Raw genomic sequence first — 72089 nt, forward strand, 5'->3', positions numbered from 1 at the left:
AGGAAATCCATTACTTTTTTTGTACATTCTTTCTTAGCTACTTCCTCACATGACATTTGTCTTGAAATCCTCCCACATAGCCTTTCAGAACCTTGCTAAGAAGGAGTTGTCATTCATTGGTCATGTAGAAAGGTTGTTTGAGGCAAAACACATTTGTAATTTAGGAAAGTTATCTAAAATATATTACTTTTTGAGATTTTTCTATATTGAAGTCACAAAACAGTGGTTCTGCTCACTCTACCGTAGGAATAGATACAGGACATTATATTTAACCTTCCAAATGTGTTTTGCCAGGGTCTTTGCCTGCCATTGCAAGCATCAAATCACTGGATAAGGCACCATATAATGACATCATGGAGCTGTCAGTCTTTTTATTGCCATCTGAAGTAGGCTTCTTGGAGCTGGGATTCATTGTGTTGCTCTTGTGAGGAGGAAGAATGACACCAAACAGTGGCTGTATACACAACTAGAGTGGAATAATCCAAAGAGGTTCGGTCAAACTCATGCTATATACAAGCACTGAAGATCAACTTAATGAACTGCTGTTGAATTAGAGTAATGGAAACTGTGTTGTCATAAGGGAAACAGAGATGGAAGACTACACTTGAGTGTTTGTAGAAACATTTCAGGGGGTAAATTTTAAAATCACAGAGAATATAACTGCAGTGGAAGACCACAAGTTGTATCAAAAGCTAAATGTTGTGTTAAAAGCTAAGTAAAGGATTCTGAGACAAATAATGTGGAAAGAGTCTATAAGACTTCATTGTAAAAAAAAAAAAAGAAATCAAACTCCTTCAGTACCTGTAGATATGTGTGTGTGTGTGTGTGTGTGTGTGTGTGTAGGAGGTATAATTGAGCCCTGTTCCAAAAGGTAGTTTGTGCAGTGATTATACTCAAGGTCAAAATCATTCATCAAAGACAAATGCATGGTCATTTAATTTAACAAGGACTTAAGATTACTCACAGGCTTTTTAGTTACATTGGTACTTGTATTGTTTGATTCAAACCACATTTGAAGAGGTTACAATCATGGCTTTTTGGCTGAATGCTGCAGATCAGCCCAAGAAAAATAGGCAAGGTAAAGTGTTGGACAAGGAAAAAGGCCCAATGGAAAGCGACAGCTAATATTCTAGACTTGGCAGCAGTCAGGAGGACAGGTGGCAAAAATCTTTCATGCTGAAAAGCAGTCTGAAAGGTGACATTGAACATGGGTAATAGAGAAAGGTTTAACAGTCTGATTCCTCAATTTAGAAATGCTACTGAGAACCCAATGTTCCATAGAACAAGGATCAAAATTCTCAGCTAAAGGCACTTTGTATGTAGAAAGAAAAAGGGCATTGCTATAAATATCAGATGCTTTATTACATGGCATGCCAAAGGGAAGATAACGGAAGCAGTATCATATTCTCTAAGGGTGAAAATGAATCTGGGGTGAATACTTCTACCAGAATCACAGAAGTGTGGATGTTAAAGCATAAATGTGGGATCTTTAGCATTTTACAAGTATAATTGCCTTTAAAATTCAGACAAACTGTGTAGTACTGATAACATAAATGTATAATATAGGATAAAATGTTCAGATTTTAGGACAATATTAGAGACCTTCTGCAGGGTTTCATGCAGGTGATTAAATTGTCCAAGGACTTTGAAAAGATACATAAGAAAGCTAAAGAGAAAGAGAGGAGAATTGGTAACAGTTATCTGAAGGAGGATGTAGAGAAGGAAGATGACAGAAAATTGAAGGTAATGAAGTAAACAGCCAACCCATGTAGTCTTTGACGTAGAAAACTGCGAAATGTAGACTCCTGGGTTGTACGGGCTGGAGAAAGATAAGAAGAAGAAATGAGACTATTGTATCGCCAGAACTGTAAGTATCCACGCCAAAACCCCATACTGGCTACCCTCAGTGCCAGAAGAGGCAGGAACAAGATTTCGGATCAGTATTCAAATGCTGCCAGATAGCTACCAGTGATGTAACTTTTGCCATCAGTGTGGCTGATTTTCATGCCTGGATACGATTTAATTTCCCCGTAACTTGGGAATACTTAGGATTTCATACACTTCTTTTTCCTTCTTCCATCATTGGCACTCGCTTTTTTCCCCTGATCCTTTATGATAAGCACTTGGGTTTCTGAGTGACATATACTGATATTCTGAAACCTGTTTTTTCTTTTGTTTTGTTTCAGTTTGGTTTGTGATATATTTCAGCAGCTTACAGTTCTTCAAGGGAACTTTAGATTTCTGAAATTTCTGCTCCAAGATTTTGCCTTTATTCAATTATTTTTATTGCATACATTTAAGGTGCACAACATGATGTTTTGATATAATTATCCTGATATACATACACATAATGAAGTGATCACTACAGTCAAACAAATTAACATATCTATCAGCATATAATTACTTTTTTGTGGCAAGTGTATCTAAAACCTACTCTTTTGGAAAATTGTCAGTATATGATGCAATATTTTTAACTATAGTCCTCAAATTGTATGTTAGATCTCTAAATTTATTCATCCTACATAACTGCAAGTTTGTACTCTTTAACCTATATTTTCCTATTTCTCCCTTCCTCCAACCCACCCCTGGTAACCACCATTCTATTCTCTGTTTCTATGTCTTCAATTATTTTTAAGATTCCACATATAAGTGAGAACATGGATTTTTTTTTTTCTGTGTTTGGCTTATTTTACTTAGCGTAATATCCTCTAGGTTCATCCATGTTGTTTCAACTGGCAAGGTCTTCTTTTTTGAGGCTGAATAATATTCAGTTGTATATACATAATTTTTTAATTCATTAATCTGTCAACAGATACTTCAGTTGTTTTCAGATCTTGACTATTGTGAATAATTGCTGTAACTAATATGGAAATGCAAATACCTTTACCAGGCGGTGCCTTTACTCCTTTGAGTATATGCCTAGAAAAGGAATTACTGGGTCATATGGTAGCTTCATGTTTAATTTATTTAGGATTCCATACTTTTTTCCATAATGGTTGCACAATCGACTTTCCCACCAACAGTGTACAAGGGTTTCTTTTCCTTGATGCCCTCACCAATGCTTGTTATTTCCTGCCTTTTCGATAAAAAGCCATCCTGACAGGTGTGAGATGATATCTCATTGTGATTTTTATTTGCGTTTCTCTGATGATTAGTGATGTTGAGCACCTTTTTATATAAGGTTGGTCATTTCTATGTCTTCTTTGGAAAAATGTCTATTCAGGTCCTCCGCTCATTTTTAATGAGGTTATTGTTACAGTTCTTTCTGTTATATGCTATTGAGCTGTGTGAGTTCTTTACATATTTTTATATTAACCCCTTATCAGATATATGGTTCACAAATATTTTTTTCCCAACTCAAGCCATTTCATTTTGTTTAGTGTTTCATTTGCCCTGGAGAAGCTTTTCTTTTTTTGATGTAGTCCTATTTGTTTATTTTTGCTTTTCTTACCTGTGCTTTTGGTGTCATATCTGAAAAATCATTGCCCAGACGAATGTCAAGAAGCTTTTCTCTTATGCTATTTTCCTTCTAGAAAATACAGTTTCAGATCTAATGTTGAAGTCTTTAACCTATTTCCAGTTGATTTTTTAAAAGATAAGGGTCCAATTTTATTCTTTTGCATGTGGATATCCATTTTTTCCTAAGCCATTTATTGAAAAGACTGTCTTTTCTCCATAGTGTCTTCTTGCTGCCCTTGTTTAAAATTAATTGACTGTACATGCCTGGGTTTATTTCTGACCTTTCTATTTTGTTTCATTGACCTATATGTCTCTTTTTATGGCAGTGCCATACTGTTTTGATTACTAGTGCTTTGTAGTAGATTTTGAAATTAGGTAGTATGATGCCTCCAGTTTTGCTCTTTTCATTCAGGGTTACTTTGGCTAGTCAGAGTCTTATGTGGTTCTATATGTAGTGAATTTTAAGATTGTCTTTTCTATTACTGTGAAAAATGTCACTGAAATTTTGGTAGAGATTTCATTGAATCTGTTGGTCACTTTGGGTAGAATGGACATTTTAACAATATTGAAAAGTCTTCCAATCCATGAACACAGGATATCGTTCCACTTGTGACTTCAATGTTTTCATCAATGTTTTATGGTTTTCTGTGTACATATATTTTATTTCTATGGTTAAATTTATTCCTAAATATTTTATTTCATTTTAATTTGGGGAGAGCATTCCTATACATTAAAAATAAACTACCTGAAAAAGAAATGAAGACATTGCTTTTTAAAAGGCCTGAAAGGCAACCCAGTGCCTTCTTTGAACTGGACTCCTGGAGCCTTCTTGGCATTCCTTCCCTTTTCCACATTCCAGTGAGTGCACCACAGTCTCTTCTTAGACTAAGTGCAGGACTCAGACTCAGGACTTTTTTCAGAACTTCTGTTCTATTCCTATTGTTTATGTCTTTTCTCCAGATGCTTCTCAACCTTCCATCTGTACTGCCATCTGCTGGTTACGAACAGCCTTGTTCTTCAAATTAACAGCCTTGTTTTGGATCTAGTTAATATCAAGAAATAACCACAGCAATAATAAACAGTAAAAGATGATATATATTTAAAAATTACTGTGGACAGAAGAAAAATTTTTTATATCGTGGAACTTTAACAATAAACAAAATTAATAAAAATGCATTAAATATTAGATAGAGATAACTGCTAACAAGAACAAAATAAAAAAGAAAGGAGTATAAAATGTCTTGGAGGTTAAAATTTGTGATGGGGTATGTAGGGAAGATCTCTTTAAGAAAGTGACTTTTGAATAAACATTTGAGGAAGTGAGGAGCCAGCCGTGTAGCTGTCTTGTGAAAGACCATTCTAGATAAAGAACAGCAGGAACAAAGGCCCCGAGGTGACAGCAAGCCTGGCATGTTCAAGGCACAACAGAGGAGAAGGCATTGTAGATGGAGAAGGAGGGGTAAAAGTGGTGAGTAGTAAGAGAAGTTTTCAGAGAGGTCATTAGAATCAGTGCATGTAGGGCTCTTGTGGTCATTGTAGACATTTTGCCTTTGATTCTAAAGCAAGGTTCCGGACAGAAGAAAGATATGATCTGTTTCATGTTTTAACAGTACTGCTATAGCTGCTTTATAGATAATATATTGTGTCTTAGAGATGTCAACAGATTTGCTTAACCTTTTGAGACTTAAAGCCCAGGTGCCTAACCAAAAATATATCAAGGTATACCAGTCAAATTGGTAACAAAAGTGGTTTAACCCAGAGCCAGTGAGTAAAACTTATGGACTTTATAGAATAAACATGCTTCTTAAAGTATCACAAGAAGATTGAAAATGCAACCTAAACCTAGAAGGATAAAGTAGAACGTGCAAGCCGGGGAAGGCTTACATGAAATGCCTCTATGGCAACAGTTCTCAAACTTCTTGATTTGGAGACTTCCCAGAGCTGCTTATTCTTTAAAATTATTGAGGATCCCAAAGACCCTATGATTATGTGGGTTAAATACATTGATATTTACCATAATGAAAATGATTAATAAACTAAGATCCTTTAAAAATAGTTATATGTTTGTTCACTCAGGAAAGACAAATAAATCCATTTTGTTTACAAAAATAACATACTTTTTTGAGCAGTAACTATATTTCCCAAATAAAAATGAGTGGGAAGAGTGGCATCATTTTACATTTGTGTAAATCTCCTTGACACCTGGCTTAATACATAACAGTTGATTTTTCTAATCTGCTTCACCACTTCTTCTTTTAAGAAACCACACACCATGTAGCTTGTGAAAAACTACACTGTATAACAAAGTTTCAGAGTTAAAACACAGATAATACCTTTTTTGATTATTAAAATATTTTTGACCTGTGGATTTCCTGAAAAATAGGTCTCTGAACTACACTTTAATTTTTACACTGCTGTAAAAAAAGACAAGTTATTATATGTATAAGGATCTACTTTGCCTTAAAACATATACCAGTGTCTCAGAAATAGAGGTAAGATGAATTATTCTAAATCAGAATAAAGCAGAATGAATATAGTAAAATTGTGCTTGGAAAAATATCCTAACCATGTGAGATTTGCACACCCAAATTGTCTTATATTGTTTAATTTGGCGCATCTTTTGTATTTTTTTCGAGTTTTATTAATTTTATTCCAGACATACATAGAGTATTAAGTTATTTTGGGGGGCACAATCTTTGTCTTGAAGTGTAACATTTTGGTAAGAGATAGGGTGAGAAAAGAAAAAGTCCAAGGAAGTAAAATGATTTGGGTAAAGACCAATTCCCTGGGAGCAATAACTGGTGAAAGATACTTTTTTCCTGTTTTTATTCATGACTTGAGACAGAGTTTTAGCCATGAGGGTAGTATTTATTATGATTCAGTGGACGTGATGAGGTCTCCAAAAGTACTTAAACTAGACCTCTTGATTCAATTTAAAGTCATATTGTAACATCTCAAACTAAAAAGAAAATAGTGACCTTTCATTCTACTTCTGTGAATTTTTGAGGCAAATTTCAACAAAGATTCAATCATATTTTTTAATTAGTTCAATCTTACTTTAAAAACAGTAACATTTTTACACAAACAAATATATAATGACAAAAAAGTCTCTACTTCAGGAAAAAAATCTATCAGCTATTGTTTTATAGTGATCTTAATTTCTTTTAGTATATTCAGTGGCAGAAATTGTTTTATTTGATTGTGTTTTCTTTAGGAAAAAATGCCCTTTTATTAGTTCTTGAACTATTACTAGCTTTCATTACACAAAATTTAAAAGGATTAACTTTCTAATTTGTCAAAATTATAATAGTAACCCATATTTAAAAGATAATCAGAAAAAAACTTAAGATTTGGGCATTCTATTTTTGATTTTTATATTACATGGTCGTTTTACCACATAGTGACTTCATTAACAGAGAATGTAGTTCAATAGTTATTTTCATTTTATATTAATTCCTCAATCATTTGGTTTTATATTATTTAGGGCATATAAAGATAAGCAAGTTATATGTAATTTAATATTTAATCGGCATTTTGATAAAAATAATTGAAGTCAATACTGAAAAGAAATGTGGCCTACAACATATCAGGGCATAGCAAAGCTTATTTTTGAAGTGTGTGTCAGCAAATACAATGCACTTGCCGTGGATGCACATATCTTCATAGGAACCTTCATTCCTTCTGCTCTCAAATTGTTACCTGTTATTCTTCAACACTCCATGCTTTCTTGTTTCCAAACATTGGGATAATAATATTAACATGATGGTAGGCCATTATCATCAGCCTGAAAGCGAAAAAGGAATTATGAGAGTGGTTATCAAGTATTTTGGCAAGAGGAGGGGAAGCTTAGAGAAGTGCATTTGTATGTTAGAGGTGGGCCTTAGGAAGAAGACGAGAGCAAAAGAGATAAATTTGAGTGTGGTTATTCAGAGAAGTTTATATCCCAGAATCACAATGATTCTGACAAAATAGGTTTCATCATAGTACTTTGGTACATTTTGCATTTATCAGGAACTGAGCTCTATCATCTACAGTTTCCCTCTACTCCATCCTTAATCCTCAACCCCTGTATCCTTTTCTCACCACCTCATAATGTTAATTTTGAGTTTAACAATGTATTGCTCTTGTTTTAAAATATTATTTCAAAGGGCTGGCGCAGTGGCTTATGCCTGTAATCCCAGCACTTTGAGAGGCCAAGGCGGGCAGATCACATGGTCAGGAGATAGAGACCATCCTGGCTAACATGGTGAAACCCTGTCTCTACTAAAATAGGAAAAATCAGCTGGGCGTGGTGGTGCGGGCCTCTGGTCCCAGACACTGTGGAAGCTGAGGCAGGACAGTCGCTTGAACCCTGGAGGCGGAGGTTGCAGTGTGCCAAGATTGCCTGCTGCACTCCAGCCTGGCAACAGAGTGAGACTCTGTCTCACAAAAAAAAAAAAAAAAAAATTCAAATATGTCACCCTTTTTTGTTTTAATACAAATAGTTTAGTAAATTCACTATGCTAATACTTTCATTTTCTACTCTTTAAAGATTTGTTAAAAAAAAAAAAAAAAGAAAGAAAGAAAGAAATTATATTCTCCCAGTTTCTGGTCCAAGATGTAAGGAGCTCGGATGTCACCTCTCCAGCCTAATAAATGTAGAGATGAACGAACTGAAAAATCAACTCTTCTTGGATCTGTAAGAGAAGTGAGGACTCAGGACAAACCAGTGGCCCCAGGATTGGAAAGACAAATAGGCAAAGACAGAGAGTCATGGCTCATTGGAGTACCAACTCATGAGCTGAAACTTACATGGGAACAAGTGCTGGGGTAGGAAAAATGGAACTGTAATTGACTAATTGCTGGAAATTTAGTGCGAACAAATATGGTAGATAAAAGCTTCCGGTAGACCTAGTCATAGGGGAGCCCATACAATTTTGTGAGTTTTATCTCCTGGAAAACTACTGAGTTCTCATAGTGAGTAGTTGAGAAAAATCCCCCCATGATTCCTGCGGTCGGAAGAGAAAAGGAACCATCTTGAAATATGTCAGATAATTGTTTCCTAAGCAAGGTTTGCCCTCAGGAGAAAGTATTTAACTAGAGCTAACTTATCTGGGAAAAGGGAAATATTTAATTCCAGCTGGCTCTAGCCTTCCACTTGTAAAAAGAAAAATACTAAACTCAAGCCCACTCTAGTCATTAAGGGGTAAAGGGAGCAGATTGAGAAGCACTTGCGAAGTTTACAGTCCTGAGACACACACTTACTAAAAGACTGAAACCTAATCATAGGACTGTAGAATGCTTTCCCTCCCTACACTCTTTACCAGCACATTACTAAAGTTCTATTTACAGCAGTATCTTTTACCCAACACATCATGTCTGGCTACATAGAAAAAAATTACCAGGTATACTAAAAGGCAAAAAATACAGTTGGAGGAGACAGCAGTCTTCTCAGAATGAGACAGATATGGCAGATATATTGGAATGATCAGATTGGGATTTTAAAACAACTATAATTAATATGCTGAAGGCTCTTATAGATATAGGAGACAGAACACAAGAACAAATGGGCAATGTAAGCAGAGAGATGGAAATTCTAAAAAAAAGTTAGAGCTCAAAAACACTATAACACAAATGAAGAATGCCTTTAACGGATTAATTGGTAAAGTGGACATAGAGGAAGAAAGAATCTCTAAGAATGAGGAGATCTCAATAGAAACCTCCAAAGCTGAAAAGGAAAGAGAAAAAAATACTTTAAAATGCCCAGAATATGCAATAACCATGGGAAACTACAAAATATGTAATATACAGGTAATGTGCATAACATAATAAGAAAAAAAGAGAGAAAGAAACAATGTTTTAAATAATAATTTCTGAAAACTTCCCCAAATTAATGTCAGACACCAAAACACAGATATAAGAAGTTTAGAGAACGCCAAACAGAATAAGTGCCCCCAAACCCCTACACCCAGGCACATCATATTCAAACTACATATGGAACCAAAAAAGAGCCTACATTGCCAAGACAATCCTAAGTCAAAAGAACAAAGCTGGAGGCATCATGCTACCTGACTTCAAACTATACTACAAGGCTACAGTAACCAAAACAGCATGGTACTGGTACCAAAACAGAGATATAGACCAATAGAACAGAACAGAGCCCTGAGAAATAATACCACACATCTACAGCCATCTGATCTTTGACAAACCTGACAAAAACAAGAAATGTGGAAAGGATTCCCTATGTAATAAATGGTGCTGGGAAAATTGGTGAGCCATAAGTAGAAAGCTAAAACTGGATCCTTTCCTTACTCTTTATACGAAAATTAATTCAAGATGAATTAGAGACTTAAATGTTAGACCTAAAACCATAAAAACCTTAGAAGAAAACCTAGGTAATACCATTCAGGACATAGGCATGGGCAAGGACTTCATGTCTAAAACACCAAAAGCAACGGCAGCAAAAGCCAAAATTGACAAATGGGATCTAATTAAACTAAAGAGCTTCTGCACAGCAAAAGAACCTACCATCAGAGTGAACAGGCAACCTACAGAATGGGAGAAAATTTTTGCAATCTACTCATCTGACAAAGGGCTAATATCCAGAACCTACAAAGAACTCAAACAAATTTACAAGAAAAAAGCGAACAACCCCATCAAAAAGTGGGCAAAGGATATGAACAGACATCTCTCAAAAGAATACATTTATGCAGCCAACGGACACCTGAAAATATGCTCATCATCACTTGCCATCAGAGAAAGGCAAATCAAAACCACAATGAGATACCATCTCACACCAGTTAGAATGGCAATCATTAAAAAGTCAGGAAACAACAGGTGCTGGAGAGGATGTGGAGAAATAGGAACAGTTTCACACTGTTGGTGGGACTGTCAACTAGTTCAACCATTGTGGAAAACAGTGTGGCGATTCCTCAAGGATCTAGAACTAGAAATACCATTTGACCCAGCCATCCCATTACTGGGTATATACCCAAAGGATTATAAATCATGCTGCTATAAAGACACATGCACACGTATGTTTATTGTGGCACTATTCACAATAGCAAAAGACTTGGAATCAACCCAAATGTCCATCAGAGACAGATTGGATTAAGAAAATGTGACACATATACACCATGAAATACTATGCAGCTGTAAAAAAGGATGAGTTCATGTCCTTTGTAGGGACATGGATGCAGCGGGAAACCATCATTCTCAGCAAACTATCGCAAGAACAGAAAACCAAACACCACATGTTCTCATTCATAGGTATTGAACAATGAGATCACTTGGACACAGGAAGGGGAACATCACTCACCGGGGCCTATTGTGGGATGTAGTGGGAGAGGGATAGTATTAGGAGATATACCTAATGTAAATGACAAGTTAATGGGTGCAGCCCACCAACATGGCACATGTATACATATGTAACAAACCTGCATGTTGCGCACATGTACCCTAGAACTTAAAGTATAATAAAAAAAAAAGAAAAGAAAAAATGGTATGTATGCGTGATGGAATACTATGCAGCCAAAAAAAAGAATGAGATCATAGCATTTACAGGAACATGGATGGAGCTGGAGGTCATTATCCATAGCAAACTAATGCAGGAACAAAACAACAAATACTGTGTGTTCTCACTTATAAGTGGGTGCTAAATGATAAGAACACATTTACACTAAAAAGGAGAACAGCAGACACTGGGGCATACCTGAGGGTGAAGGTTGGGAGGAGGGAGAGGATTAGAAAAAATAACTATTGGGTATAGGCGTAGTACCTTGGTGATGAAATAATCTGTAAAGCAAACTGCTGTGACACAAATTTACCTGTATAACAAACCTGCTCATATACTCCTCAACCTAAAATAAAATTAAAAAAAACAAAAAACACACACAGTAAAATAGGAATATAGGGAAGCTTCTTCAACTTGATAAAGAATACAAAAAACCTGTGACTAACATAATTCTTTTTGGTAAGAAACTACAAGTTTTGCCACTAAGATCAAGAACAAAGCAAGGATGTACACTCTTACCATTGCTTGTCAACATCATACTAGAAGTACAAGCTAATGCAATAAGACAAGACAATAAAAGGAAGAGGATACATACTGAAAAGGAAGAAAAAATAAAACTGTCTTTGCAGCCAACATGATTGCCTATGCAGAAAATCTGAAATAATTGACAAAAACTCGTGGAACTAATAAATGATTATAGCAAGGTTGTAGGATACAGGGTTAATATATAAAAGTCAGTAGCTTTTCTATGTACCAGAAATGAACAAATGGAATTTGAAATTAAAAACACAATACTGTTTACAAAACATTACTGAAAATGAAATACATAGATATAAATCTAACAAATGAGAAAAATGACAAAACGTAGAAAAAAGTCAAACTAAATGGAGAATTATTCCATGTTCATAGAAAGACTCAATATTGTCAAGATGACAGTTCTTTCAAACTTAATCTATAGCTTCAATGCAATCTAAATCAGAGTCTCAGCAAGTTATTTTTTATGCTATATTTTTCAGTATTTATTTTAGATTTAGGGGAGTTTTGTGTGATGCTGATGTTTGGTGTATGAATAATCCCATCACCCAGGTACTGAGCATAGCACACAACAGTTAGTTTTTCAACCCCTGTCCCCCCCTTCCTCTAGTAGTACTCAGTTTCTCTTGTTGTCATCTTCATGTCTGTGAGTACCCAACTTTTAGCTCTCACTTATAAGTGAGAACATGCTGCCTTTGGTTTTCTGTTCCTGTGCTAATTTACTTATTACAATAGCCTCCAGCTGCCTCCATGTTGCTGCAAAGGACATGATTTTATTCTTTTTTATGGTTGTATTCCATGGTGTATACATGCCACATTTCCTTTATTCAATCTACACTTGATGGGCACCTAGGTTTATTCCATGTCTTTGCTGTTGTGAGTCATGCTGCGATGAGCTAGTGCATGTATCTTTTTGGTATGATAATTTGTTTTCTTTTGAATGTATCTCAGTAATGGGATTTTGGCAAGATATATATATGCACACACACACACATACATATATATACACATACATACATATATACACACATACATATATATACACACAAACTGATTCTAAAGTTTATATGTATAGGTAAAAGAATAACTGACATAATATTAAGAACAAAGTTGAAGGGCTGATACTACCCTACCTTAAGATTTAGCATAAAGCTATGCTAATGTAAACAGTGCTGTATCGGCAAAAGAATAGATAAGTATATCAACAGGAAAGAATAAAGAGCCAGAAATAGACCTACATAAATATAGTCAACTGATCTTTGATAAAAGAAGAAAGGCAATGCAATAGAGAAAGTATTTTTAATAAATGATGTCGGAACAACTGGACAGCTGCATGTAAAAAAAAAATCTAGATGCAGACTTTATAACCTTCACAAAAATTATCTAAAAAAGAATTGCAAATCTAAATGTAAAACATGAAGCTGTAAAACTCTGAGAAGATAACATAGGAGAAAATTTAGGCAACCTTGCTTTTGGAGATGATGTTTTTAGATACAACACAAAAATCATGATCCATGAAAAACTGATTGGTAGGCTGGACTTCATTAAAATTAAAGTGATTTTTTTTTCTGCAAAAGATACTGCCAAAGAATAAAATGATAGGCCACAGATTAGGAGAAAATATTTTCAAAAGATGTATCCAATAAATAATTATCAAAAATATACAAAAACGTTTAAAAACATAACAATGAGAAAACTAACCAACATTTAAAAATGAGCGAGATTTGAACACATACATTGCCGAAGAAGGTATACAGATCATAAATAAGCATTTGAAAAGATGTTCCACATAATAAATCATCAGAGAAATGCAAATTAAAATAATAATGAGATACCACGTACCTATTAGAATAATCAAAATACACGACATTGATCGCACCACATTGTAGTAAGGACATGGTTCGACAGGAGCTCTGATTCATTGCTGGTGGCAGCACAAAATGGCACAGCCATGTTGAAAGAAAATTTCACAATTTCTTACAAAACGTAACATACTCTTATTATACAATCCAGCAACTGAGCTCCTTGGTATTTACCCAAAGTTGAACACTTATGTTCATGCAAAAAATTGCACAATATCATTTAGAGAAGCTTTATTAATAATTGCCAAAACTTGAAAGCAACCAAGATGTGCTTCAATAGGGAAATGGATAAATTGTGGCACATCCTGACAATGGAATGTTATTCAGTACTAAAAAAACGATGAACTATCAAGCCATGAAAATACATGGGTGAAACTAAACTGCTTATTTCTAAATAAAAGAAGCCAGTTAAAAAGGCTACGTACTGGATATTTCCAACCATTTAATTAATATTCTGGAAAAGCCAAAACTAAGGTGACTGTAAAAATATCAGTGGTTGCCAGGAATTGTGGGGAGGAAGGGATAGGAGGAGTCACAGGATGTTCTGGGCAATGAAAGCACTCTGTATAATACTGCAATAGTGGATACACGTCATTATACTTTTGTCCAAGTCTGTAGAATGTACAATATCAAGAGTGAACCCTAAGGTAAACTATGGACTCTGGGCAATAATGATGTGTCGAGATAGGTTTATCAGTGCTAACAAACATACCCCTCTGATGGACTATGTGGGTAATGGGGATGACTGTGAGTGTGTGGAGTAGGGGACGTATGGAAAAAAATTTTTTTTTCTTCTCTCAATTTTGCTGTGAACCTAAAACTGTTCTAAAAATATGAGGTCTAATAAATTTTTAAAAATATTTCAATTCTACATTAAAATACCTTAATGTTCTGCTTTGAGGATTATTTTGCACATTTTCTGGGCCATATAACTATTGTTGAAAACAATCAAAGAAAGCTGAGCTTTGGTTTCCTGAATACTATATGAGATCTGCCATCAAAATACTCTGGTTTCAATAATACCCCAGAGCTAACTTTCCTATGTACTCAACTCTGTCATGTAGGGAAGGATTGTCTTGTTAACTGTACCTGTAAAATAATTGGACTACTAGCAAAAGGCTCTGTGGAAGGTCTTAAAGAGTCTCAGCTGAGAAGAACAGAAAGTTATTCTTCTGTTCCCATAATTACTGGGGCATTTTTGCAGATCATAGAACTTGACAAGCAGTCTCTAGCTCATAGGTTATAGCTATATTGTCCTTCTGCTATAGAAATACTGAGATTTGTCACTCTCCCATAGTTCTATTATGGTCATACTTGACATTCCCTTGTTACCTTAGCATGCAGATGGCCATAGTACACAACTGGGCAAATTCCCAGAAAGGGTCAACTGTGAAAGTTCAGTTTAAGATTTAAGGTAGGTCTCCAGAGCAAGTTGGTAAGTTTAGGTAATTAATTAAGATAAGTACTGTACGTGAAGAGGGTTGTATTAAATCTATGCCTACTAAACTATAAGTTCTGTGAGGACAATAACATTGCTTCTCTGTTTTCCCGAAGTACTTGACTAACTTTACAGTGTCACATGTATATTTGGCACTCAGTCAATTATGTTAAACGTATGAATGATTGAATAGGCAATAGATGAGTGTCAGTTTGTTTCTTTGTTATTTGAGACAGAGTCTCACTCTGTCACTCAGGTGTGCAGTGTCGTGATCTCGGCTTACTGTAGCCTCAACCTCCCATGCTCAAGTGATCCTCTCACCTCAGCCTCCCCAGTAGCTGAAAGTATGGGCACACACAACCACGCCTGGCTAAGTTTTTATTTTTTATAGAGACAGGGTTTCACTGTTTTGCCTAGTCTGGTCTTGAACTTCTACATTCAAGCGATCCTCCCACCACAGTCTCCCAAAGTGACTCAAGCAATATTCTCACCTAAGTCTCCCTAAGTGCTGTGATTACAGGCGTGAGTCACTGCACCCAGCCCCATGAGTGTGGGTTTTTATGTGTGTAGTTATTTACTACCTTTTTCCAGAAAAGACAAAAGGCAAATCAGTATTTAAGAGAAACTTAGCAAATTAGAGCTTTTGAACCCTGGGACCTGGGTTGTTTGCTCTAATCCCAGTTTCATAACACTTGTCAGGTTGAGTGAAGACTAGGTCCATGGTATAAACAGTGGGATCTCTGAGGACTGCCAATAACAGTCGAGTCAGATAAAGACACAAAATCACAGGAATCCAAAGTAGAATAAAGAAAGTAAAACACGATGGAACCTAAACATATTTGTGGTGACAATTTTAGTGTGCTGCTTTTTGATGGCTCTTGTGGCCCACTGACTTTTTTTCTCATTGTAGAATTTACATCATCTTGTATCATTATTTCAAACCCAACAGGGAAATTAGAAGATGAGCTTAAATAGCACTGAAATATTCTGAGACAAAAAAAATTAGGTAGTGGCTAGACACCTATTTAAATGTTTATGCCTGGAGACAGATTCTATATTGCATTTAAATGGTACATGAGAAAAAAAATGACATTTTAATGACACAGAGATAAAATAGTTTTAAAATTTAAAGCAAAACACTTCTGTAATTAATACTTTTTCCTAAAATATGAAGAGCATGTGAATTTAGTAAATTATATCGTTTCTAAAACTAATGCAATTTAATTATAATGCTTCCCTTTTGTGTAATACTTTGTCTTACTTTGCATATATTCCTGTTACCAAGTTACTGATTCTTTTTGCCAGGAAGACATTGGTTTTTAGTTTTTATTTGTTATTTTTACCTTTTACTTATATAGGCAGTTTCACTTTTCTGAACATGTTTAAGCTTATTCCATTCCTGTAGCAATGTGTGTTCTATAATGAGGAGCTTGTTTTTTCCTGTGGGACACAAAATGATTAATGTCAGTGGAGAATATCTTCTCATATATCACAAATTGTCTAAGGTAGCAAGAACTCACAATGCGATGATATTAAAGAGATACTAACCATTGGTCTTTATAGATAGAAATAGTGCCTATTCGGATATACTTCCTGTGATTTCTATTCAAATAATAATGGTTTACTCTTTTTTTTTTTTTTTGATTTGGAATCTCCCTATGTCGCCCAGGCTGGAGTGCAGTGGTGCGATCTCAGCTCACTGCAACCTCCGCCTCCTAGGTTCAAGCGATTCTCTTCTTTCAGCCTCCCAAGTAGCTGGGATTACAGGCTCCCGCCACCACACCTGGCTAATTTTTGTATTTTTAGTAGAGACAGGGTTTCACCATATTGACCAGGCTGGTCTTGAACTCCTGACCTTGTGATCCTCCCAGCTTGGCCTCCCAAAGTGCTGGGATTACAGGCTGGCTTACTCTTGAGGTAGAATAATATATCTTCCCAATCAGAAAACATGAAGGTTATTTCAATTTAATTTTTATAAATGTTATAAAAGAAACCAGGCAACTCTAAAGATTCAGGGCATCATGTATTAATTTGTTTTAAAGATTGATAAGAAAGATATATTTTTCTTACTCCTAGATAAAATCAGTAATTTTGTTTATGAGATACTTTCAAATGGTAATCTTTTGTTAATATTTATGAAGCAATAAGTAGAAAAGACCAAGACCGAACTGACTGAAAACATTAACAAACATACACTTAATCCAGAAGCTTCTCAATTAGTATATTACTAAGAAATTATTTTGGTTTTAAGGAATTAGAACAATTTACAATTTCATAATGTGTGAATGTTTTCTCTGTCCCCTTCTTTTTTGTTGTTTTGGTTTTAACATATACAGTATATATGGTACTGAGTTACAGATATATTTTATAGTCAAAACAAAATTGGATTTTAAAAGGTATTTTCTCTTGCACTTTAGATTGCTTTATCATACCCTTAAACGTCAGAGAGAAAAAGGCTCCTCCAGTCTAGTAGTTTCTTTGACTATGTGATCAGTATATCCAATATTTGCTCTTTGCTAGCTATTTGCCTCTGAAAGATGTATGAATTTACATATCTATGGCTAAAAGTACTGTTATTCAAAGACATGGAATCAACCTAAATGCCAATCAACAATAGACTGTTAAAGGAAATGTGATACATAAACACCACGGAGTACTATGCACCCAGAAAAAATAACAAGACCATGTTCTTTGCAACCACATGGATAGAGCAGCAGGCCATTATCCTAAGTGAACTAAAGCAGGAACTGAAAACCAAATGCCAAATGTGCTGACTTATAAGTGGGAGCTATATGGGCACTTATTGAGCAAAATTTCAGGATACAAAATCAATGTACAAAAATAAGTATCATTTCTACATACCAACAAAGTCAAAGCTGAGTGTCAAATAAAGAATGCAAACCCATTTGAAATAGCCACCAAAAGAATAAAATACCTAGGAATACAGCTACCCGTTAAGATGAAAGATCTCTAAAACGAGAATTACAAAACACTGCTGAAAGAAATCAAGATGTCACAAACAAATGGAAAATAATTCCATGCTCTTGGACAAGAAGGAATATTGTTAAAATGGCCATGCTATTCAAAGCAATTTATAGATTCATTACTATTCCTATTAAACTACCAATAAATTTTTTTACAGAGTTAGAAAAATCTATTTGAAAATTGATATGGAACCAAAAAAGAGCCTGAATAGCCAAAGCAATCATAAGCAAAAAGAACAAAGCTTGAGGCACCATGTTACCTAACTTCAAACCATACAACAAACCTATAGAAAACAAAACAGCACGATACTTGTACTAGAACAGACACATAGAACAATAGAACAGAATGGAGAGACCAGAAATAAAGCCACACACCTACAGTCATCTGATATTCAACAAAAATGACAAAAAACAAAACAAAACAAACAAACAAACAAAAAACAAGAAAACAAGAAATGGAGAAAGGGCTTCCTATTCAATAAATGGTGCTGGGATAGCTGGCTAGCCATATGCAGAAGATTGAAACTGGATCCCTTCCTTTCACCATATAAAGACATCAACTCAAGATGGATTAAAGACTTAATGTAAAACCTAAAACTGTAAAACCCATTGAGGAATACATAGCAAATACCATTCTGAACATAGGCCCTGACATGGATTTCATGATGAAAATGCCAAAAGTGATGGTAACGAAACCAAAAATTGACAAATAGGATATAATTAATCTGAAAACTTCTCTACAGGAAAAGAAACTATTAACAGAGTAAACAGACAACTTCCAGAATGAGGAGAAAATGTTTTTAAACTCTGCATCTGAAAAAGGTCTGAAATTCAGAATCTACAAGAACTGAAACAAATTAATAAACAAACAACAAACAACCTCATTAAAAAGTGTGCAAAGGACATGAACAGACACTTTTCAAAAGAAGACATACCTTCAGTGAACAAGCATATGAAAAATGCTCAACATTATTGATCATTAGAGAAATGCATATAAAACCACAATGAGATACAGTCACCCCAGTCAAAATGACTATTATTAAAAAGTCAAAAAATAACAGATGCTGGTGAGGTTGTGGGGAAAAAGGAGCACATATGCTGATGCTGCACTGATGATGAGGGTGTAAATTAATTCAGCTATTGTAGAAAGCAGTTTGAAAATTTCTCAAGAAACTTAAAACAGAATTACTATTCAATACAGCAACCGCATTATTGGGTATATACCCAAAGGAATAAATTATTCTACCATAAAGACACATGTAAGCATATGTTTGTTCACTGCAGCACTATTTGCAATAGCAAAGACATGGAATCAACCTAAATGCTCATCAACAGAAGACTGGATAAAGAAAATGTGGTACATATATACCATGGAATATTATGAGGCCATAAGAAGAATGAGATCATGCCCTTTGCAGGAAGATGGATGGAGCTAGAGGGCGTTATGCTAAGTAAATTAGGAACAGAAAACCGAATACCACCTGTTCTTACTTATAAGTGAGAGATAAACTTTGCATTCACATAGATGCAAAAAGGGAACAACAGACACTAGGGCCTACTTGAGAGTGGTGGGTTGGAGGAGGGTGAGGACTGCAAAACTACCTATTGGAGACCATGCTTATTACCCAGGTGATGAAATAATCTATATACCATACAATTTACCTATGTAACAAATCTGCAGATGTACTCCTGAATCTAAAATAAAAGTTAAAAAAAAAATCTTGATCAAAGGAAAGGAGGTATTAGGAAAGCTTCCCAGAGAAGTTTATGTTTAATTTGCATCATAGAGGAGCAATAACTAAGAAAGACAAAAACAAACTAGATGGCATTTAAGTATCTAAAATTCTAAATTTCCAGTATTTAATTAACAGACATTAGGATGAGTGGTTAATGATAGGTAGGTATTGAATGCTTACTAATTTTCAGTCACCATGTTAAGAACTAAAATGGTTTCATGTCAGGCACTTGTTGTAGATTTCATTGAGTCTCCCCCAATTCATATCTAGAATCTCTAACCCCCAGTGTGACTGTATTTGGAGATAGGGCCTTAAGGAGATATTTAACGGGGTCAGAATGGTGGGACCCAGATCCAGTTTGACTGGTGTCCATATAAGAAGAGGAAGAGGTACCAGGGATTCTTGCACACAGAGGAAAGACAGTATGAGGATACAGAAGGAATGTGCCTGTCTGCTAGCCAGAAAGTGAGATCTCACCAGAAACCATTCATGCTGGTACCTTGATACTGAACTTTCAGCCTTCAAACCTATAAGAAAATAAATTTCTTTTTTTTTTAAAAAAACACCAAGCTTGTGGTATTTTGTTTTGATGGTCCGAAACAGTAATAGAGATTTTAGAACCCTGACTAATAAACCTCTAAACTACCATATGTTGTATATGCTATAATGATTCTCATTTTTAATATGAGAAATCTGTGGTTTCAACACTTTATTATCCATCATTATGATCCCTAATCACATGGATTTCAATCCAGAGAATATGATATCATAGCGTATACTTGTTTTCCTTCTACTTTAGTTATTAAATTCGAATTTTATTATGTTGTGATGACATTCTGTGATTTGAATGATTTCAACTTTGGAGAATAGTTAGAGGCTTTTAATATTGGGTCAATATTTTACTTTGAGAGCTTGAGTGTGAGCATCTGTGAGAACAAGTTTGTTAATCATATTAATTTGTATATATCCATTTGTAGGTTTTATTTACTTTGTTTCATGTACTTCATGAATTTTGATGCTGTGTTTATTCAATGCATAAATATTCATGTCATTTAGTTGTTTAATGTGGTGTGTAAATTTTATCACTAAAGTTTTTTTTTCTTTTATTGCTCTCTGCCACAAGTTCGTTTTTTTCCTGATAATTATATCATGACCCTACCTTAAAAAAATTAATTCCTTAATATTTCTTTGCCACTATTTTATGCTTTATATATTTGCATTCACTTTATTTTAAAAGTTTTTCTCATATATAGCATCTTTACTTTTGCATTTTTAATCAATTAAGGATTAAAATTTTAACCATTTATCACTAGTGGTTTTACAGGTATCTTTGATTTAGTACTTTTATTAATTTTATACTAGGATTTCTTCTTTTAAAGTTCCTGTTGCTCTTTTTTTTTTTTTTTTTTTTTTAACGTTTAACTCTGCAACCTGTATTTTCTTGTCTTTAAAATAAATGATTGAGTGTTTTCCTTCGGGTAATTTCAAAGAATTGTGGCTCTTTTAGCACTTTTGGTGATTAACTTTAAAATCTTAAGTATATTTACCATAAATATCTGATTTAGCAGCTGTAAAGATACCTTTGGGTCTCTGCTCTAATTGAAAAATCATCCATATTTACAGAATGTACCTCTCTGCTTCTGACATCAAGAGTCTGATTATTTCTGCATTATCATTTATAACATTTATATTATTTCTTGTAGTCACATTTTGCAGAATTGTTTACTTATAGCTAGTCCCTTTACCTCAAGTTGGCCATCCTTCTATGTATATTTTGTGTGGTTAGAGTTCATCGAGAAATAGCTCTTTCAGGCTGGGCACGGTGACTCACACCTGTAACCCCAGCAGTTTGGAAGGCCGAGGTGGGCGGATCACTTGAGGCCAGGAGTTCGAGATCAGCCTAGCCAACATGGTGAAACCCTGTCTCTACTAAAAATACAAAAGTTTGCCGGTGTGGTAACCCAGCTACTTGGGAGGCTGAGGCAGGAGAATTGCTGGAACCCGGGAGGCAGAGGTTGCAGTGAGCCGAGATCGCACCACTGCACTCCAGCCTGGTGACAGAGCAAGACTCTGTCTAAAAAAAAAAAAATGAAAGAAAAAAAGAAATAGCTCTTTCAAAGAGGATAGATTTTAGGTTTCAGACTCCTTTAGTTTACACACATTTGAAACAGTCTGACTTAGGTTTCAAACTGATTAACATTTCGTCAATGCTTAAGACGTGCAAGGCATTATTTTGAGGATATTACAAATATATAGTTTAATTTCATATGAAATGGATAATGTTATTTCAGATGTTCAGATGAGAGCACTGAGATCAAGCAAGGTTAGGTAAATTGCTCAAAGACACAAAACTAGAATTTTACATCCTGGGATAACAACTTGTCTGATTATATAGTTATTAGAATTCGCTTTATTTCTCTGAGGACATTGCAGGTACTATGTGTTAGTCCATTTTGTATTCCTATAAAAATACTTGAGATGGGATAATTTATAAAGAAAAAGTGTTTATTTGCCTCTCAGTTCTGCTGTCTGGAAGATTGGTCATCTGATGAAAACCTCAGGCTGCTTCCACTCGTAGCAGCAGGTGAACAAGAGCTAGGGTATACAAAGATCACCCGGCAAGAGAGGGAAGCAAGATTAGGAGTGGGAAGAGGTGCCAGTCTCTTTTTAACAACCAGCTTTTATAGGAACTAATAGAGTGAGAACTCACTCATTACCGTGAGGATGAGGCACAAAGCCATTCATGAAGGATCTGTCCCTAAGACCCAAACACCTTTCATTAAGCCCCACCTGCAATATTGAGGACCAAATTTCAATATGAAGTTTGGGAGGACAGACATCCAAACTATAGCATGTTGCTGTAAAGGAGTCAAAATATTTTCACTTCTAGATGGCTTTATTTATTTATTTTTGCTTTACTATACATACATTCCTTTTTAAAAATAGAGCATAATATAGGTTTCATTAATTAATAAAAATATTTTATTTCTTATGTTTTATGTTTCACTCCTTTTGTTACACTACAAGGGTGTTTTACCTGATTTTGTTTTGTGTCTCTTTTATTAATGTATTCTGTTAACTTCTCTAATAAACTTAAAACACAACACATTTTCTCTATTTGTTAACATAAACATTGTCTTCTGCTCTCCCCACTATGAAAGATGGGAATATTACTATCATTGAAGTTCCACCTACCATCTCTTTCTTCCTCTGCTGCCCTCACCTCCTATTCCTCCTCTTTTCGTTCCTTCCCTTCTTCCTCCTCCATCTTATTTCAATGTCTATTAGCAGTTCTTGGTATTCCTTGACTTGAAGCTACATAACTCCAATATCTGCACGCATCTTCACATGGCCTTCTCCCCTGTTTCTCTGTATCTCAAACTTACTTCTCATTTCTCTTATAAGGGCACCAGTCACTGGGCTTAGGGCCCACCCTGAATCCAGGACAATTTTGTCCCGCAATCCTCATTATATCCATGTTTTTCTTTTCATACTTGAATGCAGTTATTATAATATCTGTGCTGACATCTGTCTACATTAATTTTGTCATTTATGTCATTTCTGAGTCTGTTTCTATTAAGTAACTTTTCTCATGTGTATCAGTCACATTTTCATGTTCTTGACATGCACATTGGTTTTAATTGGCTGCTGGACATTGCAAAATTTATGCTGTTTTAGTCTCAGCTTTTGTCCTCTTTTAAAGAGTGTTGGTCTTTTACATGGTTGACAGTAAAATTAGTTGCTCTTTATAATTTGTTGACTTTACTTTTAAGTTTTGTTCAGAGTGAATCTAGAGTAGCCATTACCTTAGGGATAGTTTAGATGCTTTAATAAAGTGTGCCCTGAGTGATCAACAAAATCTTTCTATCTGGCTGGTAGAAATTTAAGTGAATTCTAGTTCTGTATATACTCTGAGGACTATTCCTCTTAAAACTCACTGGTCTCACTGGTTCCCCTTTCCATGACCTCATAGAGTTGAACCCACATATGTCTATCTTATGGGACATCAAGGAGCCCATGGAACTCCATGCGAATCCCTGGGGCTCTTTCGTTTTGTTTTTAAATCGAACTCCCTCCAGTCTAAAACTTAACTCTGCAACTTCCAGCTGCCTCAGCTTCCCTGACCTCCAATCTAAAACTTAACTCTGCAACTTCCAGCTGCCTCAGCTTCCCTGAAATCTGATATCTGCCTACTCAACTCAGTGAACCCAACATGCTCTGTAGTAAGGAATTTGCTTGGGCAGAAAGTTGGAGTGATTATAGGTCTTTCTTTACTTTCTTTCTCTTAGAGATCACATTATTACATAGGTTGCATCCAGTAAATGGAAACTCTTATTTTATAAATTTTGTCTAGTTTTCTGGTTGCTTAAGATGAGACAAATATTCACTTTTTGATCCTAGTGTCCCTGTTATATATTCTTACCTCTTTAACGTTTTCTTTTTATTGTGTCTTCTAATTCTACAGCTGTTTACTTATGTCTTTTTTCGTCTTTTTAGTTTGTTCTCAATGTATTTAAATGTATGGTTACTTCAGTAAGTCTTTTACTAGAAGACATTTGCTTGCCTCTTTTGCTGTTATGTTCACTTTGTGGGGGGTTGGTGGGGAAGTAGTATCTATGTTATTTCCTTTCAGATATTTTGTATTTATAATTAATGAGAAAGAGATTTTTTTTGGACCACCTCTTTTTCAGACTTGTATAATGATGGTCAGGGGCATGACTTGGGCTAACTGTCCATTTGGTCATTCAGTCTTAAAACACTTTCTTATTAACTTTACGATGTTCTCTGCCTTGGTGTTCACTTTTTCCATCATATTTCCACATTTTTTTGTTTTATTTGTTTATTTATGTGTTTATTTTATAGAGACAGTGTCTCACTCTTTTGCCCAGATTAGTGTGCAGTGGTGCAATCATATAGCTCAATGCAGCTTCATATTCCTGGGTTCAAGAAATCCTCCAGCCTGAGCCTACTGAGTAGCCTGGACTACAGGCGTGTACCATCGTGCCTGGCTAATTTTTTTTTAACAATTTTTTTTTTTTTTTTTTGGTAGAGAAAGGGCTTTGCTATGTTGTCCATGCTTATCTCAAACTCCTGGCTACAGCAATCCTTCTGTCTTGGCCTCTCAAAGCACTGAGATGATAGGTGTGAGATACCATGCCCAGTCATCACATTTTATTTTGTACATCAGCAGATGAATCACCCAGATGGTAAGTCTGTAGTGACACTTGTGTCTTACAAGTAACAGGTTTTTGGTTTGTATTTTATTCATTTCTTTTTAGCTCACATTGATCATCAGCTGCAGAGCTAATTTTCTCTTCTGTTTGGTTCTCCACCCAATTCACAGATATCCAGTTTCTCTGATTTTTAAGTGTTCAGATTGAAAAGCACAATGAGCAATGCCACTATTAAAAGGAATGGTAACACCAAAACGTACCTCTCTTTCTGTCCTCCTTCATTTCTACCTGCCATGGATTCTGCAGTCAAATAACTTGTTTAGTTTCCTGTGGCTTGTTCATAATCTGTCCTTTCATTTTGAATTAAAAGCTTACTGGTTGTGGTTTCTCAACAACTGTTTGCGTTCAATGAAATAAATCCAACCCCTATTGATATTTGTAGAGATAACCACAATTTTTGTGTCCTTTCTTATTTTATTAATATAGGTTGAAGATTTTTGTTTTTGTGGTCTGTGGTGGTCCATTCTCTTTCTCTCTATATATAAGATAGATAGATAGATAGATAGATAGATAGATAGATAGATAGATAGATACATAAATGGATAGATAGATAGATAGATAGATAGATAGATAGATAGATAGATAGATAGAGTCATTGTTGTTTTTGTTTCTTTGCTTATTTGGGTTATTTCCCTTGATTTTTGAAATGTCCAACTATTCTATGCCAGGATAAATGTGAGATTATGTTTGTACCACATGCTATAGTGTATATAACAGGTGAGAAAAGCCAAGCTAGATATACCATATCTTAAATCATTTGACTTATTTTACATTGATAAGGTAGTTTTTCTGATTCATATAGATTGGCAGATACATGCAGAAAGTAAAGTTAATTGCTCTCCTTGATTTTGAGAAATTATCTTAGCAAGGTTAAAGCCCTACTTTCCAGTGAAGAGTTTGTTTGTATGTGCATGTATAAAAATGGAAATGGGAGATAAACATTGCTTCAGCTACATCAAAGAAGATGTTAATAGAGCTACCCTTTAAGGCCTTGTGCTTCTTATTTGTAGTAGTATCACAGGTTGGGAATCCACTCTGATTTTTTTTGAGACATAACAAAATTGCATTACCTGTTGTATACTGAAACCTTTTCATCTCTTGAGCATTTATTAATCATGCTCTTTCTGGCTAGGAAAACTAAGTTCCCTGTAGCCCTGACTCTTGGGATCTCTCAAAAGAATATTATATGAATCATGGGCCGTTTAACTGTCAGAATCTCAGTACTACTTATTGCTAAACTAAATATCCCCATGCCCTGGGTATGGAGATACGTCCTGGTCTAAGCACTATTTTCTTCCAAGCGCCTTCTTTGTTACTTTAAAAAGGTTATAGTCAGCCACTTTGACGACCCTATGTCATATATCCCAAATCATAAATTACCTTGATTTTAAAGAATGAGTAGGAGAGGCATCTATTCTCCTCTTTTATTCATATTTTTCTTCCTAAGAAAAGCTTAATTGTCTCTAATAGGGATGTCTTCAAATAGAAGTTTTATAGTGCAGAATGTTAGGCAAACAACAAGAACAAAGGCTGCAGAACATCCTTTATGCTAACACTAACAATGTATACCTATACCATGCTGCACTGAACAATAACAGGAAGAAGCATAGCAAATTGGAAAGAGGTTTTACTAGTGTTTGAACTCCTTTCCAATTTTGTTTTAATTATTGTATTTCAATAGAATATATTCATAGTTACTATCAGATTTTAATCAAGTCTGAGTTTAGAGTGAACAAAATTTAAATAATCTTGTATTCGTTTACCACAATTAGAGACAATTGATGAATTAACAATGGGTGATATATGTTTGGATATACAATAGTTTGCAAATTTTTGAAATCTTGGTGATATGAAGTAGATGTGTAAAGGAGGTATGATGGGAGAAGAGAAAAAGGAAGAGGGAAGTGTAGAGGAAGAACATTCTCATATTTCATAGAAGAGCCCACAAATTACTGATTGAAGGTAATGGAACAAAAATAGAGCTATAAGAGTATAATTTAAGCTGGGCGCGGTGACTCACGCCTGTAATCCTGGCACTTTGGGAGGCCGAGACAAGCGGATTTGCCTGAATTCAGGAGTTCAAGATGAGCCTAGGCAACACGATGAAACTCCATCTCTACTAAAATACAAAAAATAAGCTGGGCGTGGTGGCATGTGCCTGTAGTCCCAGCTACTTGGGAGGCTGAGGCAGGAGAATTGCTTGAACCCGGGAGGCAGCGGTTGCAGTGAATCGAGATCGTGCCACTGCACTTCACCCTGGGCGACAGAGCGAGACTCCGTTTCCAAAAAAAAAAAAAAAGGGTGTAATTTAAGTTGTAAAAATAACCAAAATAAGGACTTAAAAATGTATATGTGTGTATGTGTGTGTACATATATACACACATACACATACATGCGTATATAATGGTAGATTAGGAGTGGAGTGTGAGAAATTCCTCAGTTTTGCAGTAGAGTCAATTTTATTATTTAAAAGTGATTACTCAATGCATATATATTTAGTTATAGTTATATGACATTTAAACAATGATATTGTCTAAAATTGATGCCTCAAGACATAGAAACATACACATATACATATATTTAAAGTGATAGGACCAACTGTTGAAAAGGCTAAATCAAAGGAGGCACGTGGTTTTTGCCTCTGGGAGTGGGTTGTCCATAATAAATTCTCTGCAATTTTTTTTTAAGATTGTTAATTTGGGAACTTTAAGCATCTCTTCATGTTTTCATGAGTACATGTCTTTAGCTCAGGTTGAAGTATTTAATTCTGGTCTCATATATTTTAATGTAAAAATTAGAAATCAAAGATAAGAATAGATTAACAACACATTATCTCCAGAATTTTGTAAATCCAACCACCCCTTAAAAGTGAACACACAGATACTATGTAGGAGGTTGTCTGGAACATGTCTTATTTATTATGATGCCATCTCGAAGTAGTGGAAATAGTGTGAACTTGGGGTTAAAGTGACCTGAGTTGGAATACTGGCTGCACCATCTAGCATTGTTACCTTATGATGCCACCATGAAGATTAAAAGAGGTAGTTCATTTTAAATGACTAGTGCAGTGTCATATAGACAGTACCAATTAATATTAGCTTTCCTCAGCCAATATAAAGCAGCACATAGTAAAGGAATCCAGTTGAATGAGCACCTCTCATTTAAATGCTGAAGAAAATAAATTGTATAGGCTACCAGAAACCAACTTCTGGAAAATAGTAGGTACATTAATATTTTTGTCATACAAAAACAAAGATAAAAATGCAAATTATTAGTCAACAAAACAATGTGACAGGAAAATGACAGTTGCACCTTTTTCTCTTTTTCTAAAATACAGTATAATATGAAGGAGAATAGGATACCTTTCTGAACATAATTTATAGCTTTGTATGAGAAAGTTCATTTAACCACATTTATTAAAATAAAATATTCAACTATGTTCCTTTCTCATTTTAATACTCCAAATAAAAGATGTTTCTGTTGTGCCTCACTTTATTTAGAGAAAAACGTCCAAAGGCACATTTAGGAAGAACATTAATTATTTCAGTTTGGGAATGTTGAGTTTAGCATGATGGAAAGATGAATTTCTGTTTGGGAAGGTATTTTTTTGATAATAAGACATAGGGGCCAGAAATAAAGTCAGGGAAAACTGGATGTAGAAAATGAGGGATCTATAGCTTCAGATAGAATCTTGTAGTACAGATTCAGAAAATGAAAAGAAATTGAAAAATCAAATGTCAGTAATGCAGGAGAATTAGAGAAACTTAGGGTCACAGAAACTGCAGGATGGAAAGATTTTTCCCAAGTAAGTAGATAAACTGTGAATGGGCTCAATAGTGAAGCAAAGGCCATAGTTATAACTAATCACTTACTTTTTAGAGAAGTCGTATCAGGGTTTAGGTAAGTGACAACCGGGGCTGTGGGAGTCAATCCAGTAAACCACATACTGCTAGTGAGTTGTCCTTCTTGGAAAGATCAAGCTCTAAAACAAAAGAAAATTTAGGTAGCTTTGATTGACACGTTTTGATACAATTTGGTTTATTTTCCATATAATCAGTGCAGCAAAATTGTGTTATAGCAAGCACAAAGTTGTTGTTGATGAAATTGCCTTAATCTACGTCTTGGTTATTGAATCTGTTTTAAAATCATTCTGTGTTAAGCATGATTCCTTGAAAAAGCATCACAATTTGAATGCTGGCACCACTTAAAAAAGTAACTTGTTACTTGTATGAACTCACTGAGTTCATAATTTCAGAATCAAGAGAGTGATTGCCAAACCCAACAAAGATCAGAGTCATGAAGGAGTCTGCCTCAGAAGTGCCTATATACAGAACAAAACCAGAAGTGCCACTTAACTCTGCCACCTGGGCAGCATACTGCTTCAGAGCTGTGCTGAAAGACAGAGAAAGAGAAAACAAAATTGTGAATGTCATCTGTGCTTTGGAAAGCAAGGGCTAGACATTTCTATACCATGTTTTGCCAGAATTTTGGTGACAAAGTAAATCAATACAAATATTCTCCAGCTGGTTTCTCATTCTTCATCAGATGAAATTCAACAAATATAGGTTGCGTATCTTGCATGTGAGAAGCACTCTTATATGAATTCAGCATTTTAAATTTGAGTAGTGCTATTTAAATTGTAAACCTTACCTACTTACATTTCTTTTTAACTATATAGGTTTCATATAGTGTATTGCTCTCTGTTTTTCTTTTCTGCATTCTTTCTACCAACCACCACACTGGTCAAAACCACCATCATCTCTCACCTAGTTTAGTACTCAGCATTTTGTAGTTTCCAGTGACGGAAATCCAAATGACCACTCTGCTCTCCTTTCTGCTGAGTTTAGCTTGGTTAGTATGCATCCTCAGAAACTCAGATTGACATGATCTTTAGCATCAGTTTTCCCCAATAAGGGAAGATTTTCTTTTCTCAGCATTTGTATTAGCTCCTCAAAAAGAACTGTTTTTTTCTCTTCAGGTATATTATTAAATCCAGGACCAATATAATGATGAGAAAAGTGGCTCCTCTGGGCATCCAACCCCTGGATAGGAAGAGTGGAGTTAGCTTCAGCACACCACTTAGATTAGAAATAGGGATGAGATGGTTCCCCAAAGAGATAAAGGATGAAATTAAAAAAAGAAAAAGACTCACTCTACCTAAATCACTAGAGTCATATTCATTTCTTCACATTCAGTTTTTGTCTCCCTTATCACTTCCTAAGCAAAGGTCTTTTTGTAAAATAATTATGACTATTTTCTCAAAATAAAATAAATTTTCAAAACCTCAAACAATAATATGAGGCAATATGATTATATGCTCCCCATATTTGAAGTATTTCAGTGGACTTCTATTGCCCTAAAAAGTCATATCCAAAATCCTGAACGTGTTTATAAGACTTTTTAAGGGTAGCCTCTGCCTCTCCAGCTTTTCTGTTTGCCACCCCTTAGGCCCATGCTCTCCACTCAGTCATGCGGATCTTCTTTCTGTGTCATTACAGTGTACCATGAAGTTAGTGGTTCCTTTTTACAAATGTCTCCTAAACTCATCTCATTCTTTCATTCCCGTGCTTACTCTAATCCTCACTTCTCTCCCCTGAACCCATCCTTTTGCCCAGTCCACATTTACTGATTTTCACATCTTAGAATAAAGATGACTTCTCCGGGCATTCCTTTCCTGCTGTATTAGATTCTTTTGATATATGTTGCCATAATACTGTACATTTCTTGCTTCTAACACTTAGTAACACTTGCTATTGTTTTTGAAATGTCTGCCCCTATTTTCTTTGACAGATTATTAATCCCATGAGGTTAGAAATCAATTCTAGTTTTTCTCACCACAATATCATCACTGTCCAGCGTAGTGCTTGGCACAGAGCAGGAGATAAAGATATATTTGTTGTATGAATATATAGGGATCAATATGAAGGTGATGAATTCTGTTTGAATGATCCTACTTTGGTTGACTTTTCTGAAATATAATTCTAATATTACGAGGTACTCCGTGTGTGCAGAGCACTGTCTATAAACAGCCAGTGTATTTTCATGTTAAATAGATGAAAGTATTTCATTCTTGAGATACTTTTGGGAGGCTGATATTATTATTCTGAATAGTTAATTTCAGTTTATAACTGAGGACTATTAAATTCTGACCTTAAATAACTTAATTCTGGTCCCTTAGCTATTAAGCAGTGATTGGGATCCAAATCAGATTCAGACAGTGTCTTACTTCAAAGCCTAAATGTGTTTCAATACCTCATTCTCTGTATTGCTGGTTCCTTTTTCTTGTTTAAATATTCTTTAACCTGGTCAAAAATTAGGCTGGGGAGTACTATTTATGATTTATATAATTTAATTCACTTCATTTCAAAAATATATTGAATATTCATGTTCTGCCAATCACATTGCTGAATACACAGAAGAAAACATAACCTCTTACCATTTAAAAGTCTTGATTATCTTCGTTTATTCGGGCTGCTAACAAAATGCCATAAACTGGGTGGCTTGTAAACAACAGACATTTATTGCTTACAGTTCTGGAGGCTGAGAAGTCCGAACTCGAGGTGCTGACAGATGTGATATCTGCTGAGGGCTTGTTGCCTGGTTCACAGATGGCGCTTTCTCACTGTGTTCTCCCATGGTGGGAGGGACATGCAACTCTCTGGAGCTTTTTTGTACAAGGGCTCTGACCTCTTGATCTAACCACCTCCTAAAGGCCCTACCTGGTAATACTATCTATCACATTGGTAATTCAGTTTCAACATATGGATTTGAGGGGTAATCATAATCATTCAGACCACAGCAATGATATATTAGGGAAAAGAGAATTAAGGAAGAAAGAGACAAGAACTGAGAGGAGATAATTAGTATGGTGTCATCAGATAATCAGTGTTAAAAGATCTTGGAGAAAGGAGAGGTCTTTGATCATAAATGGCAAAAAAGGAAAGCTCCATGTCTTCCAATAGCAATCATTTGGAGAAGGTGGCAAAAATAGCTTCAGGTTAAGATAATTCATAATAAGATACTTAGGAACCCAAAGTATATTATGGTACTAAAAATAAACAACAGCATACCCTGGCTAGATTAGTAAGTACACGTAGGTAAGTAAGAAGGTGAAAAAAATTGGGAAGATGACTCTGGTTAGTAATGGCTTAAGTTTGGAAAAGGGGAGAGTCAGAAATTAAACTGGGAGGCTACTGACAGTTACTCAGCCATGAAGTCTTTGGTCCTGGATAAGGGCAGTGGTGGTATGTCTTACGGGCATGCAGACTCTGTGACTAACTAGAGATGGAATTAAATAATAAAATGGGATTTAAAAAGGTGTTTGGAAAATTGTTTTGGCTTACACTCTATAGAAATGGGTGTGCTGTGAACAGAAATGTGGAAATTAAATGATGAAACTTGGGTAAGTGCAAGGGTTGTCAAACTCAAGTGATTGCAAAGGGCACATAAGCAAATTACTGCTTGCTGTTTATCTATATTTGTCATTTTCTTACTTTCCGTGTCGATGTCTTGTTTGTAGGTGCCAAATATTTTCTGATAATTATTCTTCAAAATTTTATGATTTTTAAGAATCAGTCAAGCAGTAGGCAGGCATAAAGCAGGCTGGGGGAAGGAGGAAAGAAGATGATGGGAGGCAAGGAGGAGCCAGTTGATATTCAGCTGTATGGTCCAAATAAAATATTTCCATATGCTTTAGGTAAACTTTGGGGAATGGTTAGTGATATCTGGCCAGGAAACAAAGGCCTTTGGTTAGGTTCTATGGCATTACTATTAATTCAGTTGTTTTCAGGCGTCACTCTTGATGGGACTCAATGAATTCCTATTTCACAACTCAAGAAAGCAAGAACAAAGGAAAACAAAACTATTTACATGCTTTTTTCTTGTTCTTTGAAGTTCTGAAATATATTGCAGTTTTGAGTGGCTTTCTAAGCCTTTGTATACAATCTCAAATGGACTATATTATACAACCTAAGTTACTCAGACATCTATTTTTTGATATTTTTGTTATAAATTCAGTAATAGCTTTGATATGTATATTTTGTGTTGATCTGCTGTATACATTTAGTGTGCTCCCTTTAAATGTCTGAAAATACAAATCCATGTTATACAAAGGATACTGTTTTGTAGAAATATTCATGTAAAAACAAATTATAGCACATCATCTGGAAAAAAATGTATTTATTAAGCAAACATTTCTTTTATAGAAAGTATTAAAAGACCAACTGGTTTGCATGTTAAAAGAAATGGCTTCCTTTTTATGTATTAATGGAAAATCTGAAAGACATACCTTTGAGGGTAGAAATACAATGACTTTAAGATCATTGATTTGAAAATCCTGTATCTCTCTTTCTGTTAAGTCCATATTTAAAAATGATAGTTTCACCATATGTCTTATTAGAATCTCTTGACTAATTTACACTAACTTTTAAAGATAGCTGAAACTATAGGGACATATGGTTGTTATAGGATGGAAGAAATTACTCCCTATTTTTATGCCCTTCCTTCAAATTTGGGATGGGTCAAAGAGAAAGATAAACACCAATAATAATTATGCCGGTAGCAATGCCTCTTCATCTTTTCCATCGAGAAATGCCAAACTACAGAGACAAATGTAAGTCTCTGAAAATTTCTTTGAAATTTTATCACAAAATGTGATATTTTACAATCTGCTGTATAATATAAATACTTTATTATTAACTAATTATTATCTTAAATGCCTTACCATCAAAACAAAGTTTCCTACCCATCTCAGGGGGTTACAGAACAAGGTTTTTCTTGTAGTTGGAACACGGAGTCAAACATCCGGGGTTCAAGTTTGTCTTCACCACTTACAATCTTGAGCAAGCCACTGACACAATTGAGAATGAAATAGTATGTGCTACATACAGTTGTTCTCTCTTATATAATTAGGAAGAAAGCAGTACTTACTACATAGTAAGTGTTGTTCTGAAGTTTCAGTGTAGCGTCACATGCAAAACTTAGCCTAATGCCTACAACAATATTAAACCCCCTGTATGGATCAGGTAATATTTTATGTGCATTTCAGGCAACTGAACCTTTATTACATATCATTTGCAGCTTCTTGGAAATTCCTACTATCTATCTTGGTATCATACTATTTTAAGAGTTCTGGTGTATATACATGTGTGGGTTCAAATTGTATCATATTTTCACTGATTAATGAATATCTCATAGTAATCACTGAAGAGAAGTATTCAACATAGCATTTACCAAAGGATAGGGTAAAGCAATATTTTTAGGTTACTGCTGAAAATGTCTTTAGAAATATCTTCCTTTTGAGAGTAGAGTTGCACATATATATGAGAGTAAAATGGTTTTTGAGCAACCAGTTAGTATTTTCTATTGGTCAAAGGAAATCCTAGCTCAAGGACTTTCCTCAACTAAATCAGATTACTAATTATGCTTTTTTAAATATGTGGATTAATATACTCAAATTACTTATACCACCGCAAGAGGCATTCTAGATTGAAATCTAAAATTCTGTTTTCACTGGAATGGTCTTGTCAAGGGTACTTAAAAAAGAAAAGAGAAGAATATTATTATAATGCCTTGCAGTGTTAATGAAAATTCAGTCTTAAATTCTGCTGAATTTGTTAACTACGGACCATTCTTCGTTCTTAAAAATGCATGGAATTACTCACCTCCTATAGCTCTTACCCCTTTGTGCTGACTATTTTCTCCCATGGAGACAGATATTAATTCAACCTTGAGTTTAAAAACTCTTACCAGCACCTTCCCTGCCAACCTATCAGAGCACAGCAAGATCTCAAGGTTACTGCTTATGTAATTGCAAAAGATCTTATTAAACATAATAAAAGTTAGTGTTTTCAGCATTCCTTTTGACTCACTGAAATAAATCAAGAGGTGAATATGTTAAACTGAGTTATTTTCAATGAAGGTGCAATTTGAGCATTCAAGATATATACTTACTTTAATTCATTTACTCTTTTTTTATTTATTCAAGTCAATTCAATAAATATTTATTGAATAACAACCATGTTTTAGAAATTGTCCTAAGGAATATTCTGATTTATTAAAGATAATTTATGAAATATTTTGCCACCATTTTTCAATTTTTTGTTAACCCCCACGCATTCTACAAATTCCGTTTTTTTCAGACATCATCATGGTAAATATATCAAGCTAGTCCTGACAAAATCCTGGGTTAAATTCAGCCTATGTGCTGTTATTTTACACAAATCTTTTGCACATGCCTACATGCCCCTTTTGCTGGTATCACTCATGAAGGCTGTAAAGGGGCCTGTGTTTAACTTGTCTATCAAAAAGATACTTTTTCAATCTCAAACAGATGTGACTATCTGTAATTCAAGGAGTCATCAAAGCACCTTCTAGTGTGACTTTCTTTCCAAGGTGATTCTACAAGTGATTGCTATGACTGTCTTTCTTTCCAAGGTGATTCTGCAAGTGATTGCAAAGGGCACATAAGCAAATTACTGCTTGCTGGTTTATCTATATTTGTCATTTTCTTACTTTCCATGTTGATGTCTTGTTTGTAGGTGCCAAATATTTTCTGGTAATTGTTCTTTAAAATTTTATGATTTTTAAAAATTGATCATCTGTAAAGTCTTATAGCATCATTTTTGAAATGGAAATGAGCATGCTTGCAAAAATATTCAAATGCTATAAAAGGATATATGACTCAAAGTAAGTCTCCTTCCTACCCTGACTTCTTGCCTCCCAGTTCTTTGCTCCCCAAAGCAACTACCATTACTAGCTTCTTGTTTTTGGTTTCAGAGATAATCCATACATTTATGAATATATAGGTATCTTTATTTTTATCTCTGTCTGTCTCTTTTCAATATATAAAGGGATAGGTGTAAGTAGATAGATAGATGATAGATAGCTACCTGCATGCATGAACTATACAAATATATTTATTTCTCCCTTTTTTCCTCCCCTATAGGTTCGGTAACATTTTCTCCTTGACCTTTTCTAAGCTTGGCAGTATATTTTAAAAGGCCTAATCTTTAAAAAATGTATATATTAGTATTGTTGCAAAAATAATAGTTTCATAAAATGTTTGATTTGCTTTAGGTTCCTTTCTTATCAAGTTTTACACATACATAAATTTCAAACAATAAGAATAATATTTTAAATATACATCCTGGTATAGTTTTGATTTTCTAAATTTACTGCTGAGTTTTACAACCATCTACTCATTGTAATTAGATGAGTGCTTATATCATTTTCTGTTTTACTCACAGTCAGCCTCTGGAAGTATGCTATGACTATCGTAATACTTCATGGGTGTTTCTAAATACCCCTCATAATTTTGTGCATATTCATTGCTTATGATTTGCTATGCTTAAAATTTTCTATTTTAAACCACCTATCCATACTTTTGGTTGAAAACATAATAGCACTAAAATCAGAAAAGAAAAAAATTGATACATGTTAACTTTTATTATTATCAATAAATTCATGATAAGAGGTAAAACTAAATTAAATTTTAAAAATGCATTTAAAAATGGTTTAAAAAATGCTACATGAAATCAAACTGCTATATGATAATCAGTGGTTTTATTCTGAAGGCAACTTTTTTTATCGCTTCAAAAGGAGATAAACTTTATATCCTTCAGATCGGGCAAATGGTGGATAGGAGGCAGGACTAACTTGCAGCTCCCACTCGAATGGACAGAGCAGTGGGTGGAGACTCACATTATGAACTTTTGCTCCAAGAACTACCACAGGAACATACCAGTAAAACCAAAAGAATTCACAGACCCTTTGAAAGAAGCAGCTTGTTGCTGCAAACTCCGAGAGACAGCTGAAAAGCTGTGAGTGCCCAAAATATGAGAGGGGGATAGTCAACCTCTGAGCACACATCCTCACCTCAATTCATTTCAGCTCTAGGTAAGGTTAAATTTTTCTAGGTAACATTAAATCACTCTTGAGAAGGATTTAACCTTGAGCTGAAACAAATTTAGAGAGCTGAAAGGAATATCAAAGCAGAAGCCGCAGCAGGAAGAGCCCTGTAGGCACTTCTGGCCCCTAAGGAAGCCCAGGGAACCCATTTCTGACTTTATTTCAAGGGTATCTTTCGGGAGGGCTGTCAGTGGACTTGGGGAAAGACCACAGGGAGAAGAAAACATCTGGCTTTTTGTAATTTTGTAATAACTTCAACAGAGTGCAATTTTTCCAGGGTAGAATGGGGGGGTTGGGGTGAACGGAGAGAACACAGAAGCCATTGTGGGGACGGGGGAAGCCTGAAATCCTGCTTGTTTTCTCAGCAGGGAGGCTTGTAGCCTGGGGCAAGTTCCCAGCCCCACTCACTGACTGGCTGCCTGGATATAAACTCAGTGCTGTTGAGGGAGCACGGCAGTTCACCTCACTCCCCTGCTACCTCCACTGGAGCAGGTGCTGGTATCCATGGCTGAGGGACCTGAAAATTGATCACATCACAGGACTCTTTGCAGACACTTCCCAGTACCAGCCCAGAGCCTGGTAGCTCCACTGGGTGGCTAGACATAGAAATAACAATCACTGCAGTCCAGTTTTCAGGAAGCCCCATTCTTAGGGGAAGAGGGAGAGCACCACACCAAAGGAATACGTTGTTGGACAAAAGAACCCAGATCTTTTCTCTGTCATAATCTACCCAAATGAGAAGGAGCCAGAAAAACAATTCCTGTGCTATGACAAAACAAAGTTCTTGAACACCCCCAAAAGATGACACTAGCTCTCCAGCCATGGATCTAAACCAAGATGAAATATCTGAATTGCCAGAAAAAGAATTCAGAAGGTCAATTTTTAAGCTACTCAAGGAGGCACCAGAGAAAGGTGAATACCAACTTAAAGAAAAAAAAAAAAAAAAAAAAAGTTATAGCATATGTATGGAAAAATCTCCAGAGAAATAGGTAGCATAAAAAACAATCACAACTTCTAGGAATGAAGGACACACTTAGAGACATGCAGAATACCTGGAAATTCTCAACAGTAGAATCAAACAAATAGAAGAAAGAACTTCAGAGCTCAAAGACAAGGCTTTGAATTAACACAAAGAAAATAGATTTTTTTTTTTTTTTTAAATGAACGAAGCCTCCAAGAAGTTTGGGATAGCCTCCAAGAATAATTGGTGTTCCTGAGGAAGAAGAGAAATCTAAAAGTTTGTAAAACGTATTTGAAGGAATAAATAAGGAAAACTTCCTTGGAGGTGCTAGAGATCTAAACATTCAAATACGAGAAGCTCAAAGCACATCTGGGAAATTCATTACAAAAAGATCATTGCCTAGGCACATAGTCATCAGGTTATCTAAAGTCAAGAAGAATGAAAGAATCTTAAGAGCTATGAGGCAAAAGCATCAGGTAACCTACAAAGGAAAACCTAGCAGATAAACGGCAGATTTGTCAGCAGAGACCCTACAAGATAGAAGGGATTGGGGTTCTATCTTCAGCCTCCTTAAACAAAATGATTGTCAGCCAAGAATTTTGTATCCAGTGGCTAAGTTTCATAAATAAAGGAAAGATAGTCTTTCCAGACTAACAAAATCTGAGATAATTCGCCACTACCAAGCCAGCACTACAAGAACTACTAAAAGAAGCTCTAAATCCTGAAACAAAACCTCAAAATGCACCAAAATAGGACTTTCTTAGAGCATAAATCTCACAGGACTTATAAAACAATAACACAACAACAACAAAAAAAAAAACACAAGGTATTCAGGCAATAACTAGCATGATGAGTAGAATAATACCTCACCTCTCAATACTAACACTGAGTGTAAATGGCCTAAATGCTCTACTTAAAAGATACAGAATGGGAGAATGGATAAAAATTCACCTACGAAATATCTGCAATCTTCAAGAGACTCACGTAACAGATAAGGACTTACATAAACTTAAGGTAAAGGAGTAGAAAAAGATATTCTATGTAAATGGACACCAAAAGCAAGCAGGAGTAGCTATTCTTATATCAGACAAAACAAACTTTAAAGCAATAACAGTAAAACAAAAAGACAAAGGGAGACATTGTATAAAGATAAATGGTCTAGTGCAACAGGAAAATATCATAGTCCTAAATATATATGCACCTAACCCTGGAGCTTCCAAATTTATAAAACAGTTATTACTAAACCTAAGAAATGAGATACACAGAAAACAATAGTGGGAGACTTCAGTACTCTACTGAAAGAACTAGACAGGTCATCAAGACGGAAAGTCAACAATGAAACAATGGACTTAAACTATACCCTAGACAAGCAAACTTAACAGACATTTACAGAACATCCCACCAACAACTGCAGAATACACATTCTATTCATCTGCACATGGAACATTCTTCAAGATAGATCATATACTACGTCATTAAATAAGTCTCAACAAATTTAAGAAAATCGAAATTATATCAAGTACAGTACTCTCTCAGACCAGAGTGGAATAAAACTGAAAATCAACTTCAAAAGGAACTCTCAAAACCATGCAAATACATGGAAATCAAGTAACATACTCCTGAATGATCTCTGGGTCAACAATGAAATCAAGATGGAAATTTAAAAATTCTTTGAACTGAACGATAATAGTAACACAGCCTATCAAAATCTCTGGGATACAGCAAAAATGGTGCTAAGAGGAAAGTTCATAGCCTTAAATGCCTACGTCAAGAAGTCTGAAAGAGCACAAATAGACAATCTAAGATTACACCTCAAGGAACTAGTGAAACAAGAACAAACCAAACCCAAACCTAACAGAAGAAAAGAAATAACAAAGATATGAGCAGAACTGAATGAAATTGAAACAAAAAACACATAAAATAAATGAAACAAAAGCTGTTTCTTTGAAAAGATAAAATTATAAAACAGTAGAAAGATTAAGCAAAAAAAGAAGAGAGAAGATCCAAAGCTAAATTAGAAACAAAATGGAAGATATTAAAACTGATACCATGGAAATATGAAAGATTATTCAAGGGTACTATGAACACCTTTACATATACAAACTAGAAAACCTAGAGGAGATGGATACGTTCCTGGAAATATACAAGCTCCTAGATTAAACCAGGAAGGAATCAAATCTCTGAACAGAACAATAACACGCAGTGAGATTGAAGTGATAATATAAAAATTGCCAATAAAGAAAGTCCAGAACCAGATGGATTCACAACTGAATTCCATTAGAAAGTCAAAGAATAATTGGTACCAATCCTGTTGATACTATTCCAAAAGATAGAGGGAATCCTCCCTAAATCATTTTATGAAGCCAGCATCATCCTAATACCAAAACCAGGAAAGGACCTAACTAGAAAATAAGACTAAAGACCAATGTCCCTGACGAACATAGATGCAAAAATCCTCATTGAAATTCTAGCTAACCGAATACAACAGCATATCAAAAAGATAATCCATTATGATCAAGCAGGTTTTATAGTAGGGATGCAGGAATGGTTTAACATATGCAAATCAATAAATGTGATGCACCACATAAACAGAAATAAAGAGAAAAATCACATGATCATCTCAATAGATGCAGAAAAAGCATTTGACAAAATTCAGCATCCTTTATGATTAAAACCCTCAACAAAATCAGCATAGAAGGGACATATCTTAGGGTAATAAAAGCTATCGATGACAAATGCACAGTCAACATTATACTAAATGGGGAAAAGTTGAAGGCATTCCCCCTGAGAACTGAAGCAAGGTGAGGATGCCAACTTTTGCCACTTCTATTCAAGATAGTACCATAAGTTTTAGCCAGAGCAATTAGACAAGAGAACAAAATAACATGCGTTACAGTTGGCAAAGAGGAAATCAAACTGTCACTGTTTGCCAGTGATAGGATTGTATACTTAGAAAACCCTAAAGATTCATCTTAAAAACTCCTAGAACTGATCAATGAATTCAGTAAAGTTTCAGGATACAAAATCAGGGTACACAAATCAGTAACACTGCTATACACCAACACAACCAAGCTGAGAATCACATTAAGAATTCAACCCCTTTTACAATAGCTGCAAAAACAAACAAACAAACAACAACAACAACAACAAAAAACACTTAGGAATATACATAACCAAGGAGGTGACATACTTCTACAAGGAAAACCTCAAAACACTGCTGAAAGAAATCATAGACAACACAAATGGAAAAACATCTCATGCTTATGGATCTGTAAAATCAATATTGTGAAAATGACAATACTGCAAAAGCAATCTACAAATTCAATGGAATTCCCATCAAAATACCCTCATCATTCTTCATTCTTCACAGAACTAGAAAAAAAAATTCTTAAATTCCTGTAATACCATAAAAAAGCCCACATAGCCAAAGCAAGACTAAGCAAAAATAAATAAATCTGGAGGTATCACATTACCTGACTTCAAACTATACTACAAGGCTATAGTCAAAAAAACAGCATGATACTGTTGTAAAAGTAAGCATATAGACCAAGGGAACAGAACAAAGAACCCAGAAATAAAGCTAAATACTTACAGCCAACTGTTCTTCAACAAAGCAAACAAAAACACAAAATGGGGAAAGGTCACCCTATTCAAGGAATGGTGCTAAAATAACTGGCAAGCCACATGTAGAAGAATCATATTGGATCATCATTTCTCACCTTATAGAAAAATCAACTAAGATGGATCAAAGACTTAAATATAAGACCTGAAAGCATAAAAATTCTAGAAGATAACATCGGAAAAACCCTCTAGACATTGGCTTATGCAAAGACTTCATGACCAAGAACCCCAAAGCAAATGCAACATAAACAAAGATAAATATGTGAGACTTAATTAAACTAAAAAGCTATTACACAGCAAGAGAAATAATCAGCAGATTGAACAGACAACCCACAGAGTGGGAGAAAATCTTCACAAACTATGCATGTGACAAATGAGGAATATCTAGAATCTACAAGGAACTCAAACAAATCTGCAAGAAGAAAACAAATAATCCCATCCAAAAGTGGGCTAAGGACATTAATTGACATTTCTCAAAAGAAGATACACAAATGGCCAACAAACATTTGAAAAAATGCTCAACATCACTAATTATCAGGAAACTGCACATCAAAACCACAATGTGATACCACCTTACTCCTGCAATTAAAAAATAAAAAAAAAAAATAGATGTTGGTGTGGATGTGGTGTAAAGGGAACATTTTTACAATGCTGGTGGGAATGTAAACTAGTACAAGCACTATGGAAAACAGTGTGGAGATTCCTTAAAAAACTCAAAGTAGACCTACTATTTGATCCAGCAATCTGACTGCTGAGTGTCTACCCAGAAGAAAAGGAGTCATATACGAAAAAGACACTTGCACATGCATGTTTGCGGCAGCACAATTCGCATTTGCAAAAGTATGGACCAGCCCAAATGTCCATGAACCAGCAAGTGGATAAAGGAAATTTGGTATATATAATGGAATACTACTCAGCCATAAATAGGAATGAAATAATGGCATTCACAGCAACCTGGATGGGATTGGAGACCATTATTTTAAGTGAAGTAACTCAGGAATGGAAAACCAAACATCATATGTTCTCACTCATAAGTGAGAACACAAAGGCATAAGAATGATACAGTGGACTTTAGGAGCTTCAAGGGAAGAGTAGAAGGGTGAGGGTTAAAATACTACAGATTGGGTACAGTGCACACTGCTCAGGCGATGGGTGCACCATAATCTCAGAAATCACCACAGGGAAACTTATTCATGTAACCAAACACCACCTGTTTCTCAAAAACCTATTGAAATAAAAAAAATAAAATATATCATTCAAATTCAAAAAAAGTGATAAATGTGTTTTACACACAAAACAACACAAAATAGAACAAACAATTACCTATGTGAGCTACTTGGAAACTTCAATCCCTTTTCTCCCCTGATTAGTTAGCGTTCATCCTGCTCACCAACAGTGTTAACAGTATTTCCCCCCAGTAATGCTCCTGTTTCCCTGAGCTGAGTACAATCAAATGACAATATGTTTCCACCAAATTCCAATAACCCAGATTATCCAAACATTTGAAGACCACTTGGAATTTTTACTCTCTGTATTTGCAGCGTCCACCTACCTTGAACAAAAACAGGATACTAATATGGAAAAGGAAAATGATGCTAGTTTTGCTGTCTGTACAATAGTCATTTAAAAATGTATAATTTGTCTTCCAAAATTTTCAAATGATGATTATAAAGTGCTGATGCTGTAAGAAAGACTCCATATTCCAATCAATTAATGCTTGTATTTTTATAATTTGACCTACACAAAAGCATTATTTGAGCTGGTTATCTAATACAGAAACATAGTGCCTATTCTGTAAAGTAGAAGATACTTACCCTAGTCAGAGTACAAAGTGAAGCACTCAAAACTAAGTTTATAATTAAAAGGTGAGTGGGTGTGGAGAAGCAAGGCTTTCACTACCAAAGACCCTTATTTTCCAGTGACAATGTTACACTTTTAGAGGCATGCAGACATACAAATTAGAAATGTGCAAGCCAACGTTTTGGAACTGTAGTCAAGTGACAGAGAACAGAGCTGTGGGTGAGAATTTTCCAATAGTGTTTGCAGAATTAAGTTGTACTACATCAGTATAGTTAGTATAATCCTGAGTTTATTCCCTTCTCTCTTATTATCTTATGAGTTCCTCAGCCTACTTGTTCAATTTTTACTGTTGTGGCTTGAACAGAGAATCTGGGTTTTAATCACTTCTAGTTCTCAACTCCTAGAGATTCAGAGTACAGACTTTTCATTTAAAAGAATAATCAATCAGGCCAAGTTCAAGTCTTTCAACTGCTACATTAGTTGTATTACATTGGACTATTTAATCAATTTTCTAAACTTCTGCTTAGTCACCTGTGGCACAAATATAGTAATATCAAATGCATTGTGTTGCTGAAGAGTGTGTGTGTGTTTGTGTGTGTAGTAGTAGTAGTAATAGTAGTAGTAGTAGTAGTAGTCGTAGCAGTAGTAGCAGCAGGTAAAGTGCTTGGCATAGTACCAGGCATATTCTCTAAGATGCTTGCCACCATTTTATTCCAGTGGCATTTTAGAATGGTAGTTACCCTTTTTATTGTTGTTATTGTTATTCCATAATCTTTATTAAGTCAAATGGAAAGCAATTAACATGTCCACCTCGATTTTATGTAGATTTTAGTAGATTTAGGGATGTCAACTGTTACTTAATCAGAAAATGATAATAACTGAACCATGAGAATATGAAACATAACTAATACCGAGATATTCAAACTATTACTCTAGGTTAAAATTTAAATATATATTTGTATTTTTCAGTTACTACATCTCTTTTGTTTGAGGTTGATATTGTTTCCATGATGTATGTGTGTAATGTATCAAATTATCTATGCATGCATATGTTTCCATAGAGCTCCAAAATGTCTTAGGTATTCAAGAATTTTTAAATCCAAATTTATTTCTTGTAGCCTCATGGGATTTTTTTTTTGTTTCAAGACATTTCCATTTTTTTTTAACTTTTACAAAATATTGTCAATATATTGGCTTGTTCTGTGGTAATACAAATTTACTAACCCCAAAGAGAAACAGAATTATATGTAAAGCTTGAGAAACTTTCCTTATCTAGAATCTATGGTCTGGATGCAGAAGTTCTTTTATTTATAAGAAATGGCCAGTAAAACAGATGGACTATATCACGTAGTATAACATCATTTACTGGCATGTATGAGACTTAAATTATTTTGTTAATGCAAATTATTTTTGAGTTGACTAATTTTTAGTCTGCATAATCTTGAAAATATTTTGATGTGTTTAGATTTAATTACGGAATATATATTTTTCATCATTGGTTTTAATTTTAAAAAAATATTAAAAGAGGCTAATATACTTCTAGGGGGAGATAGAAAAGGAGAGAGTTAGAAGGAAGAGGAAGAGAGAAAGAAAAAGATGAGGGAAAGAAGACAAAAAAGGAAAAAAGGGGAGGAAGGGAGAAGCAAGGAGAGAAAAGAATCACCAATTTGTGGTTAAAATTAAAAATATTTATTCTTGAAATACCTAGAACGCAATTGATCTAAAAAAATTCTTTGTTCATATTCAATTAGACCTGGACATCTGCTTCCAAATGATTGTATAAAAAATAGTGGTTATTCTGAACAGTACTGTAAAGAGAGAGAGAGAGAGAAAAAAAAAAAAAAAAAAAAAAAACCCTTATTCCAAAGGTAACAGATCAGAAACCTCTCCTCAAAGGTCATAATTATGAAAGGTACTAACAGTCTGAATGATGAGTTCCAAGTGACTGAGTTGGTTCAGAAACCTCTCAGAACTCTACTTTGTGGTAAAAGGAAGGAGTGAAAAAGTCACAGGCCACAGGCAGCAGATTTCCATCTTTGCTAAATGGGCTTTCCTCACTCATTAGAGACTGGACATAACATAAAACATCTAACAAAGACTGGGGCACTCCATCTACAGTTGTATATAAAAGAGAGAACCAATGAAAAAACTACATGTACAGTGTGATGTCAGATGATCAAATAACAATTGCATTAAATGGACTGAGAAAAGCTAAGTCACGATAATTATCTGAACTTGGATACAATTCAGATAATGTCTGGAATATGGATCCATATTGTAAAAATGTCAAAGTTTATAAACCAAGGAAAATGTAAATGTGAGTAATACGTAAGTACAAATTTATAAGCTTTTAAAGCACTCAAATACATTGCTATGTTAGATATTTGTCATTGCTCTAATAAATTAAGTGGAAAAATATCATGGTAGCGATTTCATTTTACAAGATAAGCGAACTGCTCAAAGAGATTGAATCAAACAGATCTAAAGTAGTAAACAAGGGATTAGAATCCAGTCTACTGAATCTCAGATAAGTGCTCCTTTTTTTTTGTTTTTTACCAATATATAATCATTGTACATATTTATGAGGTACATGTGATATTTTGTATTGTGCATACAATGCACAATGATCAGATTATTTAGGATATTCATCACCTCAAACATTACTATTTATTCGTTTTGGACACCTGTAAAATCTTCTCTTTTAGCTATTTTGAAACATATAATAAATTATTGTTAACTATAATCACCCTATTATACTCTCTTTAATTACAGAGCAATTGCACTCTGTTGTAATTATTTTCTGTATACTCTCCATCCACAGGATTTCACTACCTGGTTCCACTGTGTAGAAACTGGAATTTCTATTGAGGTTTTAGCCAACATGCTGCACCCGCCCTTGTGCTAAAGTCTCAAAAAATAAAAATAAAGGAAAGTGGAAAGCTTATCTTCTTGCCAGTTACTTCTTTTAATTTTTAATTCCCTCCACAGTCTGACTGCTTTACTTATTATTTTCTGTTTTTCCTTCTTTTTAAACTTTTATTTTAAGTTCAGGGGTACATGTGCAGGATCTGCATGTTTATCATATAAGTAAACTTGTGTCATGGGGGTTTGTTGTACAGATTATGTCATCACCCATGTATTAAGGCTAGTATCCGCTTGTTATTTTTCCTGATCCTCTCCCTCCTCTCACCCTCCCCTCTCCAAAAGGCCCCAGTGTGTGTTCCCCTCTATGTGTCCATGTGTTCTCATCATTTAGCTCCTACCTATAAATGAGAATATGTGGTATTTGGTTTTCTGTTCCTGAGTTAGTTTGCTTAGGATAATGACCTCCTCCAGTTCCATCCATGTTCCTATAAAGGATATGATCTTGGATTTTCTTCTGACTGCATAGTATTTCATGGTGTATATGTACCACATTTTTTAAATCCAGTCTATCATAGATAGACATTTAGGTTCACTCCATGTCTTTGCTATTGTGAATAGTGCTGCAATGAACATATGTGTGCTTATGTCTTTGTAATGGAATGATTTCTATTCCTTTGGGTACTTACTCAGTAATGAGATTGCTGAGTTGAATGATATTTCTGTCTTTAGGTCTTTGAGGAATTGCCACACTGTCTTCCACAATGGCTGAACTAATTTACACTCCCACCAACAGTGGATAAGTTTTCCTTTTTCTCCATAACCTTGCCAGTATCTGTTATCTTTTGACTTTTTAATAATAGTCATTCTCACTGGTGTTAAGTGATATCTCATTGTGGTTTTGATTTGCATTTCTCTAATGATTATCGAGGATGAGTTTTTTTAAATATGATCGTTGGATGCATGTACTTCATCTTTTGAAAGGTGCCTGTTCATTTTTTGCCCAATTTTTAATGGGGTTATTTGTTTATTCTTGCAAATTTGTTTATTTATTCTTTTTTAAATTATACTTTAAATTCTGGAGTACATGTGCAGAACATACAGTTTTCTTACATAGGTATACATGTTTCATGGTGGTTTGCTGCACCTATCAACCCGTCACCTACACTAGGTATTTTTCCTTATGCTATTCCTCCCCTAGCTCCCAACCCTGCAACAGGCCCCAGTGTGTGATATTCCCCTCCCTGTGTCCATGTGTTCTCCTTGTTCAACTCTCTCTTATGAGTGAGAACATGTGGTGTTTGGTTTTCTGTTCTTGTGTTAGTTTGCTGAGAATGATGGTTTCCAGCTTCATCCATGAACCCTGCAAAGGACATGAACTCATTCTTTTTATCACTGCATAGTATTCTAAGGTGTATATGTGCCACATTTTCTTTATCCAGTCTATCACTGATGGACATTTGGGTTCCAAGTTTTTACTATTGTGAATAGTGCCACAATAAACATACGTGTGCATGTGTCTTTATAGTAGAACAATTTATAATCCTTTGGGTATGTATCCACTAATGGGATTGCTGGGTCAAATAGTATTTCTAGTTAGATCCTTGAGGAGATGCCACACTGTCTTCCACAATGGTTGAACTAACTTACACTCCCACCAACAGTGTAAAAGCACTCCTATTTCTCCAAATCCTCTCCAGCATTTGTTGTTTCCTGACTTTTTAATGGCCGCCATTCTAACTGGCATGAGATGGTATCTCACTGTGGTTTTGATTTGCATTTCTCTAATGACCAGTGATGATGAGCATTTTTTCATATGTCTGTTGGCTGCATAAATGTCTTCTTTTGAGAAATGTCTGTTCATATCCTTTGCCCACTTTTTGAGTTTATTTTTTTTTGGAAATTTGTTTAAGTTCTTTGTAGATTCTGGATATTAGCCCTTTGTCAGATGGATAGATTGCAAAAATTTTCTCCCATTCTGTAGGTTGCTTGTTCACGATGATAGTTTATTTTGCTATGCAGAAGCCCTTTAGTTTAATTAGATCCCATTTGTCAATTTTTGACTTTTGTTGCCATTGCTTTTGGTGTTTTAGTCATGAAGTCTTTGCCCAAGCCTATGTCCTGAATTGTATTGCCTAGGTTTTCTTCTAGGATTTTTATGGTTTTAGGTTTTACATTTACGTCTTTAATCCACCATGAGTTGATTTTTGTATAAAGTGTAAGGAAGGGATCCAGTTTCAATTTTCTGCATATGGCTAGCCAGTTTTCCCAACACTATTTATTAAGTAGGGAATCTTCTTCCCGTTGCTTGTTTGTGTCAGGTTTTTCAAAGATCAGATGGTGGTAGATGTGTGGTGTTATTTCTGAGGCCTCTATTCTGTTCCATTGGTCTATATATCTGTTTTGGTACCAGTACCATGCTGTTTTGGTTACTGCAGCCTTGTAGTGTAGGTTGAAGTCAGGTAGCGTGATGCCTCCAGCTTTGTTCTTTCTGCTTAGGATTGTCTTGGCTATGCGGGCTCTTTTTTGGTTCCACATGAAGTTTAAAGTAATTCCAGTTCTGTGAAGAAAGTTAGTGGTAACTTGATAGGAATAACATTGAATCTATAAATTACCTTGGGCACTATGGCCATTTTCATCATATTGATTCTTCCTATCCATGAGCATGGAATGTTTTTCCATTTGTTTGTGCCCTCTCTTAATTCCTTGAGCAGTGGTTTGTAGTTCTCCTTGAAGAGGTCCTTCACATCCCTTGTAAGTTGTATTCCTAGGTATTTTGTTCTCTTAGTAGCAATTGTGAATGGGAGTTCACTCATGATTTGGCTGTCTGTTTGTTATTGGTGTATAAGAATGCTTGTGATTTTTGCACATCGATTTTGTATCCTGAGACTTTCCTGAAGTTGCTTATCAGCTTAAGGAGATTTCGGGCTGAAACAATGGGGCTTTCTAAATATACAATCATGTCATCTGCAAATAGAGACAATTTGACTTCCTCTCTTTCTATTTGAATACGCCTTATTGCTTTCTCTTGTCTGATTTCCCTGGCCAGAACCTCCAATATTACGTTGAATAGGAGTGGTGAGAGAGGGCATCCTTGTCTTGTTCTGGTTTTCAAAGGGAATGCTTCTAGGTTTTGGCCATTCAGTATGATATTGACTATAGGTTTGCTATAAATAGCTCTTATTATTTTGAGACACATTCCATCAATACCTAGTTTATTGAGAGTTTTTACTATGAAGGGATGTTGAATTTTGTCAAAAGCCTTTTCTGCATCTATTGAGATAATTATGTGGTTTTCATCATTGGTTCTGTTTATATGATGGTTTACATTTATTGATTTGCATATGTTGAACCAGCCTTGCATCCCAGGTATGAAGCCGACTTGATTGTGGTGTATAATCTTTTTGATGTGATGCTGGTTTCGATTTGGCAGTATTTTATTGAGGATTTTCCCATCCATGTTCATGAGGGATACTGGCCTGAAATTTTCCTTTTTTGTTGTGTCTCTGCCAGGTTTTGCTATCAGTATGATACTCACCTCATAACATTTAGGGAGGATATCTGCTTTTTCTATTGTTTGGAATAGTTTCAGAAGGAATGGTACCAGCTCCTCTTTGTACGTCTGGTAGAATTTGGCTGTGAATCCATCCGGTCCTGGACTTTTTTTGGTTGATAGGATATTAATTACTGCCTCAATTTCAGAGCTTGTAATTGGTCTATTCAGGGATTTGACTTCTTCCTGGTTTAAACTTGGGAGGGTATATGTGTCCAGAAATTTATCCATTTCTTCTAGGTTTTCTAGAAGTTTTTTGTGTAGAGATGTTTATAGTGTTCTCTGATGGTAGTTTGTATTTCTGTGGGATCAGTGGTAACATCTCATATATCATTTTTACTGTGTCCTATTTGATTCTTATCTTTTCTTCTTTATTAGTCTGTCTAATGGTCTATCTATTTTGTTAATCTTTTCAAAAACAGCTCCTGGATTATATGATTTTTTGAAGGTTTTTTGTGTCTCTCCTTCAGCTCTGCTCTGATCTTAGTTATTTCTTGTCTTCTCCTAGCTTTTTAATTTGTTTGCTGTTGCTTCTCTAATTCTTTTAATTTTGATGTTAGAGTGTTGATTTTAGATCTTTTCTGCTTTCTCTTGTGGGCATTCAGTGCTACAAATTTCCCTCTACACACTGCTTTAAATGTGTCACAGAGATTCTGGTACATTGTGTCTTCATTCTCATTGATTTTACAGAACACCTTATTTCTGCCTTCATTTTGTTATTTACCAAGTAGTCATTCAGGAGAAGGTTGTTCAGTTTCCATGTAGTTGTAGGGTTTTCAGTGAGTTTCTTAAGCCTGAGTTCTAATTTGATTGCACTGTGGTCCGAGAGACTGTTTGTTATGATTTGCATTATTTTGCATATGCTGAGGAGTGTTTTTACTTTCAATTATGTGGTCAATTTTAGAATAAGTATGATGAGTTGCTGAGAAGAATGTATATTCTGTAGATTTGGGGTGGAGAGTTCTGTAGATGTCTATTAGGTCTGCTTGGCCCAGGGCTGAGTTCAAGTCTTGAATATCCTTGTTAATTTTCTGTCTCATTGATCTGTCTAATATTGACAGTGGGATGTTAAAGTCTCCCATTATTATTGTGTGGCAGTCTGAGTCTCTTGTAGGTCTCTAAGGACTTGCTTTATTAATCTGTTGGCTCCTATATTTGGAGCATATATTTAGGATAGTTAACTGTTCTTGTTGCATTGATCCCTTTAGCATTGTGTAATGCCCTTCTTTGTCTCTTTTGATCTTTGTTGGTTTATAGTCTGTTTTTATCAGAGATTAGGATTCCAACTCTTGCTTTTTTTTTTTTTTTTCCTGCTTTCTATGTGCTTGGTAAATAATCCTCCAAATGTTTATTTTGAGCTTATATGTGTCTTTGCACATGAGATAGGTCTCCTGAATACAGCACACTGATGGGTCTTGACTCCTTATCCAATTTGCCAGATTGTGTCTTTTAATTGGGGCATTTAGCCCTTTTACATTTAACGTTAATCTTGTTATGTGTGAATTTGGTCCTGTCATTTTGATGCTAGCTGGTTATGTTACCCATTAGTTGATGCAGTTTCTTCATAGTGTTGATGGTCTTTACAATTTGGTATGTTTTTGCAGTGGCTGGTACCAGTTTTTCCTTTTCATATTTAGTGCTTCCTTCAAGAGCTCTTGTAAGGCAGGCCTGGTGGTGACAAAATCCCTCAGCATTTGCTTATCTGTAAAGGAGTTTATTTCTCCTTCACTTATGATGCTTAGTTTAGCTGGATATGAAATTCTGGGTTGAAAATTCTTTTCTTTAAGAATGTTGAATATTGGCCTCCACTGTCTTCTGGCTTGCAGGGTTTCTGCAAGGAGATCCACTGTTAGTCTGATGGACTTCCCTTTGCGGGTAACCCAACCTTTCTCTCTGGTTGCCCTTAACATTTTTTCATTTCAACCTTGGTGAGTCTGATGATTCTGATTCTTGGGGGTTGCTTTTCTTGAGGAGTATCTTTGTGGTGTTCTCTGTATTTCCTGAATTTGAATGTTGGCCTGTCTTTCTAGGTTGGGAAGTTTTCCTGGATAATATCCTGAAGAGTGTTTTTCAACTTGATTCCATTCTCCCCATCATTTTCATGTACACCAATCAAATGTAGGTTTGGTCTTTTCACATAGTCCCATATTTCTTGGAGGCTTTGTTCATTCCTTTTTATTCTTTTTTCTCAAATCTTGTCTTCTCACTTTATTTCATTAAGTTGATCTTCAATCACTGATACCCTTTCTTCCACTTGATTGATTCAGCTATTGATACCTGTGTATGCTTCATGAAGTTCTAATACTGTGTTTTTCAGCTCCATCGGGTCATTTATGTTCTTCTCTAAACTGGTTATTCTAGTTAGCAATTACTCTAACTATTTTTCAAGGTTCTTAGCTTCCTTGCATTGGGTTGGAACATCCTCCTTCAGCTTAGAGGAGTTTGTTATTACCCACCTTCTGAAGCCTGCTTCTGTCAATTCATCAAACTCATTCTCTATCAATTCATCAAACTCATTCTCCATTCAGTTTTGTTCCCTTGCTGGCAAGGAAATGTGAGCCTTTGGAGGAGAAGAGGTGTTCTGGTTTTTGGAATTTTCAGCCTTTTTTGCGCTGGTTTCTGCCTATCTTTGTGGATTTATCTACCTTTGGTCTTTGATCTGGGTGACCTTTGAATGGAGTCTTTGAGTGAACTTCCTATTCATTTCTGTTTGTAGTTTTCTTTCTGTCAGTCCCCTCTGCTGCAGGTCTGCTGGAGTTTGCTGGAGGTCCACTCCCGACCCTGTTTGCCTGGGTATCACCAGAGGAAGATGCGGAACAGCAAAGATTGCTGCTTGTTCTTTCCTCTGGAAGCTTCATCCCAGAGAGCCCCTGCCAGATGCCAGCTAGAGCTCTCCTGTATGAGGTGTCTGTCGGCCCCTACTAGGAGGTGTCTCCCAGTCAGGATACACGGGGCTCAGGGATCCAGTTGACTAAGTAGTCTGACCCTTAGGAGAACTCGAATGCTGTGCTGGGCGGTCCACTGCTCTCTTCAGAGTGGTCAGGGAGGGACATTTAAGTCTTCTGAAGCTGCAACCACAGCCGCCCCTTCTCCGAGGTGCTCCGTCCCAGGGAGATGGGGTTTTATCTGTAAGTCCCTGACTAGGGCTGCTGCCCTTTTCTCAGGGATTCCCTGCCCAGAGAGGAGAAATCTGGCAGTTTGCAGCCTTGCTGAGTTGCAGTGGGCTCCACCCACTTTGATCTTCCTGGCTGCTTTGTTTATACTGTTAGGGTAAAACTGCCTACTCAAGCCTCAGCAATGGCGGACGCCCCTCCCCCTACCAAGCTCAAGAGTCCCAGGTTGATCTCAGACTGCTGCTGTGCTGGCAGCGAGAATTTCAATCCAGTGGGTCTTAGTTTGCTGGGTCCCATGGGGGTGGGTCCTGCCGAGCAGATCACTTGGTTCTCTGGCTTCAGTACCCCTTGCAGGGGCAGTGATTGGTTCTGTCTCGCTGGCATTCCAGGTTCCACTGGGGTATGGGAAAAAACAACAACAACAAAAGAAAAACTCCTGCAGGTAGTTTGGTGTCTGCCCAAATGGCCACCAAGTTTTGTGCTTGAAACCCAGGGCCCTGGTGGGGTAGGCACCAGAGGGCATCTCCTGGTCTGCAGGTAAACCATGGGACAAGCACAGTATCTGGGCTGGAGTGTGCATGGTTCCTCAGGCTCAGTCCCTCATGGCTCACTCGGGTAGCAGAGAATACTCCCCGACCCCTTGCACTTCCGGGTGAGGCGACACCCCACCCTGCTTCCGTTCGCCCTCCATGAACTTGCACCCACTGTCCAACCTGCCCCAGTGAGATGAACCAGGTATCTCAGTTGGAAATGCAGAAATCACCTGCCCTCTGCGTTGATCTTGCTGGAAGCTACAGACCAGAGCTGTTCCTATTCGGCCATCTTGTTGGAATCTTTCTTAAAAGCCTCTCCTGCAGTATTTTGTGATTGATTTGTGAGGTCTGAGACAGCCTTGTTGTTGCTTTCTTGTTGTTTTGATTCCTTCCTTAATTGTCTTGTGCCTAACTAACTAGAAGCAATTTTCAGTATCTTCCTCACGCTTAGGGGAAAGCTACACAGATGAGTAAAATCAGTATCAGCCTCTTGCATCATAGATCTCTGGAGTTTGTCTCAAGGCATGTCATATGCTTGAGCCAGAAGCCAGAAACAATCTCATCAATGTCCAAAAGGAGACGTTCTGTAAATTTATTTAAGGTTTTCATAGACACTAGATGAATAGTTTGCAAAAAATTTCTCATATTTGTTAGATTGTCTGTTTACTCTGTTGATAGTTTATTTTGCTGTGCAGAAGCTCTTTAGCTTAATTAGATCCAACTTGCCAATTTTTGCTTTTGTTGCAATTGCTTTTGGCATCTTTGTCATGAAATCTTTGCCTATTCCTATGCCCTGAATGGTGTTGCCCAGGTTGTCTTCAGGATTTTTATAGTTTTGTGTTTTACATTTAAGTCTTTAATCCATCCTGAGTTAATTTTTGTACATGGTATAAGAAAGGGGTCCAATTTCAGTTTTCTGCATATGGCTAGCTAGTTATCCCAGCACCATTTATTGAATAGGGAACCCTTTCCCATTGCTTGCTTTTGTCAGGTTTGTCAAAGATCAGATAGTTGTAGGTGTGTGGTCTTATTTCTGGGTTCTCTATTCTGTTCCATTGATCTATGTGTCTGTTTATGTATCAGTACATGCTGTTTTGGTTACTGTAGCCCTGTAGTATAGATTGAAGTAGGGTGGTGTGATGCCACCAGCTTTGTTCATTTTGCTTAGGATTGCCTTGGGTATTCAGGCTCTTTTTTGGTTCCATTTGAATTTTAAAATAGTTTTCTCTAGTTCTGAGAAGATTGTCATTGATAGTTTAATAGGAATAGCATTGAATCTATAAATTGCTTTGGGCAGTATAGCCATTTGAACAACATTGATTCTTCCTATCTATGTGCATGGGAATATTTTTCATTTGTTTATGTCATTTCTGATTTGTTTGAGCAATGGCTTATAGTTCTTGTAGATATCTCTCACCTTCATAGTTAGCTGTATTCCTAAATATTTTATTTTTTTGTGTATCTGCCTGTTTTTTATTTACTTTTCAGAATATCCATGTAGTTTAGTTTTAAAAAGCATGTTTTACAGACATTTTAGATGTAATCAGTAGGAGGAATAGGGAATAGTTAGGTTTACACCACTGTAGCACACTAGTATTGATTTAATATAATAACATAATCATGAAGAGATTTGGAAACATCTAAAATTTATCAGGAATAGATATAAGTATTCCATGCACCATGCTTCCAAATCTAATGGTTTATTTCTGCATCTGATACTGAAGACTTCTCATTCTTGAAATTTTTTTGGCTTCTCCTGGTTCTCTTCAACAATTCTGATCTTTGCTTTGTTTTGGTTTTATTTTGGTCATCTCTTTGTCAGCCTAAATCTTAAAACCCAAGTTCCCTAGAAAACAATCTTTGGCATGATGGTTTGTTTATGCTAATTATGCAATTTTGTCAACTCTCCTACTTTTGATTACTGCTTACATGCTAATGACTCATAAATCTTTCTCTCCAGCTCAAACCTTGCTCTAAGTTTTCTCACTCATGGATCAAAATGTTGACTAATCATATCCTCTTGTGTATTCAAATCTCCTCAAAATCAACATATCAGAAATGGAAACTCCTTCCTAAATGTGCCAACTTCCATAAATATGCCACTGATGTATAAGGTAAGGGCTTAAGCCTTACTTGTGGAAATCCAATTCAGTTCACAACTGAAATGGGTTTTGAAATATAAGTAAGAGTTAATCAAATGAAGATGGCATGAAATCCCGTCATAGATCTAGGAAAATATGCGTGAGTTGGTGTTGTTAAAATAGTGATGGAACATTGCCATAAATGGCAGTATTAGTCATAAAAACTAGAAATCTACAAGTTATTCTGTAGTCTCCTCTTTTCCAGTCTTCGTATTCTGACATACACAATATCATGTTCCATAAATATTTTTAGCAGATTTTTTTTCTTTTCCAATTATTCCTTCCACCAGCATCTAGTCTGGATAAAAGCAATGGCCACTTATCTGGTTCTCCTGATGCCAGTCTTGTTTGTTCTTATATGCATCCTCTAGGTTCTTTTCAGTTTGTCCCTATAAAATACAAATCTGATCACATGTCTTCTCAGCCAATATTCTTCAATCATTTCACTTTTCCTGCAAGATGACATTCAAATTTCTACAGAAGTTGCCTTTGAGAATAAGTTCTCTTTTACTTTAACCCATTAGTCTCCCTACTCATCTATTTCCACTGCTTTTCCCTTACTTTGTATTTAGTAATGCTAACCCACATGTATTTTCCTGTACCCACGATCAGGTTTGACACCATCATGTCTTTATTTGTTTAACCCCTACTAATGTTTCAAACTCATTTTAAATGTCTTTTGAGATAGACTTCCTCAGGTAAGCATTAATCCCTTCCCTCATCTGTCAGTATTTTCATCCTTATCCATGTCAGAGGCACTGATCTATACTCAGTGACTTGAACATTTGATCACTAATCTGAGGACTTTCTCTGAATGATGGACCTCTATATCTAGCTTCCTACCTGATCTCTCTTCACTTGTGAATCTCAAAGGCAGCACAAATTCAGTGGAACCAATATATAATTGCTTCCACTGCTGATTATTTTCCAGTATTCAGTATTCTCCATGCAATGAATGTCACTACCGTGTAATAACTTTTACCAGCCGAAGAATTGGTAACTTTTTTTTTTTCATTTTCCTCTCCTTCATTCTTTAAAAGCAACCCAACCAGTTTCTATAAATTTCATCTGCAATATATTCCTATTTCTTTCAAAGCTATCATCACCAGTTACATGGGCTATGGGTCCTCTTCATCCACAATTCTCTTCCTTCTGTTTATTTCCAAGGCGGAAGCCAAAGTGATACTCTGAAAGTTAAAATCTGATGGTATCAATCCTCTACTTACAATATTTCAATAGCATCTCATTACTTTTAGGGTAAAGTCAAATGTTCTTAACAAAGCATATACAACATGGCCTTGGCGTTTAAATCTCCAGTCTCTTCCTTGAAGACCGAAGTGTTTTCTCCTACCCCAGAGATTTTCTATATTTTATATAGTTTTCTTCTCCTGCATTATTAATATCCCACCCCAACACACATATACACAGAAATGACTTGTAAACACTATGGTTTTAATATCAGGTCAATTATTTTCTCAATGACAGCATCTCTGGCTTGGGCAAATTTTCATGTACAAAAGAAAGATTACTTGAGATTAATGAATCATAACCATCAGAATTTAACAGTTTCCAGAAGGAACTGGAAAGCACTAGAGCTAGGTGAATTTCAAAAGGAAAAACAAGATTCCAAGTGGTGAGATTAAGCTGATGATTCAGTAAAAGTGAGGTTGACTTGAATTAAACTAGCACTATGCTACTAATCAACAAGGCTTAAGGGATAGTTTCAAATTTACTTAATAGCGTGTCAGCATTTTCTGCAATTAAAGATCTTTTTTTTTTTTTTTTCATGATGTCAAGGTGGTCACATTTTTAGGGATCAGCTGAGTGGTTTTACATATATTATTATTGTTATTATTGATCATGAATACACAGTAATTCCCCTTTTATAAGATTTTACCTTTTCAGATTTTTCCTGTTTGGGGAATGTATTTGGGTTAAGAAAAGAAAAACAAATGTAATTTATCTTTAAAAAATTTTATTTCAAACGTTCAAATTCTAGATGTTTCTCAGAAGGTCCAAAGATGATTTAATTTGTTTGAACTACTTCAAAGATGTTTGTAACTTAACAATCTTGTGTAGGTATTAAAGTTTTTATAGTCTCCTAAATTCATATGATTATTTATCTGGTTTTAAGGATGATAGCTATGAATACTTTCAAAATTTAAAGTCATTACTAGTGTCAAGTTTATTTATATAACACTAAAGTCAGTTAATTTAACATTTCAACAAGTAAAAAAAGGGAAAAATTTTAAGTGGAAATAACAATTTTGAAAATAGTCCTTGTACAAAATTTCATTGGAATAAGACAATTAAAATGTTTTAGATGTACTGAGAATAGAATTAATCTCATGACAACAGAGTAATATAAGATCACTTGTTGAAAAATAACATGTCTTATCCACTTAGTCAATTATTTACTCTTTAAATATTTGTCATGCCAATACTATGTGAAAAACTCTGCATAGGGTGCTGAGGAAAATGAGAAACTCCTGTTCCCAAGGAGCTAGTTAGTGAACCCGGAAATGAAGCAACTGTGAAACCATGTGGCAAGCTTTATAGTTGATTTAAAGGCAATGCATTTTAGGGGCATAAATGAAAGAATAATGCCTTCAATTCATACTCTCAGCAAGGTTTTTCTGTAGACTAAATAAATAGCATGACTTGTACATGTGTTTGTGGCCAATTCTAAACATATATAGATATCCCTTTAATTAATAAATTTAATAATCTTTGAATAACACTTTAATTGTATATTTTTGAATAAACATATAAAAGTTAATGACTATCACAAGAATGAGTCTTATTAAACACATCTGTATATATAATTTATTAATTTAATAACAAGTAGTCATAATAAAAGTAAACTTGAGGGCAATCATTGTGTCTCCTAAACTCTTTAATTATAATGCACATAGTTTAAGTGAGAATGAGTAACCTAAGGGTAGCAAATAGGTTTTAGCTTTGATTAACTGCTGTAGACTGACTGAAGTGCAGTAGCAAGAAGGATTCTAAAGATGTATGGGCAAAGTGGAAAAGAATGTAGTTATTGATTATCAATATGTGCTGTGGGCACAAGAAAGGGGAATATTGACACACTACGCATGCCAATCCTGGAGTAGGTTAACAGCATTAGATGTTACACAATTAGCCTCAAGAATAGGGAAACAGATGGAATGTGGTGCATTGAAGTTAAATGTTTTTTGGAAGATATAGGTTATAAACAGTCATTCAAAGATGAGCCACCCCAGTAGGACATCCATTTCAGATTGAGGTCAGCTCTTAAGCTTAAGGGAAAGAAGACATGATTAGGGAGCAAAGGAATGGGACAGGGGAGCTCTATTCAGACAAACTTTATTTATACCTCTCTCTCTGTCTTTTTTCCGCCCTGCAAATTGTAAAGAGAAACAAACAAACAAAATATTTGAAAGTGGTATTGCTTTATGTTTAGATGGGATTCATCTTCATGAATCATTCTTCGGGGAAAAAAAATCAACCAGTTTTTTACATAGATACAAAGACCCATGATGACCACCGCTTTTAAGTTACAGAAGACTTTTGAACACCAATAGAGGATAAACTAGTGTTTTCTGCAGTTATATTCAAGCAATCCTTAAAAACTGGGATAGCTGATAATCTCAAATTAAGACCCTGAAATGCTGATATCCACTGTGCAACAGTAGTCTTAGCTTGGTAAAATAACAAGCTTGATTTAATTGCTAATTGATACAATATGTTTGTGTTGAATACAAAATCAAATTAACACCAATAAGTAAAATGGTAGGACTTATTTTTAGAGTAAAAAATTTTCTCTCAGTACCGTCTATCAAGCCTGACATTTCCTGTCTCCTATGTCTTCTTTGCTCTTGTTTTCAGTCTCTTCTCTCATGCATTTTTATGCATGCAAAATTGAAGCTAACAGACATATTCTTCCCACTTGCTTTGTTTCCATAAATGTATGTGTGTGAGAGATTGTATAAACACACACACACACACACACACACACACAAACACATACCAAGGCATTTCTAAAATTCAGAAAGGGTATGCATCAAGTTAGGAATAACAAATGTCCAAAGTAAAATTATGATATCCATTTCAAAGCTTTCTTCAGTTGCTGCAGAGTGATCTGAAAGTCAGGAATAACTTATTGATGATCTCACTAACATCAGTTTTCATGCCAGTATGGATATCTGTTGGCAATGAAACATAGTATTTTCTAAGAAAGGAGATGTAGCTATATATCTATATGTATTGTCTGTCTGCCTATCTATCTGCCTATCTATCTATCTATCTATATCTATATCTCTAGTTATATTTGTCTGTCTTTCTATTCTTTTAAGCTCAACATAGCTATTTATATTAGGAATAAATCTACTATGTGGTTACATTTAATATTTCTTAATTTAATAATGTTAGCAGAAGTGAACCTATATGACTACTTTTCTTTTATAAAAAATTTCTTGATTTTATTCTATTGCCATAACATAGTATAAAAGTGGTTATTACAAACAGTTTTTCTTATTCAACACAGTTTTTCTTATTCAGCAAGCGAGAATAGTTATCATTTAGTTAATTGGTCAAAGGTCACTTAGTAAATGTAATTGTCCTAATGCAAATTCACACATCTTAGGATTATATACATTTCTTATTTCTTTTCTTTGTTCTTTGATCCCCTCACTTCTCTTTTTTTTTTTTTTTTTTTTTTTTGAGACGGAGTCTCGCTGTGTCGCCAGGCTGGAGTGCAGTGGCCGGATCTCAGCTCACTGCAAGCTCCGCCTCCCGGGTTTACGCCATTCTCCTGCCTCAGCCTCCCGAGTAACTGGGACTACAGGTGCCCGCCACCTCGCCCGGCTAGTTTTTTGTATTTTTAGTAGAGACAGGGTTTCACCGTGTTAGCCAGGATGGTCTCGATTTCCTGACCTTGTGATCCGCCCGTCTCGGCCTCCCAAAGTGCTGGGATTACAGGCTTGAGCCACCGCGCCCGGCCGATCCCCTCACTTCTTACATACCTCTTCATTTCTCCACCAAAATAGTAGCAAAACAAACAACACATTTTATTTCTATGGCTATCGAGTGGATTTCATAAGTTGGGTGACAGTCTTTTTAAGTCGAGGAGACTGATTATTCTGTTTTTGGTTTGTTTGTTTGTTTGTTTGTTTTTGCTTTTATCAAACAACCATCCAGTCCTTACCATTCCATCAGTTCATTTCTGCACAATCTTTATTAAGAAACACCACAGCATAGTGTGTTATCTCTCCACATAGAGATGATTTTTATTGCATTTTACAAAGAATAATACTGTAATCTATTTGAATAAAGGTATTGGCATGTTTTTTACTTTAATTATCCTGTGACAAATGCACATATAGCTCCAGTAGACAGCTAGCTACTCTGTGGATCACTACTTCACATTCACACAGTTTTGTTTCCTTACCTAATAAAGCCAAATTCACCATTATCTTCATCAAAGGATGTAAAGATATGTCAATGTAGGATATAAAATAAATCAGCAATGTGATTTATTTTAAGTTCTCGGCTCATGAAAAAAAATAAATGCCCCTTAAATAAGAAAGTCATAAAGTTGCAAGCACATGCAAAAAAATTCATTTCAAAAATGTCATAATAACTAATGGAAAATGATACTATATCCTTTTTTGCTTACAGAGAATCTATACTAAATGACACATTTAAAGTCTATGAATGTACTGGGTACATAATGAAATGAAAGCAGAAATAAAGATGTTCTTTGCAACCAGTGAGAACAAAGATACAACATACCAGAATCTCTGGGACACATTTAAAGCAGTATGTAGAGGGAAATTTATAGCACTAAATGCCCACAAGAGAAAGCTGGAAAGATCTAAAATTGACACTCTAACATCACAATTAAAAAAACTAGAGAAGCAAGAGCAAACACATTCAAAAGCTAGCAGAAGGCAAGAAATAACTAAGATCAGAGCAGAACTGAAGGAGATAGAGACATTGGGAAAAACCTCCAAAAAATCAATGAATCCAGGAGTTGGTTTTTTGAAAAGATCAGCAAATTGATAGACCGGCTAGCAAAAAACTAATAAAGAAGAAAAAGAGAGAAGAATCAAATCGCGACGCTAATTAAAAATGATAAAGGGATATCACCGACTCCCACAGAAACACAAACTACCACCAGAGAATACTATGTTCACGCCTATGCAAATAAATTAGAAAATCTAGAAGAAATGGATAATTTCCCTGACACTTATACTCTCCCAAGACTAAACCAGGAAGAAGCTGAATCCCTGAATAAATAGACCAATAGCAGGTTCTTGAAATTGAGGCACTAATAGTCACCAACCAAAAGTCCAGGACCAGATGGATTCACAGCTGAATTCTACCAGAGGTACAAGGAGGATTGGTAACATTCCTTCTGAAACTATTCCAATCAATAGAAAAAGAGGAATCCTCCCTAACCATTTTACAAGGCCAATATCATCCTGATACGAAACCTGCCAGAGACACACAACAAAAAGAGAATTTTAGACAATATCCCTGATGAATATCGATGTAAAAAATCCTCAATAAAATAGTGGCAAAACCGGATCCAGCAGCACATCAAAAAGCCGTATCCACCATGATCAAGTGGGCTTCATCCCTGGATGTAAGGCTGGTTCTAAACATATGCAACCAATAAACGTGAATCCGTTATTACAAACAGAACCAAAGACTAAACCACATGATTATCTCAATAGATGCAGAAAACTTTGACAAAATTCAACAGCCCTTCATGCTAAGCTAAAAACGCCAATAAATTCGGTATTGATGGAACGACCAAAAATAATAAGAGCTATTTATGACACACACCCACAGCCACATCATACTGAATCGGCAAAACTGGAAGTATTCCTTGAAAAACTGGCAATAAGACAGGGATGCCCTCTCACCACTCCTATTCAACATAGTGTTGGAAGTTCTTATTAGGCAATCAGGCAAGAGAAAGAAATAAAGGGTATTCAGTTAGGAAAGAAGAAGTCAAATTGTCCTGTTTGCAGATGACATGATTGTATATTTAGAAAACCCCATTATCTCAGCCCAAAAATCTCCTTAAGCTGATAAGCAACTTCAGCAAAGTCTCAGGATACAAATTAATGCAAAATCACAAGCATCTTATACACCAGTAACAGACAAACAGAGCCAACTATAAATGAACTTCCATTCACAATTGCTTCAAAGAGAATAAAATACCTAGGAATCCAACTTTACAAGGGATGTAAAGGACCTCTTCAAGCAGGAAACCCAAGAACCACCGCTCAGTGAAATAGTGACACAAACAAAATGGAAGAACATACCATGCTCATGGATAGGAAGAATCAATATCGCGGAAATGGCCGTATTCGCCCAAGGTAATTTATAGATTCAATGCCATCCCCATCAAGCTACCAATGAGTTTCTTCTTCACAGAATTGGAAAACTAAGCTTTAAAGTTCATATGAACCAAAAGAGCCCGTGATTGCCAAGACAATCCTAAAAGAACAAAGAACAAAGCTGGAGGCATCACGCTACTCCGAGTTCAAACTATACCACAAGGCTACAGTAATCCAAAACAGCATGGTACTGGTACCAAAAACAGAGATATAGACCAATGGAGCAGAACAGAGTCCTAAGAAATAATACCACATATCTACAGCCATCTGATCTTTTGACAAACCTGAGAAAACAAGAAATGGGGAACGGATCTCTATTTAATAAATGGTGCTGTGAAATTGGCTAGCCATAAGTAGAAAGCTGAAACTGATCAAGCTTCCTTTACTCCCATACCTAAAATTCAATTCAAGATAGATTAGAGACTTAAATGTTAGGACCTAATACCATAAAACCCTAGAAGAAAACCTAGGTAATACTGCTCAGGACATAGGCATGGGCAAGGACTCGTGGTCTAAAGCACCAAAAGCAACAGCAACAAAAGCCAAATTGACAAATGGGATCTAATTAACTAAAGAGCTTCTGCACAGCAAAAGAAACTACCATCAGAGTGAACAGGCAACCTACAGAATGGGAGAAAATTTTTGCAATCTAATTCATCTGACAAAGGGCTAATATCCAGAACCTAATAAGAACTCAAACAAATTTACAAGAAAAACAAACAACCCCATCAAAAAGTGGGCAAAGGGATATGAACAGACATTTCTAAAGAAGACATTCATATTGCCAACAGACACATGAAAAAATGCTTCATCATCACTGGCCATCAGAGAAAAGCAAATCAAACCACAATGAGACACCATCTCACACCAGCGCTAGAATGGCAATCACAAAGCCCAAGCTACAGCTGAGAGGATGAGAAATAGGAACACTTTACACTGTTGGTGGATTGTAACCACTTCAACCATTATGGAAACAGTATGGCTTATCTCCTCAAGGATCTAGAAGTAGAAGTACCCACATGACCCAGCCATCCCATTACTGCATATACCAAAGTATTATAGTCATGCTGCTATAAAGACACATGCACATGTATGTTTATTGCAAGCAATCATTCACAATAGCAAAGACTTGGAATCAACCCAAATGTCCATCAGTGACACAGACTGGATTAAGAAAATGTGGCACATATACACCATGGAACACGCATGCAGCCATAAAAAAGGATGAGTTTGTAGTCCTTTGTAGGACATGGATGCAGCTGGAAACCATCATTCTCAGCAAACTATCGCAAGAACAGAAAACTAAACACCGCATGTTCTCACTCATAGGTGGGAACTGAACAATGAGATCACTTGGACTCAGGAAGGAGAACATCACACACCGGGCCTATCATGGGAAGGGGAGGGGGAGAGATTGCATTGGGAGTTCTACCTGATGTGAATGACGAGTTGATGGGTGCAGACAGTTGGGATGGGTGCAGCACACCAACATGGCACAAGTATATATGTAACAAACTCCAATGCTATGCACATGTACCCTAGAACTTAAAGTATAATAATAATAAAAAAAATTAAAAAAAGTCTATGAAGGAACTTGCATATCTTATTACATTTTAATTCAACTCACTCTAAAATTTTCTATCAAAATCTTGTCAAGCAAAACTGAACACAGTGTGATAAAGAAATTTATGTTTGTCATTATTTATTTTTCCAGGTTTACTGAGATATAATTGGCAAAAAATTTATAATATGATAATTTGATGCCCATATACATAGTGAAATGATTAAAATTAAGTTAATTAGCACATGCATCCTCTCACATGGGCACCATTTGTCTATGTGTGTGTATGTGTAGTAAGAACATAAGATTTAGCCTCATAGCAAATTTCAAGTATATAGTACGATATTATTAATTATAGTCACTATGCTATATATTAGATCCTCAGATCTTATTCATCTTATAACTAATAGTTTGTATCTTTTGACCAACATCTCCTCATTTTTTCCACTGCCCTCCCTCTCCCAGACCCTGGTAACTACCATTTTATTCTCTCTTTCTATGGGATCAACTTTTTAAGATTCCACATATAGGTGACATCATACAGTATTTGTCTTTCTGTGTCTGGCTTATTTCATTTAGTGTAATGTCCTCCAGGTTCATCCATGCCATTACAAATAGCAGGATTTCTTTCTTTTTTGTGACTGAATAATATTTCATTCTCTCTTTCTCTGTGTGTGTACGAAATATTTTCTTTTTTATTCATTTGTCAGCACTTAGGTTATTTCCATATCTTGGCAATTATTAATAATACTGCAGTGAACGTGGGAGTGCAGATATTTCTTCTGAAATCTATATCCTTGGGAGGAAAAGTAAAAACAAAGTCTTGTATTTACTCCAACAAGGATGAAGAAAGCTTCACTAGTAGCAAAGAATGTGGTGGAAAGCCCAGAGTAATGAAGCAGTGGAAACATGAAGAATTTATGAAATGGCAACAGAAAGGGAATGGTAAAGACTCTACTGTAAAAAATATTTGTCCAAGTTTGGCCATTAATTGGGTTTGGAGCAAGGAAATATACAAGATTAACAGTGACTTTGAGGTCTCATGCTAGAGTATCCAGTAAAACACTTAAACTTTTGTTATAAATAAGGAGAAAAAGATAATTTTGTAGAGCGATTTCAGTTTAGATAAAAATCATAGTTAGTTCACCTAAATGTGGTCTCCCATGAAAAGAAACACAAATCTAAGCCGGGAAGATTCAGGACTCTTAAAGACCTCTAGCCAATCAGAATATCATAAAACTTCTATAATATCGTTTACTCCTCTCTTATGGCTTAAATGTGTTCCTGAAAGTTGCCCAAAAATTCATTTCTCTCTCCTCTCACAAACTCCTCCATATTTCAGAGCATCCAGTTCCTTCAGTTTGTGTTAGTTGGAGTTTGGAGTTTCGGTTAAAAATTTCGAATTTGATTAAAGGAGATAATAGATAAGTAAGCCTTATAATACTTGCTATATCTTGATCCTCTTTCTAAACACTTTACATATATTATACTCCTTGGTTTTCAAAACAACCGTGTAAGTTATATGCTATCATTTATCCATGTTATAGATGAGAAAACAGGCATAAAGAAGTTACATACTCAAGGTAACTCAGTAAGTAGTACAGCTGGAATTTACCCTGGTTTCAGAAAGCCCACTTTTAACCACAACCTAGAGGGTCTCTAAGGACTGCTGTAGCGTTGCTTAATCACGGAAAAGGAAATTCGATGATAACTTGAGGAATCAAACCATATCCCCAGCATCTCTTATCTGGAGAGGACACAAGACATGGTCAATTTTCATGGCTCCAAAATGTAGAACATTAATTGCATGCCTGCTTCCATTCTCAGTCTATTTAGTTAATAATGGAAATATCTAATTAGTGCCTACAAGCTTTGCTGGTCTATTTGCTTTGCTAGACTAGGGAATAGGGTTTAAGTATTCCAGAATAATAGAAATTAATCTCATTCTCTCTTAACACATAGTTTACTTTGTATTCCACATTGTGCTAAAAAAATGTAAGAGGGTCTTTATTCTCTGAGGCTCAAAGCTAGTTAAAGGAAAAATATATAGACAATTTTGAAACAGCTGGTTGTCATGGAATTGAGTTTGAGTCTTCGATGCCTGATTCTAAACCTTGAATTTAGCTACTAGAGCCACAGTATGATTATAATAATGAGTCATACTAACTAATGAAGAATGGCATCCTGTTCACACACACACTCTAACTTTGGTCTTCTTCTTTACTTTGTCTGTGGAGTAGAATGTTGGACATTGGGAAAATAAATTCCTTCAATTGGGAAGTCACAACTACAAAAAAATTAAAAATATGTCACCACATGTATGAATATAAATTACAGAATAACTCCGCATACACTGTGTAATTAGATTTTCATAATCATTCTTTCAAATAGATAAAATATACTTTATCACCTTGGTTTTAGGAAGGAAGAAAATAAACTCAAATTTGGGTGATTTACCCAAGTGGATAAAGCTACTAAGTTGGATATAATCCAAGTTTCCTGCATCCAATTCCTGTGCACTTTTGACTACTGCATTAGAAGTTTTTAGTTAGGATAATGCAGTTAACAAAGTAACCCTCAAATCTCAGTAGCTGGAACCTATAAGCTCCTTTCTTGCTTGTGCTTACATGGCCTTCTGGATTGGCACAGTGTCCCACTGGACATAAGGACCCTGGCTGATGGAGCTTCTCCATCTTGTGGCTATGCCATCTGGAACTTGATGTGTCTTCAGTTGCTGATACATGGGTAAAGGGCACTGAAGGGTCTCAAACCAGCAATTAAATGTTTCATCAGTTCTGTTCACAAACCATTATCCAGAAATAGTCACATGGTGGAAAATCTCATTCTTCTGTGGGACCAAAAAGGGAGGAGAATTGGATGTGGGTAAGCATTAGGAGCCTTCTTTCAAGATGACCTTGGATGACTAATAATCAAAGGTATGCAAATGAGCATTAAAAACCCTTATGAAATGATTCTCCGTAGCAGGACTTTCTGCAATTAATTTCTATTTCTATTACAGAAATGCCAGAACTAAGAAATAAAAAACCCTTTAGAGTAGATCCAAAACACATCAAGCATGCTAGCTACATTTAAAGTGGAAACAGCCTGAAAGGCAGCCAGCTAAAACCTTCCTTATGCTCTGAAAACAGTAGCCTGTATTGCTCTGAGATTACGGACAATTCTTATTTAGAGACTGGTCTTTTAGGTGCATCCAACTGAATGTTAAAACAGAGAGAAGAAATAAATCTATTCCTTTTCTGCTTTTTAGTTAATTAATTAAATTTTTTCCTGAGAGCAAGACATAACAAATTCCAAGATCTACTGTGAAGTATTGTGATACTTCAGACAGGTAGGGCTATGATTATTAATCAGCACTGCCTTGAACTCAAGAAACCTGAGAGAGTGGCTAGGTAAATGACCTGAACCATTTTATATCTTGGAAATCCAAGAGACAGTGTGATTTAGTGGAAAAAGAGTGATCTGTAGGTCAAATGTCCTTGCTCTGGTTCTTGATTATGTCATTCACTGAGCCTCAGGCTGGCTGACTATAAAAAAGACATGAATATTAACACCTTACTTACTGGGTAACTGTGAGCCACCAATGTGATAGTTTTTATGAAAGCACTTTTTAGGCTGTAAAGCACCAAAAATACCTTAGTTGTTACTGGAAAAGTTTGAGGTTTATATAAATTTTAAGAAGACCAAATTTCATGACACACAGGAACCACCATCTCACCATTAAAAATGTGGCCATAGGAACTTTAGCCTTCAGTTTCTTCATTTCCTAGTTCTTACTGCTGGCACATTAAATGCAGTACATCCTGTTCTTCCTGTATGCAAGTGCGAGACAGTTAGAGCTTATTTTATGATTAGCAACAATGATCACTTTTAAAGTTCATTTTGCATGATCAGTAAATAAACAATGTATTCAGTTAAAAATAAATAAAAAAGAAACTTTAAGATTTTAAGCAAGCTGAAAAGGTAGAATAATGTTTTTTGTCCTCAATGATTTGCCTATAAAGACATTTCATATGATCAGTGTGATGAGACTTAATCCATTTTAAGAAAGATGTAGTCTTCCTATTTGCCTCTAGCAAGTAAGATAAGCTCCTTTTAACAAAATGCTGTAAATCTGAGATCGTACTATTTTAACTGCTAAGGTGAACTTAGATCAGATGAATGAATAACTTGGTCAAATAAATGAAGACACGATTAATTCCTTGAATGTAAATCTCTACTGCTTAAAACGTGTGGCCAGTGTTGCAAAGCAACATGCTCATGCTGCTTGCCATGGTACTCGTATTTTATTCAAGCTAGTAGATTGAGAAATACATGTTTAAACTGTATTTTCTGTTACAATCACTGCTTTACATATATGAATTCCTTCTAAAATCCAGTCCTCACCTTTACATTTTATTTAGAGCCAGAATTTTAGCTGTGTCATTTTAAACTGCTAAAGCAGAGGGTTAGAGAGCTCCTGAAAAGAAAGTCATTCTTTCTATAGTTACTCTCCAGCACACTAATTCAAATATTTCTATGTGGATAGCCTAACATGAGCAAAAGCTCAACCTTGGTATATCTTTTTCTTCTCAACTGTATATGTTTGTTCATTTACTCATTTAACATATATTTGTTGAAACCTATCTTTGCTAGGCACTCTTCCAGATGCTAGGAATACAGCACAGTAAGAGGACAAAAAGTGACTTTGGGTTTGGGGGATCCTTGATATATGGAAGCCCTCTCTGAGGAGTTGGTAGTAAGTAGAGACCTAAATCACTCAGCCAGACAAAATTGGAAGCATAAATTGGGAGCACAAATTTCATTTGTGTTTGGAGGGAGAAAGTTTCAGGCAGAAACATAGAAGTGCAAGGTAGGCGTGGCCTTGGTGTGTTGAAAGAGAAGTAAATGTGGCTACCCTAGAGTGAGGAAGTTAAAGAAGGTCCCAAACATAGGTCCTGGAAGTCCTCATAGGTCAGAATGAAAATTGTGAATTCACCTTTAGACATGGTAGCAGCCATTTGAGGTTTGGGAATAGGCGAAAGAAATGAGATTAAGTTTATATTTTAAGGACCACACTTGCTGCAGCCTAAATAATAGACTAAAATAAATTAGCGCACACATAGGGACACTAGTTAGGAGACAACTGAAGCAAGCCAGAAGCCCTCCCCTAGGTTTCTGAGATTCAATTATTGGTATTTATGGGAAGATTGATATACTAAATTAACTAAAGACTGGAAACTCCAGAAACCTAGTTTTGATATCACTGAGCTTTATGACTTTATTTGATTATTTATTTAATATTCCTTGAGAGAGTTGATAAGTTCCAAAATCTTTAAGGTCTCAGTTCCACTTATCAGTAAAATACGATAGCTGTTTTCCCTTCCACATGCAAAGGTGGCAAGATCAAAGGAGGTAATAAGTAATAAAAGCACTGGGTAAACTATAAACTTCAAAGCATGATGCTTTATAAATGTTGGGCACTTTTATGCATAATTATTAGTCTTGATTTGATTTTCAGCAAAAAAAAAAACAACCCTGTTTTCTCTAGATTGGTCAACGAGGAGCCAAGCAACATTCCAAATTACTTGAAATCTTGCTGACTAGTACACCTAGTAAAGTATGTAGACTCAGAAGACGATCATTTGAGATTTTTTTCTAGAAAGTGAGTTCTTCCTTGAAATTCAAGAGGCATAAAATTGACCAATTTGAAATACTTATAGCTGTTGGGGTAGCTTTTAAAGCTGTCTCTGTGAAATGTCAGAGTTGTCATTATGAAAATGAGCCATGGTGGTTTAGTGGACTATGTCAAAGCTGCATCTTGGGACATGAACACACCCATGCATAGTGGATATTATTTCTGGGCACCCTGACCTCTTATTGAGACCAACTGAAAAGAAAAAGGATATGGTGCTTTGACTTTTGTAGCATTTAATCTAACCCTTTTTTTAGTGAATGGAAAACCAACCAGATATCTCCCACAATCTCCCAGTCTTTCCATATTACTTATTGTCCAGTCTTCTTTTTTCATTATATTGAAAATATTAAGTCCTATAGAAAATATGAAGGCCTACAATTGAATTGACTAGACAATGAGTTCTAGTCTGTCTTTGTGAGTTTTAGTCTATTAGGATCATTTGCTCTGTATTGACTAATTGTTTCCTTATAATTAGATTCAGTTCCTCTCCAAGCTCTTCACTCAAATCTCGCCAAGGTTTTCTGAGGGATGACTCCACAACCAAAACCTTTCTTTTCAGAAACAAATGGAGGTGAGGAAGGGAGGAAGGGAGGAAGGAGAAATCCCTTTTGAAAATGTTGCCCTTCATTCCCATACTTTTTCAGCTAGCATCACAGCACATTATTTATAATCACAACTAGCATTTATAAATATTTAGATTTTACAAAATTTTAAAAATATATTATCTGTTAAAAAATACTCTCTCACACACAAACACACACAAAATGAAAGATTTAATATCATTCTGTGATGCAGAAACTAAAGCACATATACAAAAGTATATTGTAGATCCAGGAAATTAACATTTCAATTTTAATTCCAATTTTTTCCTACTGATTCATAGTTGCTTAGAAAAAGTGTTAGTGTAATCTTGCAAATGTATACCCACAAGTAATTTAATAATTTACATACAGGCATATCTGCCCTGATGGAGATTAGGCACATAGAGGAAGAGAGAGTTCAGAAGCTGGTTGTGCCTGAGTTAGAATCCCTGCCCTTTAGCTTACTAGCACTTCAACAAGTGCTTATTTATTCAACAAATATTTATTGATCATATATCAAGTGACAGACATTGTCCTAGAAAAATGTGTTAGAAATGGCTAAGTTTTTCATGGTCTGGATGAGAAAACCAGGAAAGAGAGGCAAATACCTAAGTTTACAAAGTGAAGTTAGATAAATACATATAATTCTATTTTAATTATCTGTCTCTTATGTCAAACTGTGCTCCTATTGGTAATAAGTATACTAATTTTATTCATTTAAAGAACATTACTTCTGTAAAACATTATTTCTATAGAAGAACTTATAATTTATTTAAATAAAGATACATCCCAAATGGATAATATAGGTTGTGAAATGTTTGGACCCAGCTGTTGGATGTTCAGAAATATATAATATTGATATCTAAAGAAGCCTAGAGAGCAAACAATACAACTGGATAGAATTTAGAGAAATAAGGCAGGAAATAAAAAAAGTATTTTTAACAGAAAATATATTGGGATCACTAATAACTTGTGCATACACATTCAGAACATTGCAAATATGAGATATGTACAAAAGGAATTATTGCTAAAATAGAGTAAAAGCTATAGAAACCCATTTAAGATACATGCAGTAATTATTCTTCATAATTTATAGGATGTCAGACACCAAGAAATGGGAAATAAATTGTAAAATTATGTTGATAAAATATTCCACATTATAATCAAAGAAAGCACAAAAAAAGTTCAACGTGGTTAAATAGTAAAATCAAGATGTGACATATACCAACAACCTAAAGTTAATTAAATAGTGAGCTTTATCTTCCACAAAACTGAAAACAACTTATTGAAGAGAATTAAAGAGTCCTTAAGAGAAATGATGGCTTTTGTCAGAGTACTTGTCAAGTGACCATTTAATGTCTTTTTTTCTTTTTTTTTTTTTTTTTTTTTTTTTTTTGAGACAGAGTCTCGCTCTGTCACCCTGGCTGGAGTGCAGTGGCGCAATCTTGGCTCACTGCAAGCTCCGCCTCCCGGGTTCACGCCATTCTCCTGCCTCAGTCTCCTGAGCAGCTGGGACTACAGGTGCCCACCACCACGCCCGGCTAATTTCTTGTATTTTTAGTAGAGACGGGGTTTCACCGTGTTAGCCAGTATGGTCTTGATCTCCTGACCTCGTGATCCGCCCG

The sequence above is a fragment of the Papio anubis genome, chromosome 6 (genome assembly GCF_008728515.1).
Source record: "Papio anubis isolate 15944 chromosome 6, Panubis1.0, whole genome shotgun sequence".
NCBI lineage: Eukaryota > Metazoa > Chordata > Mammalia > Primates > Cercopithecidae > Papio > Papio anubis.